The following is a 52655-nucleotide window of genomic DNA, read 5'->3' on the forward strand; positions in this document are numbered from 1 at the left end:
TTCTAGAACAGTGGACAGCGTCTTCTCAGGATCCTCGGATTCGGGGCAGTATAACTAGGGGGTACAGGATAGATCTCTTGGGTCCTGTTCCACATCATTTCTTTGTAACCCCGTTAGCTCCAGTCCAACAAAGAAGGCAGGCAATACAGAATTGGGTCGCCTCACTTCTTTCAGCAGGAGTTATTTGCAGGGTCCCAGTAATCCAGAAGGGGAAAAGTTTTTATTCAAACCCTTTTTCTTGTCAGGAGGCCGGACGGTTCCTTTCGACCCATCTTAAATCTAAAGAACTTAAAAGTGGGTAAATTTCGGATGGAGTCTCTGAGGTCAGTAATAAACGGATTGAAAAGGAATCAGTTTATGGCCTCCATAGACATAAAGGATGCATACCTCCACGTTCCTGTCTGGAACGGTCATCCGTCTCTCCTGAGATTCAGGGTGGGGTCCTCTCACTATCAATTTCGGGCTCTTCCCTTCGGCCTCTACTCTGCTCCAGGGTTTATTTCTCAAGAATTATGTAGGTAATGGCAGCTTGTCTTCACTCGGGGGGAGTTCAGGTCGTGCCTTACTTAGACGATCTTCTCATAAGATCCACCTCAGAGATTTGCTTACAACAGCACATGTCCTCCGCCATAGCTTTCCTCGAGAGGCATGGGTGGTTAATGGACTCAGAGAAATCCCAGGTGATTCCGCGCCAACGCAGGATCTTTCTGGGACTCGTGATGGACACCAAACAAAAGAAAGTGTTTCTGCCAGAAGAGAAGATCAGGTCGGTTCAGAGGATAACATCTCAGGTCTTGTCCTCTCCCAGTCCTTCAATACACTTGTGCATGCGTCTCCAAGGGTAGATGGTGGCCTCCTTCGAAACGGTCCCTTTTGGTCGTGCTTATTCCCAGTGCTTCAGTGGGACCTCTTGACAAAGAAGTCGGGATCCCACCTACATTTGGATCGCCAGAACATTTCTCTGTCTCCGGGTGCGAGAAATTCGCTTCAGTGGTGGCTGATTCCGGATCACGTCGGTGGGCAGGTCTTTTGCTCCATGGTTATGGATCATAGTCGCCACAGACGCCAGCCTGAAAGGTTGGGGGGGGGGGCTGTATCCCTTCATCTCCGGCTCCAAGGTCTTTGGTCAGTCCAGGAGTTCCCTCTATCCATCAACACATTAGTTTAAGGCAATCATTTTGCCTTTTCGGGGGACATGAACCTTTCTTCAGGGTCATCTACTCAGAGTTCAGTCCAACAATGCCACGGCTGTGGCATATGTCAACAGACAAGGAGGAACGAGAAGCGTAGCGGCAATGCGGGTATCGGCTCAGATATTCGCTTGGGGCGGAACAATATGTTCCAGCAATCTCGGCTGTGTTCATTCCAGAAATAAACTGGGAGGCCGATTATTTCAGTCGCAATGCAATGAGGCCAGGGAAAGTGGTCCCTCCATCCGGAACCTGTTCAGAGGTGGGGTCTACCGAATAAAGATCTTAAGACCTCCAGACACAACAAAAAGGTTCCCAGGTTTGGCGCAGGGGCAAGGAACCCTTGGCAGTAGCAGCAGACGTAATGACCATGTCGGGGGACTTCAGGTTGAGATATCTGTTCCCTCCAATTCCCATGATTCCACGAGTACTCAGACGAGTGGGCAGGGCATTCTATAGGTAATTCTGATAGCACCTGCATGGCCGTGGTGAGTGTAGTGCGCGGACATTATCTCTGGCGGTAGGGCGAAAGCATCGTTTCCCATCGTGAGACGATCTTCTCCTTCAAGGTCTTTTTCGTCACCAGGATTTACCTCAGCTGAATTAACAGCATGGCTGTTGAAGCCAGGCTCTGGAGGGCTAAGGGTTTCTCCCCCAGTGTAGTGACCCTCTGCTACGAACTCGTAAGCCTGTTTCGACTCGCATCTATCACCGCATTTGGCGAGCCTATCAGATGGAGTGAAAATAGGTCTTGTCATACGTCCTCTTTTTGTCTTTTCCGACTTCTGGCCTTTCTTCAGGATGATCTTGAGGCAGGTCTCTGCTTAGGTTCCACCTGAAGTTAGCGAATATGCCAGACATCAGGACGTTTCCTCAGGGGCTCTTACATATCCAGCCTCCTCACTCTCCTCCTACAGCACTTTGAGATCTTAACCTGGTGCTTGATATGCTTACAGGGTCTTCTTTTGAACCCTTACTTTCGGCATGTTAGGTCTCTGACCTGGCAGGTGGTGTTTCTCTTAGCTTTTGCATCCGCTCATAGAGTTTCAGAGTTGGGGGCTCTGTCCTGTCAACAACCATAATTGGTGTTCCAAGAGGACAGAGTGGTATTGAGAACTCTCCCTTCTTTTGTTCCGAAGGGTGTTCAGTCTTTCATTTGAACCAGGAAATTGTGGTTCCGGTCTTTCAGACAGATTCTCAGTCTGATCAAGTGTATAGGGAGGAATTAAATGTTTTGTTAGGGCTCTCCGCATTTATGTTAAGACAGCTTTCCAAAATTTGGAGTACTGTTTTTATGTTTGTCCTTAATGATTCTCATAAGAGGCTGGCCAGTCTCTAAGCAGTGTGAGATGGATTAGGGTAACAATTACACAGGCTATATCAGGATTAACCGCCCTGTGCTAGAGAGACTTACGGCCCATTCCATCCGATCGGTGGGGGGCGTCCTGGGCAGCGAGAAATGGGGCTTCTGCGGACTAACTGTGCAGAACAGCCACCTGGTCTTCTGTCCATACTTTTACAAATTCTATCAGTTTAAAGTGTTTGCATCTTTGGATGCAAATTTCGCCCGTACTGCCCTACGGGCTGGGCTTTCAGAGCGGTCCCACCCTTAGGGGGCTGTTTTAGAACGTCCCCATGGTAAGCAGTGTCCCCCAGACTGGATGAAATAGAAAAGAGGATTTTTGTACTTACGTTAAATCCGTTTCTCTGATTGCGTCTGGGGGACACTGCGATCCCTCCCTTCTGCTTTTCTTCTGTGTGCTCTTGGTTGATTGACCTTTTCTCCTTGGGGCTTTTTAATTAACTGACAGGAAGAGGCAAGGGGATTGTAGAGGGGAGGGGTCTGTCAGCAGTGCTAAAGTTAGCTAGCTAGGTGCCAACTCCCGTGCTCCACTCCACAACCCATGGTAAGCAGTGTCCCCCAGACGGAGAGAAACGGATTTAACGTAAGTACAAAAATCCTCTTTTTTTCATATTGCGCTTGGCAATTGACCTATTGACATTAGGGACTTTGTGGTTACTGAAATTTACACAGAAACCTTTCTTAAGCTATATTCACATTCAAAAGACCATTGTCCGCAACAGATACTAGAAGATGGACTACAGATTAGTGGAGAAATGCGTCACTTTATTAATATTGTGATGAAAGGAGCTGAATTAGATTGTGCCTACTAGATGCAGTAACAGAACGAGAGACCACAATTATTATTTGGATTCTATGTTTATATTCCGACTTCTTCATAAAGTCCTGAGTGAGGTAAGATCACTGCTGTGAACAAGAAATATTTATTTGGGAAGACAGACTCGTTATGCAGGTCTAGCGGGTGGTGTCATATACCGTCGGCAGAGCTCCATGAGTCGGATGTTCTATGTAAGATCTACACCTCCTGATTGATGTATGGAGTGTAACATATGACTGGTCGTGTTAGTTAACATTATTATGATCCACACAAGACTGGGACATTGCTATATGGATTATATCTAACAATCGTATTTTGGAAAGTGGAATGGTCCCTTGATTTTTATATAAACAACAATCCATAATCACGGTAAAATACTGCTTTTTGGAGAACACAATTTATATATTTTTCCCTATATTTGCACTATAGGAGACTTATATACAAGATATTTATTAGTTTAATAGGTCCAGATTTTAGTTTTTTGAGTTGTTTTATACATTTTTATTTATCATGTGATATTGACTTTTAATTTACTGTGTTTTTGTTATTAAAATAAATTTTAATATACAGTCAAGTCCATAAATATTGGGACATCGACACACGTCTCATATTTTGGGCTCTATACACCACCACAATGGATTTGAAATGAAACAAACAAGATGTGCTTTAACTGCAGACTTTCAGATTTAATTTGAGGGAATTTACATCCAAATCAGGTGACCAGTGTAGGAATTACAATGGTTTCTATATGTGCCTCCCACTTTTTAAGGGACCAAAAGTAATGGGACAAACTAAACAATCCTACATCAAACTTTCACTTTTTAATACTTTGTTGCAAATCCTTTGCAGTCAATTACAGCCTGAAGTCTGAAACGCGTAGACATCACCAGACGCTGGGTTTCATCCCTGGTGATGCTCTGCCAGGCCTCTACTGCAAATGTCTTCAGTTCCTGCTTGCTCTTGGGGCATTTTCCCTTCAGTTTTGTCTTCATCAAGTGAAATGCATGCTCAATCGGATTCAGGTCAGGTGATTGAATTGGCCATTGCATAACATTCCACTTGTTAGCGTTAAAAAACTCTTTGGTTGCTTTTGCAGTATGCTTCGGGTCATTGTCCATCTGCACTGTGAAGCTCCATCCAATGAGTTCTGAGGCATTTGACTGAATATGCGCAAATAATATTGACCGAAACACTTCAGAATTCATCCTGCTGCTTTTGTCAGCAGTCACATCATCAATAAATACAAGGCAACCAGTTCCATTGGCAGCCATACATGCCCACGCCATGACACTACCACCACCATGCTTCACTGATGAGGTGGTATGTTTTGGATCATGAGCAGTTCCTTTCCTTCTCCATACTCTTCTCTTCCCATCACTCTGGTACAAGTTGATCTTTGTCTCATCTGTCCATAGGATGTTGTTCCAGAACTATAATGGCTTTTTTTAGATGTTGTTTGCCAAACTCTAATCTGGTCTTCTCGTTTTTGTGGCTCACAATGGTTTACATCTTGTGAACCCTCTATATGCTTGTGAAGTCTTCTCTTGATTGTTGACTTTGACACATATACACCTACCTCCTGGAGAGTGTTCTTGATTTGGCCAACTGTTGTGAAGGGGTTTTTCTTCACCAGGGAAAAAATTATTCTGTCATCCACCACAGTTGTTTTCCATGGTCTTCCGGGTCTTTTGGTGTTGCTGAGCTCTCCGGTGCGTTCTTTCTTTTTTAAGAATGTTCCAAACAGTTTATTTGGCCACACCTATTGTTTTTGCTATCTCTCTGATGGGTTTGTTTTGATTTTTCAGCCTAATGATGGCTTGCTTCACTGATAATGACAGATCTTTGTTGCTGTCGACTCTCAAAATGAGATCCAGATTCCAAATGCAAATGTCACACCTAGAATCAACTCCAGACCTTTTACCTGCTTAATTGATGATGAAATAATGAGGGAATAGCCCACACATGTCCATGAAATAGATTTTGAGTCAATGTCCCATTACTTTGGGTCCCTTAAAAAGTGGGAGGCACATATAGAAACCGTTGTAATTTCTACACTGGTCACCTGATTTGGATATAAATTCCCTCAAATTAAAGCTGAAAGTCTGCAGTTAAAGCACATCTTGTTTTTTTAATTTCAAATCCATTGTGGTAGTGTATAGGGCCCAAAATATGAGAATTGTGTTGATGTCCCAATATTTATGGACTTGACTGTATATCTATAACTACGGTGATAAATTTCTTGTCTTAGATAGGATCAGGTTTGTGCTTCTATGTTATCTCTGTTTTTTGTTCTTTTAATTAAAGTTGATACACAAACAACTTTTCCATAGAAGCAGCATCCTTGATCTTTTTCTAAGGGTTTTAACGGCATTATTAATGGTTTTTGCCAACATAGCAGCAGCTATTTATATAGCGCCACTGATTCCGCAACGTTATACAGAGAACACACTCAAATCAGTTCCTGCCCCATTGGAGCTTATAGTCTAAATTCACTAACACACACTCACACACAGAGACAGACAGAGATAGAGAGACTAGGGTCAATTTGATAGCAGCCAATTAACCTACTATTATGTTTTTGAAGTGTGGGAGGAAACCCACACAAACGCGGGAAGAAAATACATACTCCACACAGCTAAGGCCATGGTTGGGAATTTAACTCATGACCCCAGTGCTGTGAGGCAGAAGTGCTAACCACTAAGTCACCGTACTGCCCCTGATTTTTAAGGTCAACGCTTCGTCCTTACACCCAACATTGGGCGTAAAAGGTTTTGAGACTTTTAACTTTGCACTCAATACACTGCTTGATACTTCATCGTCATTTATTTATATAGCGCCAGCATATTCAATAGCGCTTTACAATTGGTAACAAAACACAGTAATAAAACAATACTGGGTCTTACAGATCGAGAGGTAAGAGGGCCCTGCTTGCAAAGCTTAGAATCTATTGGATAACAGAAGTTTGATACTTGAGGTTACGTGCTAAATATTGTATATTGGTCCAGCCAGATTGCAAAGGTAAAATCAGATCAGAATTTAGTTGTTTTTTTTTTTTTTTTTTAGCAGAATAGGTGTAATCACTGCATGCTTGAATAAGGATAGAAACATACCAGTAGAGAGAGATTTTAGTTATGGTTGGGATGAGCACAGGAGACAGATTTACTTTTTTCTAAAGGTATAGGATCAGGTGGACAGGTAGTAGAGGTATGGAGATAAGAAGAGCAGATAATTAATCTTCATTTGTGGGCTCAGATGAAGAGAGGGTGCCGGGAAGAAGTTGAGGTGCTTGTTTGTCGAGGAAGCAGATTCCATTATAAGTCTGATCTTATCAATCTTGTCCTTAAAGTTGGAAGCAAGATCTTGCGCACTGATTGTAGTCGGAGGGTTTGGGGTGGGATGGTTGAGAAGAGATTTAATTGTGTAAAAAGGCGTATGAGATTACAAGCCTGAGCAGAGATGAGAGATTGGAAGAATGTTTAGCTGTGGCCAGAGCATTTTTCTAGGAGTGGTAGATAGAGATAGCAGTATATGCGAGCAAATCATTAGAGGTACAAGATCTACGCCAAAGATGTTCTGCTTTGTGAATAAGTTTCTCAAGATGTGTTACTTTAGTGTGCCACGACTAACATCAAAGTCAACACAGAGTATGTAGAGTAGCTTAAGACACTTTATCAAGGGCAGTTGCTAGGGTTTGGTGAAAATGTGGTATTGCCATATCAGGAGAGGCGAATGAAAACATTGGAGCGAGAAAGTGGTGGAGAGAGGTGGAAAGGCTCCTTGTTGCCACATGCGGCCCATTGTAGATTTATGAAGTTGAAAAATGCAGTGGATAGTGAGCCACCTCTCAGCAAAGGATTTCAGTTTCTTCTCCTCCCTCTATTCACAATATACAAGGCTTAACTATTTCCTTCTCTGGCATTGTCTTCTCCACAGGTTTTAACTTACCCAAATAACTTGAGAACAAAAAGTAGATTGTAAGGTTTAGCTCTTGACTTATGTCCATGCATGGTAAAGGCTGAAGACAATGAGTCATCCTCGGTAAGGCGCTTGAGAATGGAAGTAGCAGAGACCAGCAGGGTGACAGACAGCCTCTTCCCCATTAACATCTTCACCCTTAATACCGCTTGTTCATTCCTCAGTTCTGTTATACGGTTCTGATTGTAATGAAAACAAAATGAGTGAAGAACATTACCATTACCCTTTAAAAAATAAACAAGTGGAGCTGTGTTTTCGAAAACACAAGCACATAAAAATTGGTGGGGGGGCGATGAAGGATTTTAAAATAAGTTGTGAGTTTGCTTTTTTCATACCATATATATTAGCCTGGCGAGGGGACACTATGAGCGTATTTTAGGATGGACTGAACCCTTAATCGGGCCCTGGTTGGCACATAGTGTCTGGTAGCGTCTTAAAATAACATGGATCAGTTCACCCTTCCCTCTTTCTAATCTCCCCTCTCATGGGCTGAGTCCATGGTCCAACTGTCGCCCTCACAATTAACAAGTCTGTTGTAAAGTAAGAATGGTTACACATCATCATCATCATCGTTTATTTGTAAGGCAACACAGTCAATATACAAATTACACAAATACAAATTAAACATAATAACAAATCATACACAATTATAAGTAGCAAATATATACGTACAAATTCAAAAATAAGTACAAAGTAAATATAAAACCATAAAAAAACGTTTTTTAACATAAATAATGATGTAAAAAATTATTTATATTTTAGATCATTAAGACTATAATAATAGTTGTAGTAATGTTCCTTTTTTTACAATGAAAATATTTAATTTAAATAAAATGTAAACAAAAATGAAAAGCAATAACTGTACTAATACACTTATATAAATCTTTGCAGCTCCCACTGACATCCTAGCCTAGGTCATGATGATATACTAATAAATTCCCAACAAGAACAAATAAACCACAGCTGATAACGAGAAAGATCTGTTATGCTACTGACAATACTTATCACTGGTGAAAGATTAATTACATCGTTTTAAAGTGGAAACTATTAAATTATATGAATACCGATGTTTGCCAGGGTCAAAGATGGCTGCGGGGTGACATCTCCTTGACAGCGCTCTTTTCTTCTCTCCAGTCTAGCTATAACCTTGGCCGCGCCTCCTTTATTCCAACCAATAACACGCGGGGGCAGGTCAGCACGCTGCCGCTGATTGGTCCCCGGTGGAAGGTGCTACGCGTTGCTCAGTCTAGAGGTGACTTGCTGGAGCGCCAGCTGTCAGTGTGATCTTGCGGACATGGCCTTCTGTATCCCGCGGCCCGGGGCTCCCCTGTCCCGCACTGTAAGTATCCCCCAGCACATGCCTTATAGGAGCGTACCCCACGGCCTGTGACCAGCTGCTGGCAGCCAGGAGCGCACATCCAGAGAGCTGGCAGCAGGCAGACATGCGTTGGTGTCCTTGGGAGGGTCTACTGGCAGTGGGCACTGGTGGAGAGGGCAAGTCTGAGCTGGCACCCAGGGGCAACCGTGTAAAATGTCTATTGTCACTTGTATCACTAAGACCTGTAACATTAACCCGGTACCATACAGTGAAGCTGCAGCATGCATTGTATGCTTGTACTGCCCATACTGATTGTTATTGTGATAGCTTCTGTATCAAGTGTTTCTCACAGTCGCACCTCTTAGATTGTGAATCCATCTTTATTTTCTGTTTCGTTTCATTGTATCATTGGGGCAGCACGGTGGCTTAGTGGTTAGCACTTCTGCCTCACAGCCCTGGGGTCATGAGTTCAGTTCCCGACCATGGCCTTATCTGTGTGGAGTTTCTATGTTCTCCCCGTGTTTGCGTGGGTTTCCTCCGGAGGGCTCCGGTTTCCTCCCACACTCCAAAAACATACTAGTAGGTTAATTGGCTGCTATCAAAATTGACCCTAGTCTCTCTCGATCTCTCTTTCTCTCTCTCTCTCTCTCTCTCAAATTTAGACTGTAAGCTCCGATGGGGCAGGGATTGATGTGAATGAGATTTCTGTACAGCGCCGCGGAATCAGTGGTGCTATATAAATAAATGGTTATGATGATTGTATCATAATTTGAGTTATGTCAGAGGATAACACTTTGATTATTGTAATAATAATAATTGCCATCTTTGGGCCTGATTCATTAAGTAAGGCAAAAAAATGTTTTCTCACGGAGAAAACCATGTTACAATGTCAGGGGTGCACATAAGTTAAATACTGTCTGTTTTTTTTCATGTAACACACAAATACTTGATAGCTTATTTGTACACTGAAATTTAAACTTGCCCTACCCCAACTATAAATCTGCCATCCCATTTTAAATTTACCTTCCCCTTTAATGCAACATGGTTTTGCCAAGGTGAAAAGTTACTCCTTTTTTTTTCATTTACTTTCTTTAATGAATCGGGCCTTAAATCTAACTCATACTGGTTTTCCAGGGGTAAGGTCCATTGATAGACAGGATTTAGAAGTATTTTCATTTGTTGTCTTTACAATACAGAAGTCCTTGACTGATGGTATTCATTGTTATGTCATAATGCTCCTCAACTAACTTGAGTATGTGTTTTCAGATGGTGCATATTAGTCATTCAAAGTTAATGACATTTTACAAATCACAGTAGTGTCTGAAATGTGCTCGGTGCCCTAGAGCTATGCTGTTTAGTGGTCATTCATGTCACTGACAAGGTTATATCAGCTGGGTAATAGTAATTTTATTCTTCTAAAGAGTCTAAAATCTAGACATTGCATTTCTTAGAACTAGCGCCATATTCTGTGAAGACTTGTATAGTCCAAGTACATTTTGCCAGGTAAACCATTAAATAATAATGTGTTTGAAATCCACATTGGGCATTGCTGTGTAATTGTAGAATGTATCTTTACCGATTGTAGTGCAGCAATGTCCCATCTTATTTGATGTCTATTTAACGTTGGTGCTCAGTGGGCAGCAGTAAGTTTAATTTTGCAGCGATACAAAATGTACCGCTGCTTGAATTTACCATGCCAGGGCTCATTGGCAAGATGGCGTTCGGTTTTTCATGCTAGCTTTTCACTGCTTGTTAGATTTGGATCACATTGCAATCTCCATAGAACTCTATGTGGACTGCAGGGACCAGCGTTGGAGAGGTTAAGGCAGGTGAGAAGTCTTAGGTACAGTTGTATCTATGGACCCTGTAGCAGCCATAAGGTTCTCTATGGGTATTGTTAATCGCGTGAACTGATGATGTGTTGCACTATATGTAATCACCCATACTTGTGCTTTTTACAGATTCATAGATACTTAATTTCTGGAATGCAGGGGGACTAAGGAACATATAGAAATAATATGCCTGTGTCAGACACAATGAAAAAGTGACATGAATTTGAAATGGAGGGTTTGATCACTTTAATAGAAAGGAGGAGCTGGTATCTGTAGCTGCAGAAGACTGCATATCGTTACAAAGATCACTTAATATAAATGTGGTACAAAGTGTCAGCACCAGATATAAACACATTGTGGCAGTCTATTTTTGATTTATGCTAAGGGGGGAATTCAATCCCCCCCGCATTCCTGCGACGTTAAAACTATTACCATTATTACGGTAGTTTTAACCCGGTTTTGAGCTGCCAGCAAAAAGCCAGCGTTGAAACTACCGTAATAACGGTAATAAAGCGCATTATTACCGTAATACCGGTAATAATGCACAGGCCGCGTTACTTTCACTCGTAACGCCAATTCAATTCCCCCCTAAGAGTCTTACCTTTATATTGTCTATTAGCAAAGCAAGTTTTGAATCATTTTTTTTTGGGTGGGGGGGTTTTCCCCATAAATTAGTATGTTGATATGTCTGTACAATACCTTATCTACTAGACTTTTTCAATGTCATTGACCAAAAAACATACTTGGATTTTTGGCTGATCCATAAATTGTCCAGTATTTCTAATTATTCACACAAATGATTTGTTCGTCACCAGAACAATTTCCTAATCGCTCTTAAAACTCTATGAGACCTAAACTCATGTATTAACATCTTGTTTGTTCTGATCATTACACTGGCTTGATGTATAATTCCATGCACACATAGCTCATATCCTATGCCCAATAATAACCGTAATCTATGAACGGACCTTTTTGCTAAATGTGTTTCTCTCACAATTGTACTTGCCTGCATGTGCTCCTGTATTTCTCAGACTAACCCCTAATGTACAGTCATGGCCAAAAGTTTTGAGAAGTATTGGTTTTCACAAAGTTTGCTGCTTCAGTGTTTTTAGATCTTTTTGCCAGATGCTGCTATGGTATACTGAAGTAAAATTACAAGCATTTCATAAGTGTCAAAGGCTTTTATTGACAATTACATTAAGTTTATGCAAAGAGTCAATATTTGCAGTGTTGACCCTTCTTTTTGAAGACCTCTGCAATTCGCTCTGGCATGCTGTCAATCAATGCTTGGAGTTTGTCAAAATTTGTGGATTTTTGTTTGTCCACCCGCCTTTTGAGGATTGACCACAAGTTCTCAATGGGATTAAGGTCTGGGGAGTTTCCTGGCCATGGACCCAAAATTTTGATGTTTTGATCCTCGAGCCACTTGGTTATCACTTTTGCCTTATGGCAAGGTGCTCCATCATGCTGGAAAAGGCATTGTTCATCACCAAACTGTTCTTAGATGGTTGGTAGAAGTTGCTCTTGGAGGATGTTTTGGTACCATTCTTTATTCATGGCTGTGTTCTTAGGCAAAATTGTGAGTGAGCCCACTCCCTTGGCTGAGAAGCAACAACACACATGAATGGTCTCAGGATGCTTTACTGTTGGCATGACACAGGACTGATGGCAGCGCTCACCTTTCCTTCTCCGGAGAAGCGTTTTTCCAGATGCCCCAAACAATTTGAAAGGAGATTCATCAGAGAATATGGCTTTACCCCAGTCCTCAGCAGTCCAATCACTGTACCTTTTGCAGAATATCAGTCTGTCCCTGATGTTGTTCCTGGAGAGAAGTGGCTTCTTTACTGGGACATTTTGTCTGGATATTTTCTTTAATACAATGGTGCAAATAGCAAAGCTGATCAGACATTTGCTTCCATCTGTTTTATTTGCAGTAGGCTAACTGAACCTTTTATTTGGTTGGTTGCTGTGGCTCTCTGCTTGTTGCATAGCTCTCTGCATTGCTGTGTTACTGCCAAATTTGTGGTTATAGACACATGGAGCTGTGCTATGCTCGCCAAGTTCTCTGCTCCTGGAACAATGCCATGTTTCACTGCTGGTTTGTGCCCATTTGTTTTATCAGTATTCAATCTTTATATTGAGCAATCATTGCTTGTTGTAACAGTCAAATACAATGGTTGGTGCCAAAGATTTTTAACTGTGCAGAAGTAACTGCAATACATCTCTACTACAAATTGCATAATGACAATATAGTCTAGGCAAACACACAGAGCTGTTTATTTTATGGCCTCAGAGTTTGAACAGCATGTTGTTTTAATGTTATTGACTATTCATGACGACTGTGATTTGTTCAAAATTTAGCATTTCAATGCTGTATGCGATCTTTCAAACTTAAAAATTACTTGTTTTATTGTAGAGGATGTTGGTTAATGCAACAGGCGAGCTGACATACAGTTGTGGCCGTAAATATTGGCACCCTTACAGTTTTTTCTAATTATTTTTTTTCCAGAAAATTGTTGAAATGAAACAATATTTTATTTTGGTATCCGCATATGTATTTCTTTATTTTGCAGTGGAATAAAACACAGAAAGCCAAAAAAACGTACTAAGTCATGGCTTATTCCACACACAGATCCTTAAATTGGCCAGGCAAAATTAGTGTCACCGATTTAGAATTAGTTGCAAATAATTGGATTAACTTGTTTAACATTGGTCACTGCAGTCCTCATAGAGGGAGAAAAGAAGGGGAGAAGAGGGAGAGACAGAAAAAATAACATTTCAATGCAATGCAGAAACTTGGGGGGAGATAATCAGGCCCCCTGGGCAATTTCTTCAGGGCGGAGTAATCTGGGGTTAAAGGGGTTGCCGGGGCAGGAGAACCAACCAGGATAAATGATGGAAATGCAAGAACAGTACAATCATCCATCTCTGTAAATTATACTTCATGGGTAAGGCAACTACATGAGAAGATGGGATGTAAAGGTATGTAGAAATTGGGGACTTTTTTAACTGATATTTGGTTATCTAAATTCATAACTAACCTAAAACAAATTAACCTATCAACTAAAACTGAAGTTTGTGTCACAATTGGTTACTAGATTCAACATATTATAGAACAGAAGGGAGGTCATCTCCAGACCAGGACCATAGATGAATATTAATATGGGTCAAGAAACATGAGCTATATGAACTAAACAAAGACCTACGTTTCCAGCTATCTAGTAACATAGTTGATGAGGTTGAAAAAAAAAAAAGACACCAGTCCATCAAGTTCAACCTATTTTGGATCTACTGCGATCCTGGACTTCTATTTGAAATTGATCCAGAGTAAGCAACCGCCAATCTGTTTCAATTGTGAAAATCTCCCCAGACCCAATATTGCAGTCCTATTTTTACCCTATATCCACTACTATCCTTCATTTTAATTAGCGGTCGTTTCTCTGGATACACTTTTCCGCTAAAAATTTGTCTAACCCTTTCTTAAACATATCTATTGAATCTGCCATCACAACCTTCCCTGGCAATGAATTCCATATCTTGACTGCCCTTACTGTAAAGAACCCCTTCCTTTGCTGGTTGTGAAATTTCCTCTCCTCTAACCTTAGGGGGTGACCGCGTGTTCTGTGTGTAGTCCTTGGGGTAAAAAGTTCCCATGAAAGTTCTCTGTATTGACCCTTAATGTATTTGTACATAGTAATCATATCTCCCCTTAGACGCCTCTTTTCTAAAGTAATCATGCCTAAACTGGCTAACCTGTCCTCATAATTTAATGACTCCATACCCTTTATCAATTTTGTCGCCCTTCTCTGAACCCTTTCTAATTCCAGAACTGTACTGTATATTCAAGATGAGGTCTTGCCAACGATTTATACAGTGTTTGTCCTTGCAGCTGCTGCTTGACATTGAGCACTATTGCTAAGTCTACTGTCTACAAGCACTCCCAGATCCTTTTCCATTATAAATTCTCCTAAATTAATACCATTTAATTTATAGATTGCGTTCTTGTTTTTGATCCCTAAATGCATAACCTTACATTTATCTATAGTAAAATCTGAGATGGTACTTCAGGATCTAATAATGAAATTTAGGAATATTAGATTGAGTCCTGTAACTCAAGTCACACTTTGTTTATCAAAGTGATGAATGAGATCTTCTTCTATTACTTGAGACTTTGCGCCAGCCCTCTCCACTCACTGAAGGGAGTGAAGATAGAAGTGACGCGAGATTGTGCCAATCCGGAACAAGGATTTTAGGAAGGTTGAGACCTTCACAAAATGATTTGATTTCAGAGTGATTGTGAAGAGTAAAGACTTTACCTTCTTGGTTCACTTGGATGCTGAAAGGGAACCCCCAACAAAATTTTATAGAGCGTTTCTTAAGTTCATCAGTGAGGGGTTTCAACATCCGCCTTTGTTGAAGGGTGGACTAGGAGAGGTCCTGGAATATCTGGATCTCATGATCATTAAATACTAGACGAGAAAGGCCTCAAACTTTTCTGAGTATAAGTTCTTTTACTGTGTAGTAGTGAAGTCTACAGATAATATCACAAGGCTTGTCAGAATGTCTAGTTCTTGGGCGAAGGGCTCTATGGTCTCTATCGAATAGAATTTGGTCACTAGAGTCTGCCTCCAGTAATTCGTTGAAAATCTTAGTGAGAGAGTCTATAATTGCCTGGGGGGAACGTCTTCTGGTACTCCTGATTTTAAGATTGTTTCTTCAACCTCTATTGTCGAGATCATCCAATATCTTGCGGAACTCAGCAGAATCTTTTGCTTGCTGCGTGGAAAATTCTTGAAGTTTATCGATACGAGAGTCGGTTGCTTCCTTGTATTCTTCCAATGATAGCACCTATCAGAGATCTGAGTGAGATCAGATTGAAATGAAGCAATCTGTGACAGAAGGGTCTCCTGGGTTTTAGCTTCAAATGCCTGGATGTCTGATTTTGGTGGGTAGAGTTTTTAAGTGGGGTAGAATTTCACCCAGATCACATCTATCCTGTATGTTTGACTCAGGCCTAGAGGACGTATTCTGAGCTGACCCAGACATATTTCACTAACTTAGTAGAGATGGGTCTGGAGAGGATGAGAGAAAAGCTTTACTGGAAAAGAGCTGATGGAAAGCAACTTGTGTCATCGGTTCTTTTGCTTTCTTTTAGACTTTCTTTGAAGGAGCTTTCTTGCCTTTCCCCATTTAATACCACGTGTAGTCATAGAATCTTTAATTCTATGTAGGAGTTGCCTTACAAGATAAAACCTGGTCATGAGGCACCCCGGAACCCATTCCCCAGGGGGGTGGGGGGGTGTTCGTCGGCCATATTTATGAAGGTAAACCAGACGTAATTGCGGAATAATTAAGATGATTCATCAGTCCGCTAGAAAAATGAATGGTATTAATAAAAATGTAGGACTTTTTTTTTCAGTGTGTTGGCTTTGATATAGAAGTATATTGATGGAGGTTGTAGTATGAGAAACTTCCACTAGCAGAACTCTGATTCTACAAAGTTATATGCAGACAGGATTATAAGGTTAATAACCCCTATAAAGATCTGAAGATATTTTTAATTGAAGTGAATTTAGTAAAGTACTTTGGTTTCTTGTACCAACAATGCTCTTGTTCTGTTGAAGTGAAAATATAGATAGTTCAAAATGTCTCTCAATGCTCTTGCTAGAGATATAGAAACTGCTGCTGCAGATGTTGGCAGAGTACAGCTAGACAGTGGTCTTAATAACTCAAGAAGGTGCTATCAAGATCAGTTTGAAGTCTAGCAGACTATGAGGTGGTGAAACGCCAGGATATTGGATATATATTATATTGGTGCGAGTCTCTCCGCTTAGTTGGAGAACACAGTGTTGGTCAGGAGGGAGGTCTCCCACAACCGGAGCACTCGCCATCCACGATCACAGTGCACTGCACTGCAACGAGTATCGGCCTCTCCCAGCGTCTCCACAGGGACAGGTCCCTCCTCCAGACACCTCTGGACCTCACTCCTTGATCAGCTCCAGTCTAGGGTAAATGGCAGCATGCAGACATCTCCAGACCCCACCAAGGGGAGGCAGCAGCTCAACAAAAACCCGTCAGGTTTGGGAGGTGTCAGGGCTGATAAGTTTGAAGAACCTCCGGGGACTGGGGATAGGTACCCAGTATCTAAGATGGCGAGCCCGTCGCAGTACTTCTTGGCGGGAATGCTGGTGGTCAGAGTGCCGGGGTGTGACAGCTCCCATTCAGTACTTTAGAGACAGGATACACATGGAGCTTGAGCCAAACACGTCTGCCTGACATTGCGGCCAAACCACACCCCTTTTTTTTTTTTTTTTAAATGTCCTTCTCATGCAGCATTGGAAAATCATTTATCGTGTGTGTGTAGTTTTTTGTTTGTATACTTGCTATTTAGCAAGGATTGTGTCGGTCCTTGGCCGCCCCATGCTTTTCTCTGGAGGGAGTTACGGCCAGAGTTAACCCTTTTTATAGGTGGGGAGAAGCCCCATCTTCAATAACGCTTTTCTCCTTTTGATAAATAGGCCCATTAGTGATGTTATCAAATGTGATGCCTTTTTCTTTGTATTTAAAATTAGTTTTAGAGTAGCAGTACACATACGTATAAAACAAAATTCGTCTGAAATTTATTTTTTATTTTTAACTATTCAAATCACATAGACAAATGGGTGATTATCACACCTAGTAACTAAACAACGACCTTGTGTGTTCTGTTTGTCGCCCAATAAATTTACATGTTGCTTCCAGAATTGAGTACTTATCATAGAACTATTCCCCATTTACTTCATACCACCATACTGTCTGCTTCTCTTAGTTGTATTTTATGTATAAGTGAATTCACTACAATTATGTTCTTCTTTTTCTAGGCATTGCAATATGCGTGCCGTTACGCATCATCACAGCGCACTGTTAATGTAAGTATTTAGTTTCATGTGTTTGTCCGTCAGTGTTTGGGTGTAACCTGACTGGGTTCCAGTAGCCTGAAAAATATTGTACATTTTATATGTAAAATTATATTTTGTTTGAAATACATTACCCGGTGGTCCCTCTTTTTGTATGTGAATAGACCAAGTATAAGTAGTCGCATTCACAATAAACCATAAATTATTGTCCTCCTTCCTTCTGACTTCTTGGAAAGTCAAAATTTCAATATAATTGTCTACAATTTTGAGAGTAATATCAAGAAAATCAGTGGTTGAGGTATTAGAATGTCCTACAAATGTAAGATTATGGGAATTTCTATTTAAATGAGTAATGAAATCAGAAACAACTGATTAATCCCCCTTCCATACAAAAAAGTGGTCATCTATGTATCTCCTGTAAAGGACCAGGTTTTCCGCAAGCAGTAATTAACACTTTATATATTTGGTTTATGCAATTGTGTTTCTTTTATTATGTTTTTAAATCTAAATTTATTTTTATATATCAATTTTTAAGAATAAATAATTTATGGTTTATTGTGAATGGGAACGCGACTATACTTATTACTAGCGCAGTTACTATATACTTTATCCTTTTTGTCTATGTATTGGGATATTACCACTATCCTATGTGACAGCTGCTTTCAGTTGGTATCTTTCATTAACCTGTTAAGCGCCTATAGGGGTATCGCCTATGGTGTATGTGTGCGCCTGGTCTGTAATTACGCTAGATTGTGAGACGTAGACACTTTTAGTCACTATTACGTTTGTGTATAGTCCATGTGCATTAGTGGATTTACTTAAGTTTGTGACACAAATATTTCTCCACAACAGAATACCAGGACTTGACTACAAACTTCTGTAAACATTATTTCATGTAAGCAGTCATGGCAGAAATACAAGTCGCATTATAGCTGAAGGCATGAATGTTATTTTGCTCTATCTATATGGCATGCGGTCGACAGCTAGACATTCAATTGGTCGATCTTTAGATAGTTGACGACATTTCAGATGTCAACAGTATTATAGGTTTAGGGATATTATTGTCGACCTAGTAATACTGTCTACGTTTGCACCGTTGACCTAGTAATACTGTCTACGTTTGCACCGTTGACCTAGTAATACTGTCTACGTTTGCACCGTCGACCTAGTATTACTGTCTACGTTTGCACCGTCGACCTAGTAATACTGTCTGCGTTTGCACCGTCGACCTAGTAATACTGTCTGCGTTTGCACCGTCGACCTAGTAATACTGTCTGCGTTTGCACCGTCGACCTAGTAATACTGTCTGCGTTTGCACCGTCGACCTAGTAATACTGTCTGCGTTTGCACCGTCGACCTAGTAATACTGTCTGCGTTTGCACCGTCGACCTAGTAATACTGTCTGCGTTTGCACCGTCGACCTAGTAATACTGTCTGCGTTTGCACCGTCGACCTAGTAATACTGTCTGCGTTTGCACCGTCGACCTACTTTCCAACCCTGTCTGTATTACGGTGTCAACCATATAAATGTTGCTCGTTTAACTGTCGAACATATGTATGGCACCCTTTTAAAATAATTGTATATATTTTAAAGCGGAGATATCTAAGCTGTGTACATGCTGGGAATTGTAGTTCTACAACACCTGGAGGGCTACAGGTTATCTAAGTGTACTTTATGTAGTGACTATTGTTTTCATCTGGCTTATTGACCTGCCAGGGAACACTGGGAACTGCAGTTCAGTAACTGCAGCGTAGGAGGCACGGTTAATAGATCTTATTTTGCTGCTTATCTTTAGTTTTTATATTAATGGTTTTGTTACTTGTTGTCCTGCCAGGAGGTGGTCATTGCAAGCGCAGTAAGGACGCCAATAGGATCGTTCCAGGGGACCCTGTCATCTTTACCTGCCACTAAACTTGGCTCCATCGCCATTAAAGCTGCCGTTGAACAAGCAGGTACGTAAGTGATTTCCTAGTGATGGATTCAGCATCACTTGACGTGTGTCAGAGGATTGGAGTCTACATACAGTGCTTATAAAAGTATTGATGTCCTTTGGTGTTTTCTTACATTATGGAATCAGAATAAATTTCAGGAATTCTTACTGATCAAAAAAAATACTCCATAATGTAAAATAAAAAGACAACTATAGATTTCTGTTTTTATATCTAATTAATTGCAAATAAAACAAAGATACTAATTGATTCACTGTGCACCTATATAAGCTCTGGAGCTCCTTCCAAAGTTACCTAATTACTTGATGAATTAAAGTATTTCAAAATAAATACACCTGTCTGTGAGTAGTCTCACACTTGGGGCTAGATTTACTAAGCTGCGGGTTTGAAAAAGTGGGGATGTTGCCTATAGCAACCAATCAGATTCTAGCTTTCATTTATTTAGTACATTCTACAAAATGACAGCTAGAATCTGATTGGTTGCTATAGGCAACATCCCCACTTTTTCAAACCCGCAGCTTAGTAAATCTAGCCCTTGGTGTATTTTTAAAGAGCTTCATCGTGAAGATCAGTGAAAATTCAGGGCAAAGCCAAGAAAAGATTATTTAAAAGTATCAATCAGAGAAAGGATATAAGAAGATACCAAGGGCTCTTAATATCCATGGAGCACTGTAAAGTCCATTGTAGAGAATATTGCACAACTGTGAATTTGTTTAGAAAAGTAGGTCATCCAAAATTCAGCATTTGTATGAGGACACTTGTTAGAGAGGCTACCAACATTCTTATGACAACTCTGATAGAGTTGTAGTCTTCTATGGTAGAGATATGGGGTGGAGGGGGGCTGCCTATGGCACAAAATAGCCCAGACACACAATACTACACTTCACACGAGGTGGCAAAAGAAAGCAGTTGTTGAAGAAATATTATTAATTCTCACTTAGAGTTTTCCAACATGTGGGAGGAAGATTATCTGGTTTGAGGAGACCAAGACTGAACTTTTTAACCTCAATGTTTAAGCGCTATATTTGGCTCAAGCTCAACACCGCACATGTTCCCAACAACATTATTCCTACCCGAAACATGATAGAAGGAGTATAATGCTATGGGGATGCCTCTCTGCTTCACGGTCTTGAAAATGTATTAAAATAAAGGTCGAGATATAGACCAATCTTGGTGGAAAACCTGCTGCAGTCAAGAGACCTAAGACTTGAGAGATTTATATTCCAGTAGGACTGTTACCCAATCATACAACATAGGTTGGCTTAAATACAATAAAATCAATGTCCTTGAGTGACCCAGTCAAAGCCCAGACCTTGATCCCAATTGACAATCTGTGGAATGATTTGAAAGTTGCTGTTCACCAACCGTCCTCATTCAGCCTTTTGCAACATATTGCAAAACGAATGTGCACCAAATTGCAGTGTCCGAATCGGCAAAGCTGACCTAAATTAGCACAAATACAGTCATGGCCAAAAGTTTTGAGAATGACACAAATATTATTTTTCACAAAGTCTACTGCCTCAGTTTTTATGATGGCAATTTGCATATACTCCAGAATGTCATGAAGAGTGATCAGATGAATTGCATTCATTTCAAAGTCCCTCTTTGCCATGACAATGAACTTTATCCCAAAACAACATTTCCACTGCATTTCAGCCCTGCCACAAAAGTACCAGCTGACATCTGGTCAGTGATTCTCTCGGTAACACAGGTTAGTGTTGACGAGGACAAGGCTGGAGATCACTCTGTCATGCTGATTGAGTTAGAATAACAGACTGGAAGCTTTAAAAGGAGGGTGGTGCTTGAAATCATTGTTCTTCCTCTGTTAACCATGGTTACCTGCAAGGAAGCATGTGCATTCATCATTGCTTTGCGCAAAAATGGCTTCACAGGCAAGGATATTGCTGCTAGTAAGATTGCACCTAAATCAACCATTTATCGGATCCTCAAGAATTTCAAGGAGAGAGGTTCAATAGTTGTGAAGAAGGCTTCAGGGCGCCCAAGAACGTCCAGCAAGCGCCAAGACTGTCTCCTAAAGTTGATTCAGCTGTGGGATCAGGGCACCACCAGTGCAGAGTTTGCTCAAGAATGGCAGCAGGCAGGTGTGAGTGCATCTGCATGCACAGTGAGGCAAAGACTTCTGGAGGATGGCCTGGTGTCAAGAAGGCCAGCAAAGAAGCCAGCACTTCTCTCCAGGAAAAACATCAGGGACAGACTAATAATCTGCAAAAGGTACAGGGATTGGACTGCCGATGACTGGGGTAAAGTCATTTTCTCTGATGAATCCCCTTTCAGATTGTTTGGGACATCTTGAAAAATGCTTGCCTGGAGAAAGAAAGGTGAGCGCTGCCATCAGTCCTGTGTCATGCCAACAGTAAAGCATCCTGAGACCATTCATGTGTGTGGTTGCTTCTCAGCCAAGGGAGTGGGCTCACTAACAATATTGCCTAAGAACACAGCCATGAATAATGAATGGTTCCAAAACATCCTCCAAGAGCAACTTCTCCCAACCATTCAAGAACAGTTTGGTGACGAACAATGCCTTTTCCAGCATGATGGAGCTCCTTGTCATAAGGCAAAAGTGATAACCAAGTGGCTCGGGGATAAAAGCATTTTTTGTTAAAATTTTGGGTAAATGGCCAGGAAACTCCCCAGACCTTAATCCCATTTAGAACTTGTAGTCAATCCTCAAGAGGCGGGTGGACATACAAAAATCCACAAATTCTGACAAACTCCAAGCATTGATTAGGCAAGAATGGGCGTCCACTAGTCAGTATGTGGCCCAGAAGTTGATTGACAGCATGCCAGGGCGAAATGCAGAGGTCTTCAAAAAGAAGGGTCAACACTGCAAATATTGACTCTGCATAAACTTAATGTAATTGTCAATAAAATCCTTTGACGCTTATGAAATGCTTGTAATCTTACTTCAGTATACCATAGCAACATCTCACAACAAGATCTGAAAACAGTAAAGCGGCAAACTTTGTGAAAACCAATACTTGTGTCATTCTCAAAACTTATAGCCATGTCTGTAGTCTCACAGATACAATTGCAACTTAAAATTTCTACCAAGCATGAAAACAACTGGGGAGGGATTTTAGACGTTTGTTTTTTTTATTTGCTTTTTTACATTTCGCATCATTTTGTGTAGATCAATGGTAAGGATTTCTGCATGTGATAAAATGTGAGTGAATAGTTGTTATGGCCACTGTAGATGCCTTCTTCTGTCTTATCCAGGTATTCCAGCAGAGGCAGTGAATGAGGTCTATATGGGCAATGTCCTGCAAGCTGGGCAGGGACAAGCGCCCACGCGGCAGGCCACACTTGGCGCAGGTACATTTTCTCTGTTTGCTAACAGTCAACACTTGGAGTGTTAGTACAAACATAGATTAATTACTGTGTCTTGTTTCCTTGGCTGACTTCAGGCCTACAGATCTCTACTCCTACCACCACCATCAACAAAGTGTGTGCCTCGGGAATGAAGTCCGTCATGCTGGCAGCACAGAGCCTGATGTGCGGGCACCAGGTGAGGTCAGGCTATGTGAGGGCACTGCCAGGTGTTATCTTTGTCATAAGAGCTCAGTATGTCGTCTTGATGATTTCTTAAGCCTTCAGGGAAAACGTACCCTTCATCCAGCCTCCAACTTGCTTTTATTCTCCTGCTATGCTTGTACCGGTGCAAGTATGATTTCACATCCACATTTCTTACTGTTCCACCAAGGACCTGTATGTGGTAGCAGATAAGCAGTGAAGATGGCACTGGACTTCCCAACATGTGATAATCATGTATATGGCCCATAGGCCATAGCTGGAAAGCCTGTGTTGTCTGAACCAGTTTGGTTTGCTCTTTTACCACCTTATCATATGTAGCTCTTCTATAGCAATAAGGCTGGTGCTGGAGAAGGCAATATAAGATACTATGGGGAGAGTGGGACAGCACATGGACAACCCTTAGGAACCAGTCATAGATCCCATAATTGTACTTATCTGTAATTGTATAGTCACTTTGTCTTTCCAGACAAGTGCTCTGTCCTTAGTCACAGTTTATTGGTCTCCAGTCACCCACTTAATGACCTCTATGTATAGCCTGTTTCTTGATGATTTTCTTTATTCTCCTTTAATCAGCAAGTAATGGTGGCCGGTGGGATGGAGAGTATGTCCAACGTTCCTTATTGCATGAGTAGAGGAGGTACACCATACGGAGGAGTCAAGCTGGAAGATTTAATTGTTAAAGATGGACTGACTGATGTCTACAACAAGTTCCACATGGTATGTTATACTATTGTGCAGGCCCTATACGTGTGTGTGTGTGTATGTATGTATGTATGTGTATCTGTGTATAAATGTGTGTGCGTCTACATGGAATATTTTAATCCTCTGTCAAAATTGCTACAAACTTAATTAGTTTGTTTTAAATTGAAATGTAATTACACTGTATTTCACTGGAAAATATTTTTTTAAGTGTGTGAGTGGATGATTGTACAGTATATGCATTAAGTTTTTTGCTTGGGTCTTTTAAATTTATTTTAGAAGAACCGTTTCAGCTATAATAACTGATTTTATATATAAAATATATCTGTATACAATGTTCTATGTGTTTTATGTGCCTGCAGGGAAATTGTGCAGAAAACACTGCTAAGAAGCTCAGCATCGGGCGGGAGGAACAGGATAATTATGCCATCAGTTCTTACACCAGAAGTAAAGCCGCCTGGGACTCTGGCTTATTAGCACATGAGATCACACCTGTCACTATTTCACAAAAAGGTACAATATTATCAAATGCTTTATCTGTTCCAGATCCTATGTCAAATATAGATTTGAAATAAATTAAAAATGGCAGATTGGGAACTTGTGTACATAGTGTTCTGGATCTGCATTTTCTCCCACCCAGGTTAAATGCACACTGAGCTATATCTCCTTCCTGTGTGAGCCAGCACATTGGTTACACAGTATTACTAACTACCTGCAGGATAGTAGTGATGACTAAAGCCACTGATGGGTTGTATCGGTGAGACTAAGAACACCACAGATTCATTGCAGCCATTGGCCACACTGAAATATCAGACAGTTTGCCTAGTATTGCAGCGTTTGTCCTCAAAATGAACGCAATGCACAATTAGTGATCTTATGTTAATCAATAGATCACAATCGGTCATGTCTGTAAATGCAATGACTGCTATTGACCTGTCCGCCTTCCAAACGCGCCAAAAGTCCCCATTGTTATCTGGGAGTGATCCGTCCACCCCACCTAGCAACAAACAGGCCAACATGTGACCAAATTGGACGGTGATGCAGTCACTCAGATTTTGCTTGGCCACCTTCACAACTTGTGTGCAGACAATTTAATTTCCTTCATTAAATCGAGGTTACATTTCATAGCATAAAAACCACACACACTATCATCATCATCACCATGTATGTATATAGCGCCACTGATTCCGCTATGAAATAAGACTTCCAATATCTGTTCTGCTGTCATATTCTGGAATTTTCATCTGAATTCACAAAATTCCCAAACACTTAATAAATATCATCTGATGTTAATAAGGAACAAGTCTTCTGGGTGTACGGTGAGAAGTAATCTCCTTCAGTGACCTGAATGTTCTGTCTCACAGGGAAACCCGATGTTGTTGTACAGGAAGATGAAGAGTACAAGCGAGTAGATTTCAGCAAGTTTCCAAAACTCAAGACTGTCTTCCAAAAGGATAATGGTGAGGATGGTGGTAGAATTACTTTGAAGCAAATCAGTGCTCTATAGGAGGGAAATATTGATATGAACGTCATAACACAGCAGAGTAGTATAATGAGAATTGAAGCAGACTCTCTAGATCGCTTGATGCAATAGATCCACCATACCCTTAAACATGGTTTCCCCAAAGTGTTGGAGGGTAGCAGCAGATGGGGCTCTTTGTTATTACTGTTAGCTCTGTCCAGTGATTAAGGGTCTGTGGAAAGAAGGGATTGGATTGAATGGGAAAGTTATAACACAAGGGTTGGTGGTCCTCAACTGCTTCTGAGACCCAATACACCCATACAGACAATTCTTTATCCCTTGTTGAACGCAGCTAAAAGCCCCCTTCTATTGCAGATTTGGTTTTAAGACAAAGACACAAACTATACTTTTTTCACACTTTGGAACTACAAGCATTCAGGGACCAGCTAGAGAACCGTTGGTTGCTGAGGTCTGACCTAGATTGGGGACCATGATATTTCGATGACTTTTCTATGGATGGTTTTGATGCATTTCTTTTGACCTTGTTTCTAGGGACGGTAACCGCAGCCAATGCTAGCACGCTGAATGACGGGGCGGCAGCTTTGGTCCTAACAACGTTGGAAGCAGCAGAAAAGCTGAAAGTCAAACCTCTGGCACGAATCCTAGGTATTCTTGATTTATTTACTTTTATTGAAAGTAACATTTACCATGTAAATCTACAAATTGGGATGGAAAAAAATATTATTTGGATGGAATATTAAATGAAATGAGCTGTACTGAGGAAGAAATATTGGTGCTTGAGTACAAGGAACACGTATGAATACACACATCCCATTATTATTATTATTATTATTATTATTATTATTATTATTATTATCATTTATTTATATAGCGCCACTAATTCCGCAGCGCTGTACAGAGAACTCACTCACATCAGTCTCTGCCCCATTGGAGCTTACAGTCTAAATTCCCTAACGCACACACACAAGCAGACAGGCTATGGTCAATTTGTTAGCAGCCAATTAACCTACCAGTATGTTTTTGGAGTGTGGGGGAAAACCGGAGCACCCGGAGGAAACCCACGCAAACACGGGAAGAACATACAAACTCCACACAGATAAGGCCATGGTCGGGAATTGAACTCATGACCCCAGTGCTGTAAGGCAGAAGTGCTAACCACTTAGCCACCGTGCTGCCCTTGTGAAATACAGTATTTCATAAAAAGACCTAGGTAATATGGTATAGTTTAGTTTCTTGAGCAGTGAGGGTCTCTTTAAATCATTTGCATTTTTTATCTATTTTGTTTCTTAAACAGCATTTGCTGACTCTGCAGTGGATCCTATTGACTTCCCTATCGCACCTGCATATGCAATTCCCAAGGTAGGAAATGTTATTTCTAGACCATTGGAGACTATAAATATATGTACTTAGTTGGCTCATGGTATGTAAAGCTGTCATTCCCAAGAATAACTGAGCACTTTTTAGCTTTTATGATAAAAATTATGTAATAAATTCTAAAATGTAACATTTCTTCTTGACCATTTAGAACTCCCGGAGTCTATATTATTCTCGCTTTCTTGTATGGTCTGTTTTCAGATTCTGAGTGCCGCAGGTCTAAAGAAAGAAGACATTTCCATGTGGGAGATCAATGAAGCGTTCAGTGTTGTCGTATTGGCCAATATAAAAATGTTAGACATTGACCCTGCAAAGGTCAATATTAATGGAGGAGCTGTGTCTCTGGGACACCCCATTGGGTGAGTGAAGTAAACCACACGTAGAAATATAGATTGTTTCTTTGTATCTAGTTCAAATTTGAATATATTTTTCTAACACCAATGTAAGGAAAATAATAGTCAAATTGAGGATGTATGCAGACAACTGGCAGGCAGAGGGGTAGAATATTTATGTATAGACATAACCCCATAACCACTAACTTTGTTCCTCTGTCACAATGCGCTCTGAAAAATTGTTCTTCTCCTGATCATGTGATCTCGCAAAATTTAAAAAGGAACGAATCTTGAAATTTGTTAAGACAGAATAAAGCATCTTGCTTACATGGGGTGAAGTCAATGGACCGTTGCAGCTCTGCTCTATTTTTCTAGAGACTGGGATGTTCCAGACTGTCGGCAGTATTGTTAATGCCCTACCCAGTAAACTTCAATTTTTACATGAATGGGAAGTTGACAAATGGCAGGGCAAGTGGTTATAGCATAGAGCTGAGCAGATCTGGACTATTTGAGAAATGTTGTACCCCAGCTATGTAAAACTCTGTATATTTAAATGTTAAAGTTTTGGGTTATCCTATAAATAAGTGCTTGTATTGAAGCCAGCGGTCTTTAGAAAGGTTCGGTCACAATTTTCCAGAGTGTGTTTAGTGCGACAGAACAAACGTTGTCGCGTTGGCAGTCACAGGTGTTTAAGAATAACCTGACTTTGTGTGATGAGTTAGAGGAAGAGCCAGGGAATAGGGGGCGTGGCTATAAGAATCCAACATTACCAGCTGTCAGATCTCTGCATTCCATTGACAGGTGATAGTAATCTTAGTCTCACATCCAATCAAATTTCATTTGATTAATTTTTACAAAAATGTAATTATAAAATTATGACTTAGAGGTTACTTATCAACTCTTGTGAGAGATATAGGGTATCGAGAAGGCAATTGCTCTCCATCTTGCATCTCCTGCGTTAAGTTGTAGGTTTATGATCCACACGTGGCTCTCTAGCATATTGGAATCTCATGCTGCCACTTTATGATCTAGAAGGTCGTGCACTTCTTATATTTCACCACTTCGCACTATATAGTGCTTGCAACTGATCATACTATTTGTTTCCTCTCCAGAATGTCAGGAGCCAGAATTGTTGGCCACATGGCTCACGCCTTGAAGAAAGGACAGTTCGGCATTGCTGCTATCTGCAATGGTGGAGGAGGATCCTCAGCAATCTTGATAGAGAAGTTATAGAATCACAAACCAAACCTGCAGGCACGACATGGGTGCAGCCTACCTCCATGCACTTTATAATCCGTATGGTTTGGTATCTGTTACATCGGTCTAAAACAGACTGGGCAGAGTGTGGCTCTCCAGTTGCTGTGGAACTACAAGACCCAGCACAGCAGGCGAGCTGGGACTTTTAGTTCCACGACAGCTGGTGAGCCACAGGTGTGTCTGGTATGTGCAAACAACAAAATCTGCTTCAGCAAACTAGCATGAATGTAAGAAGAATATTTTGGTGCTTTAGCTGACTTGGTTGTCTAGAACCTTGGATCTCTAGAACCGCTCCTGAGAAGCTCAGGACTGGTTGTAGAGGTTTAAAGATCCACCGGCTATTGCTCCATCTCTGTATCCATGAAATTGTATGTTCATTCCATCTCTGCACAGAGGCAAGTGTAGGTCTCCACCAGTTTTTTCCTATGCTGTAGGCTGAGGACATAGCTGAAGATTTTCTAGTTTGCAGAACGAAAAGTGACAACACAAGTAAAAAAATATGAATCAAAACTCTTTGCTGATGCACCTGTATCTTACATTACTGCAAAGAAAACATCTTTTTATATCATCTAAAGTAGATGCCAAGGAGATTACTCTTATACGCTATAATCCATTTTTATACAGCAGTCTGTACAATGACAATATGATCCTTTATTTAATAAAATCAAAGTTAAACATGGATTGGTTTTTGTTTTCTTTCTTTTGTCCACAAGTGTATGCAACACAAGATGGTCCAAATATGCTGAATAAGTCTGATTAGAGTAAACTAGCCACTAGTATGTGACTTTGTATCACTGGTATTAGTGGTGCTATATTAATAACTGGTGATGATGGTAAGAGTGGATGCTGCTATTAATAACTTAGAATGGGAAACTCTGATACATTGACAGAAGGAGGATCCGTTATTTGATTTCAGCTTCTCGTCAAACATTGTAGGACTCGTACACAGTTGTACGTTTAGCATGAGCTGCATTCAATGCTTGGTTCATTGAACCCTGTAAAGCAGATCTAGCCAACCTGTGGCTGTCCAGATGTTCTGAAACTACAAGCCCCAGCATGCTTTGTATGTAGATAACCAGGGTATGCTGGGACTTGTAGTTTCACCACACCTGGAGAGGTACAGGCTGGCCAGGCGTGCTGTAAAGGAAGTGGTGACAGTTCTGGGATTCAGAATGCGTGCTGAAAGGACATATATGTAGGATGTCCTATTGTCTTCTGTGTGTGTTCTGTGCAGCATTCACTTGGAACACTTGTGTGGATCTGTGCTTTCTTTATAGGGTTCAATGAACTCTATCTGCAATGCTGATTAAATGTACCACAGGCCAAAACACTTGTGTTTATGAGATGTTGCAAGGTAACCTATATTTATTACTTTCACTTGACTGCTAAAAGCAAATCTCTGGTTGGTGGGTTGGATAACGGCATATTTGTTCTAGGTGCACCATAGTATTTATAGGACTGTACAGCGAAATATGTAAAAGACAGAGATAAATCTTGACATGGTGACAAATTAACTACTACATAAAATAAAAATATCACTTTATGGTTCTTAACTGGAGGTAAAAGTGGACATATTTTAATATAATATTGAATTGTGCATTTAAAATGATTATATAATATGTATAGCATTCTTAGAAAAGTAAAAGTAATGCTATAGACCTGCACAAGATAGCAAAGGGCTACAAAATAATATCCAAGTGCTTGGATAGTCCAGTGAGCACTGTTGTATCAGTTGTAAGGACATGGAAGCTGAATCCTAAAACCCAGTCACTGCCTAGACCAGGCCGTCCTTCAAATCTCATTGTCAGAGCAAGGATACTTGTAAGGGAAGCCACCGAGAGGACAGCTATAAGTTTGATGGGGCTTCAGAGTTAAGAGGCTGAGAGTGGAGTGAGGGTGCACCAGTCAGCCATATCAAGAGCTCTGCATTCAACTGGCCTGTATGGGAGGGAGGCTAGAAAGAAGCCATTACTGAAGAGAAACCACATCAAAGCATGTCAGGAGTTTGCCAGACAATAACACACTGATGCAGCCAAATGGACCCAATTCAAAGCTCTATTTGTGGCGCAAACCTAACACTGCCCATTCCTCAGCAAACACCATCCCAACAGTGAAGTATGGGGATGGCTGCATCCTGTACGGATGGATGGTCCCAATTGTAAAGACTCTGCTCCCACTATCGGCTACAGGATATTTTTTAGGTTGAACCCACTCTGGAATACCCACCCTCGCACAAGAGTTTCCTCTAGCCTTCAAAGGTGCCCTGATAAATCATCTCTTCAGGCAACATTATCAAGTTTCCAAATTACCCTCCTAACCTCCCTACTCTGCCTGATTAGACTCTGAAGTTTGAACATGATCAAACCGGTACATTTTATAATTTAACATTTTTTTATGACCTTTGCACTCAATCTCCAATGTTTAAAACTTGAGTTAACAGCTAAGAAGGACTAAAATTCAAATCTTGGTAGTTGAACCAGAAATAAATTTTCAACCAAAAGGTCAATCAAATTTCAAATTGGCTCGAATAGTTCAATCATTTAGTTCAGGGTTTCCCAAACCCCGTCCTCAGGGCCCCCTAACACTGCATGTTTTCCATATCTCCTTGCTGGAGCACAGGTGTATTCTTTACTGACTGACGCGTTATAACAGATCCACAGGTGGTATAATAATTTCACTTGTCACCTGGAAAACCTCCACTGTTAGGGGTCCCTGAGGGCTGGATGTAGGAAACACTGAACTAGAGTATCTGGATATCCCACATGAAGAATGACTATTCAGATCTCCATACTATAATCTCTCCGAACAGGCTACACCAGTGTTGGCTAACCTGTGACACTCCAGGTGTTGTGAAACTACAAGTCCCAGCATATCCTTCCAGCAATAAGCTGCTATATATGGGCGAAGCATGCTGGGTCTTGTAGTTTCACAACACCTGGAGTGTCACAGGTTAGCCAACACTGGGCTACACCAAGGTCTACTGTCCCTGTAGTCCAGACCTATCTAGAATTACATTTACAAGGTTGACTGAGAACCCTGCCCATTAATAAAGCTCCCTGGCATAGGTGGGTTCACTAACATTGGTGGACATTGATATTAAGAGGATCCTTATCAGGAATCTCAGCCATGTTCCGCCCACACATGTTGGAATATCTGACCAACAGCCCAATATCATCTGCAATATCACAATGTATGTGGGCGTCTTAAAAATAACTTTCCATTGAATATGTAGTTAATTAAAAGTGGCACAATTAACAATGTTTTACATCTAACACCCTTTTGTGAAAATGTCCCTAAGCCGATTGATTGATCTATCACATAAAATAGCTTTGCTGGCGCTATATAAATAATTTTAAAGCCTGTACATTGCTTTTCATCGTTGATGTGCCCTTATACCCTCTATCTAACTTGAATAAATAAACAGTGTCCCTATAGACTTCTATGGGGTCGGTAACTGAATCTATTCATAAAACAGTGTAAAGGAAATCCCAGGATGGCGTTACTTACCTTTTCCGATGGACAGTGGTCCTGCTGGAGAGGATCCTCTTTGCAGACTTCATGCTCCTCCCCTTCATAAGTCAGAGTCTGATTTACTGCGCATGAGCGACAAAACATCGGCGCATGTGCAGGAAGTCACCTCTGTCTCTTCAATGGAACCAGCCCTTTTGTTGCAGAGGGGAATTTTCGCCAAGGATCGCCCAGCAGGTAAGTGTTCTTCAATAGCAGCAATACAGATACTTACATACCGCTGCCCACTGTCCACCAATGATGAATAGACCCCATTGTTTTGTGGGGAAGACAGGTAGGAGATCTCCTAGGTTTCCCCCCTGAAGGGTGAGCACGCATTCAGTGTAAATCTAATCCAAAACCGAACTCGGTGACAGCAAATGAATACACAGTTACCTCATCCTCATGGGTTTTATGGGTGGCAGGTTGCCGTCCTATTGCACCCTGGGAACATTTCCCCTTTCTAAATTAGACTATTAGAGGAAACATTTGCCCATTAATTTACAGTTTATACTTTAGACAAATTACGCATTTTGCCATCCTTATATTTGACTTGAGTATAACTTTATTAAAAAAATAATGATAAAAAATAAGAACACTACTGAATTACAATGATCAGAATTTTCTGTATAGATTAGAGATTGTACAGGACATGAGTTTTGTCTGTCGGTGGAGCAGAGGTGCTTCCTTGGCCTTCTTCATTGTTTCTTTTTTCCTCTTCAGAAGTTGCAGGTCCAACTTCTAGAGTGACATCCAGTGACTCCTCTGCTTTATATCCTAGTCCTTCTAATAGGTAACCTGCTGCTTCCAGGTTATTATCTCTTGCAAGGAGGCATCTCGAAGGATTGCATTTGCTTTGCCTAGACTGGATTGCATTGTGATAGCTGCTGTATCTAAGAGCAATTATTCTTGTGCTGTGTTGTATCACACCTATGGCCTCATCAGTAATAGGAACAGCTTCTTCCTGTATGTGGTCATTTACATCTAATGCTTGACGAGATTGTTTCTGCTGCTTTCCTGATTTCTTCAGAGCTCTGGGGGCAAAAAACATATTTCAGAGGGTCTTCCATGATTTTTAGCATTAGCTAAAAGCTAATGATTATCTATGACCGTTAAGAATGGTAAATAAGCACATAGGTACCTGTAGCCACTTAGCTATACGAGCTGCACTCATTCCATATCTCACTCCACCCATGAACACTTAATTCCACATATTTAGCTGGTAACATCACTCAATTATAATAGAACTATTCCATTTTGTCAATAGTCCTTTTAATTATATCCCTAACTCTTCTTATTTTTATAGTGCCAACATATTCTGCAGTGCTGTACAATAAGAGAACTTTATTCAGACACATTGCTCCCCGCCTTAGTGGAGTATACAATCTTACATCCCTATCATTGACACACAAACACTCACGTAACTAATTAACCTACCAGTATGTCTTTGAACTATGGGAGAAAACTGGATCATCCAGAGGAAACCCATACAGACATGGGGAGCACACTACACACCACCCTGGTTGGTGATTAGCAATACTAACCACTTTGCCATTTATTTTGGTGTGAGGTATGGGGCACCTACAATACTTTTAATTCCACTCATGAACACTTCATTTTCTATACTTCTCAGTATAAGTTCCTTGTGAACCTTGTTTTGTATGAGCTTTAAACATTCTAAGGGGAACAATCTGTAATATTTATTTCCTCTACCCCCGACTATAGATTGCTGGGGTATCACTATCACTCCCATTATGTATCCCTATATTTTGACATTTCTAGGCACCGCTGCTTAGAAAAGACAGATTAATTAGATAGATTTATCTGAATGGACTTTCAGTGCTGCAGTTTTATTATAATAATGCTCCATTTCACTGACCATTTTTAGATACTTTTTCTAATAAAGATAATATTAATAATCATCTACAGGTATGAACTCAAAATGATCCTCAAGTGAGGCGTATAATTCTCTTGTAGACCATAAATCTGTACTCGCTCATCCTGCTTCTCATTCCAATGTACCCCATTGGTTTTCAGGATCAAGTTAAAGTACAATAATTGACGCTGGTACAGCCAATCTACCATGCTACTCTCCATGGGGGCAAGTGTGTCCTCCTTACTGCCTAGCAGCTGTAGAACACTAGAATACAGATAGTTGTCATGTCACTGCTAAGCTCATAATACTCTTATCAGGCAAAGTCTCCACTGAACACTGAGGACTATTGAAGGGGAATAATAAAATAATGACATTGTTATGAACAATTACATTTCCTTTAAATATGTTAATATAGATAAAATCAAATGCAATCAATAGGTACATGTCAGACCAAATCTCACATTCATTGGCTTATCAGGCATCTCCACCTTAGTACTGTAGTAAAGAAGGAAGAGAAGTATTAGAACACGAGGACATGCACTGAGACTGGAGGGAAGTAGGTTCAGAGGAAATCTGAGCAGAAATGACTTCACAGAAAGGTTAAACAGTCTCCCAACAGAGGTGGTCGAGGGAGTAGAGCAATTTAAACATGCTTGGGATAGACATAAGGATATTTTTACAAAGAATAAAATATCTATTACAGTTTGAGGTTACTATAGGTTAAAAAATGGACAGACTAGATGGGCAAAGTGGTTCTTATCTGCCGTCATATTCTATGTTTCTAATTAAATTGAGGAGAGATGCTTTTGGCAGCCTGAAAATTATGTATTATCGAGTAAACTAATACAGTATTTGTATAAGAGTTACTATATAGAATGGAAGTTGCCACAATGGTCCTTATTTTGTACGGTCTTGTAACATTTGTCTTCTCATGGCTTGTTCAAGTATGTAAATAATATCAGTACACTCACATAGGCAAGTTATTTTTAGTAACATGTTATTTATATATTTTTTATTTATTTATATCCTTTTAGGAGACAGCACATACCCTTTCCACCCATCGCTAATCACACCTATATTACACCCAGACGCAGGGCAAGAATTTGCATAATGCCGCACATACCTCTACCAGCTCGGTCAATGAACAGCCTTTCAAGCTTATGATAACTTCATTACATTTCTTTAACTTGTCTGGTGGGGCCCTTATGTATGCGTCTGTCACACATTGCACCAGCTAACCTGCATTTTGGTCACTGTTCTTACCTGTTTCCTTTAGTTCTCACTCCCTGCATTCACTGGCTGGTCTGAACTGAGCATGCGCACACCTGGTCTTTTCAAACTTCTTGCATTCTCTTGATTGACTAATTGCCTATCAGCTCTGTCTATTTAAAGCACCTGCTTCTCTACTAAGTTGCCAGATCTTCAGGTCTCCTTACCTGTTAGTACCCTGTACTCTCTGGCTCCTGTCTGCACATTTGTATCCTGTGTTATCTGTTCCACGATCAAGACCTGTGGAATTAATGCAAGAACCTTGTACCTCATTATCGGCCCCGTTCTCAAGCTATTCGGTTTCCAGGGATCTCAGTGCAACAGTTCTCTGCAGTTCACCACCTCTCAGTTGTTATCCTCTGTTACCTGTTCCACAATCAAGACTTGCGGTATTGTTGCAGGAACCTCATGTCTCATAATCAGTCCTGTTCACTGCCGTTCACCTGAACCTCTGCACTTATCTTCCAGCAGGCCTGCTCCACTCCACGGTTCCATCTCACTCTGCTCTAATCCCCCTTAGAGGACCGAGACCTGCAACTAGAGAGCAGCTAAGTCCATATTCCCTTACTGGGATCCCTGGTGAATACCTCTCTACCGTTAGACTCTGCACTTCTGGGGATAAGTCTATCTAGAGCGGGGCTTTGTGGCCTATTCCAAACTCAGGCTCCATGACAGCATCGGATGTTCTGTGTGACATTATTGCACTGTGTGCCATATTTCATAACATTGCTATTCGGAGTGAGGTGCCTTTATAGGGGAGGTCGAGGTTGCTGATCAGTAGACAGACTACGAAGCCCAGGAATCAACCGAATCCCAGAAATATGTGTCCTTCAGGGATAGTGTGCTCCAAGAAACCCTCACTTGGAAGTGCCATTCACAAATACATGTGTGTCTGAAATTATAACACCTCTTGGAACCTAAAATTTGTCTTCATAAAGAATATAAGTCTTTATTGAAGCCAAAATAGATCTGGAGGAGTCTTTGGCACAATGATGGATATATGTTGCATTCAAATGTGGCTGCGATGTGGCTATAACATATTATGTTAACAAGATGCAATGCTTCATGCTTTGTAATTACATTGAACCATGCAGCATAACCATGCAGCTTTGTTCTGACCGCCAATTCATTATGCTCCTATCAGGACACACTTTCCCCTATAAAAGGAACACTCTATTGGTATTGGTTCACTCCAGCTCCTGCACTTCTGTGATTGTCCTGTCTCCCAGTATTTGCTGACTTCTGGCTTGCTCCTTGGCTTATTCTCCTACACAGCCCATTTGGTTTGACCTTCTTCTTGTTCCTGACGCTCCTTCTGATTATCCCTTTGTACTGCGCTCCTGTTTGGCTTTGACCCGGATCGTTCGACCATTCCTGTTCAACATCCCACTGCGTTGGTGACTAACTTGGAGAAACGCGACCTGCACATCCCTTGCAGCGAAGTCCATACTGCATTGCGGGGTTCCCTGGCGAAGACCGTTACACTCCGCTCCCCCCTATTTTTGTAAATGAAACATTTTTATTTAAGTATTTCAAACAATATAATTTAAAACTTAACTTAGCACATACAAGGTGGGTCAAAGTCTGCAGCCAATGATCTCACAGCATATCTAGACTTTGCCCATCGAGACCAAAGATTATAGTACTCAGGCATAGTGTTTCTGGCTTAGTAGGTAAACCATTCATGACCCATAGTCTCACTTATCAAAACCACCCAGACAGCAAAATTGGGTCCAACACTGTACATCCACTTTCGGGCTATAATGACTTTAGTCAATGTAAGGAGATCAATGACATATCTAATTAGTTGTGTAAAAACCAGACAGTGGCTCCTACCATGTTACCACTTTGACAGATGCCTTTTTTTATCTAACGATGCGCTCCAGTGTTAGAACCTATGATTATTTTGTTTTAGTTTTTTATGTAGTACTAATTGAATAGTTTCCAAGTTACTCTAAATCTGTGAGAAGATTTTAGATCTCATCCCGCAATCATATTAGCTCCTATAATTATCCTTCCATGAATTGAAAATAGTTAATGAGTTTCCAACTTTTACAATAAGTTGATTCACTAGGGAACTAGAGATAAAATTTCCAGCAGCTCCAGAATCTATAAGTGCTTGAGAGACAAAGGATTTGGTAGCAAAGGAATTGGTGACATCAAAAGCACAAACTTTCACATTCGTAGAACATGGAGAGGACTCCAGGGACCCTAACCTTACCTCTCCAGAACTGGTTAGGGCCTGGCATTTCCCGACTTCCTAGGACATGAGTTCAGCATGTGCGTAGAGTCAGCGCAATAGATACAGAGTCTATTTTTCACTCTTCGTTCTCTCTCCTCTGATGTTAGTTTAGAGCGATCTACCTCCATAGGTTCTACTGGAGGTGGAGAGTGACGAACTTGGGATACTGAGCGAAGAGGCGCTTTGCAGGAAGTTACTCTCTCGGAATCTCTCTCACGAAACCTCATGTCTACACGATGGCAAAGGGAAATCAAATCATCCAAGGAGGAGGGTAATTCTTGTGAGGTCAGTGCGTCTTTAATCTTATCGGAAAGCCCCTGCCAGAAGGCGGCGATCAGTGCCTCAGTGTTCCACTAAAGTTCAGAGGCAAGTATCCGAAATTGAATGACATACTGAGCTACAGTCCGAGATCCTTGGCGTAGTCGGAGGATACTGGAAGCTGCAGAGATAACACGACCAGGTTCGTCAAAAATACTTCGAAACGTAGAAATAAACATGGCACTATCTTGCAATAAAGGGTAATTTCTTTCCCACAGAGGGGAGGCCCATGCGAGAGCCTGTCCGGAAAACAAAGAGATGAGGTAGGCCACTTTGGAACGATGAGTAGAAAAGTTATGAGGTTGAAGTTCAAAATGAACGGAGCATTGATTAAGAAAGCCCCTACAGGTTTTGGGATCTCCATCATATTTAGAAGGAGTAGGCAGGTGTAGCGTGGAAGCGATGTACACCTGGGATGGCACTGGGGAAGAAGATGGAGGTACTGGAGGATCAACAGTAGCTGCTACATTTTGCACAGGGGTTCCTTGGGAGGCTAAAGCCTGACAATATTGCAACAACTGTTGTTGGCGAACATCTTGTTGTTCGATTCGGGTGACCAGATACTGCAGCATCTCTTTAGCTGTTGATTCCGATCCTGGGTCTGTCATGGCCTGATCTTACTGTCACGGGCACTAGGAGTCTTGCCCAGGAATTCACCAGATAACTGGGCTTACCAGAGCGGTGAAGTTAACACAATGGTCCTCTGGTAGCAGGGTGACTAGCGGAACATATATCACAGCAGATGGAGAGAGGATGCCAATAGAGAATAGGAAAGTCAGTGACTTGCAGCTATCTTGGTCAATGAGTCAGCGAGTAGCTGCTGTTGTAGAAAGGCAGATTTGAACACGGAGATCAGGATGGACGTGAGCAGATGCAGGAAGGTAGCAGGGAAGTCAGTGGTCTGCGTACAGCAAGTTGTACCACTGCTTATGGTGAGAAGACTTGTCCAGGTGCAGGTAGGTAGCGGGGAAGTCAGTGGTCTGCGTACAGCAAGTTGTACCACTGCTTATGGTGAGAAGACTTGTCCAGGTGCAGGTAGGTAGCGGGGAAGTCAGTGGTCTGCGTACAGCAAGTTGTACCATTGCTTATGGTGAGAATGTGTACAGGTGCCGATGAGTGGAGGCATACAAAGGGTAATCGGATGAAGACACTGAGAGCACAGAGGAACTTGATCCCAACAGATATGCAGTGTATCCAGCAAAGTCTATAACAGTATGTGTGGCGCTGCTGGGTAGAGACTTGCTCAGCACAGATATGCAGCGTAACAATAACAGTCTATAGCGGGTATGGATACCGCTGCCGAGAGGAGAAGCTAGTCCTAGCGGATATGCATAGTAAACGTGGAAATTAGATTAAAAGCAAAGGTTACAAGAGTTCTTGGGTGCTGGGCATGCGCAGTCCATCAGGATGGCGGACGGCCGCGGTTCAGGACAGTTGCCGGCAGGAAGGCTAGGGAGCCACGCACCAGCGTAGAGGCACTCACGGTCCGGTGAGTGACAGGATTAAGTGTATGTATTGCAGTATTAGGAGCCTTTTTGTGTCCTCTTCTTCGTTTTTACAGATAGAGCCTTGAACCGCAGCAGGGCTCACAAAACATTGCTGCCACCCTGTGGTTTTATGAAGGAAGTGCACTTTTTGAATATGTGGGACTATTTACACAGTGCCACTGTTTGATTTTGTGTTTTGGATAAGTGTATATATGTTTAAATATAGATTTTAAATTGCAATTGGTTGATAAGTTTGCAGCTTTCAAAATAAGTTTTAATTAAAAAAAAAAAGAAAAGATGTGGGACTTGGGTACTTGTGTAAAAATGGAGGAAGAAAAATATATGTAATTGAGGCCACCTAAGGGTAATTGTAACTGGATGTTCAAATCACTTGTTACTCACTTCATACATGATTTCGGTTGTGTCAAGTTTCTGCCACATTGTGTTAAACGGTGCTAAGCATTATATCAATGATGAAAACACCGACATCAGTATCCCCATCATGATGAGCTTGAAGCTGTAATTCCAGACACATCACTTATAGCGACAGCTTCAAAAAAAAGACGTCAGACAATTACGAGGCATAAAGATTACGGCAGGCTTCAATGACGTCACTTTCAAGGGCCACAATGTGTTCGGTGCTGTTAAGGTGGTAATTTAAGGAGGCGGCGCCTGTACAATGTAGTAGACTTTCTAAACAACATTGTCCCGCCGGCGCCTCCTTAAATTAACACCTTAACACCACCATCGAAATTACAGAGTATACGACAATCTCTACTCAGTGACTGCATAAAGATATAATAGTATTAACAGCAAACCATTTTATTCATCAGGAGCCAGACTACAAATAATAATGTTAATGGCTGTAACTGTCCATATAAAGCAAACATAAAGTTGCTGTAAAAAAATAAATATTTTGATGATCCCCAAGGTCTGTTATGACCTATTGGGCACACTGTAGAAAAAAAACCTGAGAAGAGTAAAACATTAAGGTAATTGTCAATGATATGGCACCACTTGAAACATGGATTCCTCACATCTTGAGTGCAGGCGCCCCTTGAAACAAAGGATAAGCTTCTCCCCTGCAGCTCTCTGGTATTTCCACTGCCTCCCCTTCTCTGTCCTCCTCCTTCATCTGCGTGATGCCCACCTTGGACACAGTGACTTAAAAAGTGGGCAGTTTGAGGCTGGCCTCTTGTGGGGGAAAGCAGGGAGACTGAGGATGGATTCGGTCAGCAGCCCCAGCTCCCCTCTCACACTCAAACCATGCGCAGTCTCCTGGTAATGAGAGGTTGTCGAAGTCCATTTTTCATGGGGATTAGATATAACTCACAAGTACCAAAAATAGAATGCCCCTATAATTTATCCTAAACTAGAGAAAATTACACATTAGATTTAAAAATAAATGAAAGTATAGGGGAACACATTTGAGGTCATATCTGTATGAGTGCACAAAATGCTTAAAAAAAATCATGAGTACAATCATGGTACCAAGAGAGTTTTGTTTTCTTCTAATTAAAATTTTCTAACACTAAAACAATAAAAGACTCTGCCGGCATGCTGGTCTTGCAGCTGTTTCTCTACGCAGCATCCACACAGCGCTGGGTCAGCACACCCTGGTCCCCATTGGTGCCGCTTTAATGTGAAGCAGGGTGGATGTATTTGAGAGGAACGCGGTGAGATGTGGCCCATGTCACATGTCCTCTGCATGTGCTCCCCATGGCTGTGAAACATAACTTACTATAGATTACGACATCATGTTATTAGATAGGAGAAATGCACTGAATATAAGGGATGGGGATTTTTATTTTCTATCATAGCATTAGGTTATACAGAACCATAGATAACCATCCTCCCAAACACTGCAGTTCAAATTGGAAAGTTTGATAACTTTGACAACATTTTTGCAGCAAAGAGACCAAAGTGCCAGCTGTCGCTCAGCGACTACATTGTAGGCACCTTTCCCTGACCTTGGCAACCTGTGACCTTCCAGATGTTGTAGTATTAGCTGCTAGGGCTTGCTGGAAATTGGAGTTAATCAAAAGCTGGACCCCACCCAGGCTGCCCAAGTCTATTCTGTTTAGGATTATTTCCAAATGCAATACTTTCCTGCCATTTTACAGTCAGTGTGACTCTGTGTTGCAATTTGACACAAACATAAAGTAAAGTTGTAATCCACTCTGTGGAGTGTCCTCCCTCACACAACAAGACTTTCCTCTAGCCTCCAAACCTTCAAGTGTTCAATGACAACTCACCTCTTCAGGCAATCTTATCACATTCCTGACCCATCCTCTTACCCTCCCTAGGGTATTCTACCCGATTAATACCACTCTAATCTATTCTGCCCAATTTATTTATAACATGGCCACACCCCTCTTATACCCAGGGTTCATTCCTTCCCATTTCATTAAATACTTGTGGAAAAGTGTAATGCATTATAGTTTCTTTTCTTCTTTTTTATATTGAGCTTTCTCCCTACCCAATTCAACTTGTCAGGTAATTCCTTAAGTGTTTAATGAAGTTGCTATTGATGGAGGAGTACCTGCCATAAACGTTGCATGCAGGTAAGGCTCAACCCCCCTATAAAGCATAGCAAAATCATATTGTAATTCAGATTGAACTCATGTCTATATTTAGAGTAGGACTGGCCATAAGGCAGGCTCAGACTGGCTCCCTGGGGTGCCCGGTAAATCCCCACTGAGTGAGGGCGTTACTGCCCACCCAGTCAATGTACAAGTATAAAATAAAATGAAAAAGAGATTATGTTATCTGGCCACTGTTACATCCGTAAATAATGTTTAAAATAAATGTTGTCCGCTGTGATCGCTTTGGTTCCAAAGCACATAGGACAGGCCTGGCCAACCTGTGGCTCTCCAGGTGTGTGAAACTATAAGTCCAAGCATGCCCTGTCAGCTGTAGTCTGGCTTTCTCCTGGCAATGCATGCTGGGGCTTGTAGTTTCAGAACACCTGGAGAGCCACAGGTTAACCAGGCCTGACATAGGATTCATTCGCAAAATATAATAAGACAAAATTTGGTAAGCATAAGCATGCGCCTGCCAGCACTGACACAAGCTACTATGAGAACGCTCTCGGGTCCAAAACACAGAACTCAACATACACTGTACAGTTGTAAAAGTAGTTACATCACAGAGATAAACAGTTATAGTTGTAAGGCATAGTAGAAATACGTATCTCTGAGGATACCACAAGTTACTGTGGAGAAACGCGTCAGCTATGTTTGGATAATTTGGAGGTACAAGCGCTCTTGTGCTCAGTCTTTTTTTCGTGGAATAACAGAGATAAGTTTTGATACAGATATTTAAACTTGATTGTTGTGCCCTACTAAGGATCAACCACTTATGCTATGGATATCTGACTGAGGCTTTCATCATATACCTTTTATTACCTCCTACAGCCACACCACCCTGAACAAGCCCTATCTCGTCTGATCTTGGAAACAAAGCAGGGCTGGGCCTGGTTAGTACTTGGATGGGAGACCACCTGGTAATACCAGATGCTGTAGACAGAGGAAAGAATATAGCTAACTGCAGTCTCTCTTGGAGGTGAGCTCAGAGGATACGTCACCCACAGAGCTGGGTAATAAGACGGCTGTCTTAGTGAGTATAATCCTAAATAGGAGACAATCTGTGGACTGCTAATTACTGATGGTCAGCTCACGCATACAACTGTAGGAGGGACTTATAGTTCCACAATTATTGGAAGCTATCATTTTGTCCAGGAGTTATAAATTGTTATACGGCACAGATTAAGAGTTAATATCTATTGGACTGCTGGTAAAGTTAAAGAAACCTCTTTACTATCTACTGTTTACCGCGGTAATAGACTATTTTATCTCATGTGCACCATCGAGTCTTACAATCAGAGACTGTTATATTTAATACCTGTTTTTTTTCTCTTTTGTGTATTTGAGCTCTGAATTTTATCACTGCTTGTTCCTCCATTATCCTATAAGTTATCCATAATTTGATTTATGGTTATATATAATTGTTTTTTAATAAAACGTTTTAATAGAATATTGTGTTGGTGGTATATAATTGTCGAGGAGAATATATATTTTTTGCGCTTCTATTCTCTAGTTTATTTATTTTCCAATAAGATTGATTACACAACAATCTCTATAAGAAGTTGCATAAGTTCTTCTCCCTGTTAAATATAATGGTGGCCACAAATTTTACATATTTTATATGATTTATGATACTATTATGAGATTTAATTTTTGGTTGATTTAACTCAGCGTCCAGGGATATCCTCCTTTGTGTGGATATAGTATTGTAATAAGCATTGCAAGCAACATGTTAAAGATGAAATACTATAATATCAGCATGAGCTGCATATTTAAAGTTTTGGTGCAGTGATGGGTTCAGAATTAGACCTAGTTCAGCACAAGATATCACCCATGGCGCTGTTTCGAGAAAGCATGCAAGGAAATTGTAATTCTGTGTTTATCACACCACAAAAGAGAATTTATCCAAAATCAGATATAGTTCACCGTGGTAAAGAAACAGTAAATCATCAAATCTTATAATATTCAGCCAGAAAATGATGGAAAGCAGTTTCCAAAAATGTTAATGTTTTTTTCTACTATAGACTTTATTTGTAGATTATCCTTTAGTTGTCAACATTAGAATAATATTTCAAAGGACACTTTACCGCTGAGCAGGTGCACACCATAAGAGGTGCAGTCTGGACAAATATTGGTATTACATACTCTATCAGGACATGTTCACTTATAATGCTTGAAATGTCATCATTTGTATATCCAAAATCATCTACTATCTCCATGATAGCAGACATGTATTTGGCCAAATTTGGTCCCTCTTCATAGACTGTAGGTCTCAGGCCTCCTCCTCTAACTCTTAATCCACGTACCTGGCCCATGTACGATAGAGAGATCTACCCTCTATAAACCCTGTCACCGACTTGTCAATATCTCTTTCTAGAATACCTAACTTTGATAGGCACCGTCTTTCTATCTATAATATAGGACAATAAGGAGACTGTACATCTACTATTAGGGCTTTCTGCCCTTAATAACTGTAGGGCTTTTACTCCCCTGACTGGGGTCTGTCAATGTCACCCTGCCACGCTCCCCCTACTTTACTGCCCTTGAATGGCTCTTTCTGCTGGGCACTGTCCCCTTACAGGGGTCCTGTATTTATTTGTGGCTTGCGGCACCTGTCGTGCCCCCCCTCCCTCATTTGCCGGGGACCCGGGACCACTTCCTCCCTCCCGGATCCCGGCTGAAAAATGATTCCACGAATGGCGGGAAGCCAGAGCCTTTTTAGCTCCCACCTGACCAGTCCGTCTCCCGGCGCGCTGCGTCATTGGCCACGCCCCCAACAAATGATGCGGCACTGGCGGCACCAGTGGCGGAGCCTAACAGCTGGCGCTAGTACAACACTACATGGAGTGAGAGAGACAGCACATACTATAGGGACTGAGAGACAGCACATACTATAGGGACTGAGAGACAGCACATACTATAGAGAGCAAGGAAGACAGTACACACCATAAGGACTGAGAGACAGCACATACTATAGAGAGCAAGGAAGACAGTACACACTATAGGGACTGAGAGACAGCACATACTATAGAGAGCAAGGAAGACAGTACACACCATAGGGAGTGAGAGACAGCACATACTATAGAGAGCAAGGAAGACAGTACACACCATAGGGACTGAGAGACAGCACATACTATAGAGAGCAAGGAAGACAGTACACACTATAGGGACTGAGAGAGACAGCACATACTATAGAGAGTAAGGAAGACAGTACACACTATAGGGAGTGAGAGCACATTCTATAGAGAGCAAGGAAGACAGTACACACTATAGGGAGTGAGAGACAGCACATTCTATAGAGAGCATGGAAGACAGTACACACTAGAGGGAGTGAGAGACAGCACATACTATAGAGAGCAAGGAAGGAAGTACACACTATAGGGAGTGACAGACATAGCATTACACAACAGGGCAAATAAGAATACATACTATATGGAGTGAAAAGGACAACACACTACAGGGAGGAATCATCAGCACATACTACAGGGAACAAAGACAAACAAACAACAGGGTTATCTTAAAAATACAGGGAAGGAGAGAGACAACACTCACTGCAGGGAACTGGAGAAACAACACACGAGTAGGAGTAAGAGACAGCACATAAGGCAGGAAGCTAAAGAGACAATACATCTTAGGGAGCTAGAGACATCATTCAAACTAAGGAGAAGACAACTCTAACAGTAATAAGTGAGAACCAGCATACATACATTGTTTCTGGAGACACTGCTCCAGAAGAAGCCTTTTCTGGACTGTCTCTCAGCTGATTGATCATCCTCTTAGTGCACAAGGTGATCTTATTCTTCACCTGTAAGTCCTGCAGAATATTTGGATATTTCCCGGTCCAGTATTTGTCACTGCCTGTTGCATCTTACAAGGTGTTGGGTTAATATTAGGTAAATGCTGTGAATCTCTCATGTAGACATCATCACGCACATGTGACAATTTGCAATACTTGTCGGTGTAGTTCTTTGAATGACAATCTCCACTCTGCAATCTGGGTAATATTATTGGATTGCAGACAATCTGTGGCAGAGACAGGGGCTTCCTTTGTTTTTCAGGGTACAGTATGGCCTGTAATAAGCAATGCAATCAACCTGTCAAAAGTGAGATACTGTAATATCAATGTGAGCTGCATATTTAAAGCATACTTGCCAACTCTCCCGTAATGTCCGGGACACTCCCGGATTACGGGTAGGTCTCCCTGACTCCAGGGAGAGTATGGCAGACTACCGCATCTGCCCACTTCCTAGTGAGGTGGGCAAAATTACATCCAAAATGCGATCCTCAGGGAATCGCGGCATTTGGCCCCGCCCCCGCTGTAATGGAAAAGTAAATCAGCAAATGTTATAAAGTTGGGTCACAATATTGATGGAAACAGTTTCATAAAATGTTAATATTTTTCTGCCGTAGACTTAGAAAATGATTTAAAAGGAGACTTTACTGCTGAGCAGGTGCACACATAAGAGGTGCAGCCTAAACAGATATTGGTATTACATACTCTATCATGTCATGATCACTAAGCATGCCTTTAATTTCATCATTTGTATTTTCAGTTCTTATGAAATTACTTAATTTAAAATTAACTTTAAATTAGAGATGGGCGGGTCCGGTTCCCCGAGAACCGAACTCACCTGAACTTTGGGTATCCGAGTACCGAGCTGAGTAGCTCGGTACTCTCCCGGCCGCTCCGAATCCAAATCGAGGCCGAACGTCATTGTGACGTCGTCGGGGCTCGGTTCTCGCGATACTTCAAGATTATAAATACACTCCTCCACACCAATCCATCGCCATTTGACAGAGGGAGAGAGCAGGGTGTAGTCACAGGCTGATTAGAGCAGGGACAGAGAATCCAATATTCTTATTCCAATTGCTGTAACAAAAATCGCTAGAGAAGAGAGGAGGATAAAGGTTTATTTTTTTTTTTTTAATATTTGGCACTCCCCAGTGCTTTTGGGGTGTCCCCCCTAATTGTGCATAAATATTTCTGGCTGTCAAAATTACTATCTGTCAGCAGTATCTACCAACTAATTTTTAGCACTCTCCAGTGCTTTTGGGGTGTCCCCCCTAATTGTGCATACATATTTCTGGCTGTCAAAAGTCATATTTGTCATCAGTATCTTACCAAATCATTTTTACCACTACAAGAGCTTTGCGCTCAGAATGGATTCAAAGCAGTCTACATATGATCAGAATGAGCAACCAGGTTCTGTCACCAGTCCTGATGTTAGTGTTCCCAGTACGTCATCTGGGCAAGGCGATGTCAAGCTATAGAGTGTTTCGAAATCAGTCCAAAAAACAAAAACAAAATTTTTTTTACTGTGTTGAAGCGAAAAAGAAGTGTTACTGAGCAAAAGTTAAGTGCCGATAAAAAAAAAATTGCCAACATGCCATTCTACACACGCAGTGACAAATAAAGAATGAGGCCTTCACCTTTGGCTATTAGTGGCAGATCCCAAAAAGTTACGGAGCCTACAATTGGTGCACAACTACTGTTACGCGTCAAAGCCGAGCTGCAAGATAACAGTAAGGCATTAGAGGATAATGTTTGCTCTGATTCACAAATTACAACAATCCCTGTGGAGAGTCCATCCAACAGTGGGATGTCTAATCGTGAGCATTCTGCTGATGTGTGCCTTAATAGCCGGAGTGTAGCCGGTGATACCCAAATTGAGGATGCCACTTTGGAATTAGAAGAGGATGAGGGGGAGATTTGTGTAGGCGACGAGGGCGCTAATGAGGATGTTGATGAGGATGAGGTTGTTTGTGTAAGTCCTGCACCAGTGGCAGCAGTTCTGGCACGTGACAAGAAAAAGGCCATTGTCATGCCTGGGCATAAAACAAAAGAATCCACTTCTTATGTATGGAATTATTTCTACCCAAATCCAGACAACAATTGTATAGCCATTTGTAGTGTATGTCAAGCCACAGTCAGTCGAGGGAGGGACCTTAACCATCTTGGAAACTCGTCTATGTTACGCCATTTAACGAGAGTTCATGGCAAAGTGTTGGGAAAAGCTGAAAGTTCTTCCCAAAAAAATACAAGCACTCCATCATCAGCTAAGACCCTCCGCTCACCGACATCCCGACGGCTACAAAATACACCCACCACACCATCCTCATCAATATCCTCAGTAGCGCTCGGAGTTAGCCCGGCATCCCACCTAAGGCTGGATGACTCCTGCACTATTATTGATTCCACTGAAGAAAGCGTTAGTCCCACTGCTGCTGCTGTTGCTGCTGCTGGGGGTGAATCGTCATCTCAGAGGCAGGTCAAGAAAATGAGCAGTCCTACATTTCAGGAATTAACTGTGAAACAATCATTTGCGAGGGGAAGCAAATATGACAGCAGTCACCCAGTCGCCAAGCGAATCACAGACGCCATGGCTGCAAAGTTAGTGTTAGATCTGCGTCCAATCTCCACAATAAACGCAGCAGGTTTTTCACAGTTAATTGAGGTTTTGTGTCCGCCTTACAGAATTCCATCGCGACACCATTTCTCCAGTAAAGCAATTCCACAACTATACCAAAAAGTGTGTAAAAATGTAGAGATTGCGCTGAAAAATGCCATTCTGCCCACTGTCCACTTAACCACAGATATGTGGACAAGTGGAAGTGGCCAAACCAAAGACTATATGACTGTGACAGCCCACTGGGTTGGTCATTCACCTTCACCAGCAGGAACAGCAGCAGCATGTACACCACTACGTAACATTTGTCACAGGCAGGCCATTCTTTGTATCACCGGTTTCACTAACAGGCATACAGCTGACAATTTGTTACGCAAACTGAGAGATGTGATTGATGCATGGCTTATACCACTTGGACTCTCCCCAGGGTATGTCATTTCTGATAACGCCAACAATATAGTGCGAGCATTACAGCTGGGTGATTTCCAACACATTCCCTGTTTTGCTCACACCATCAACTTGGTGGTGCAGAGCTTCCTACGAAATAACCGTGAGGTGCAGGAGATGCTTTTGGTGGCCCGTAAGATTTCAGGCCATTTCAGGCATTCAGCCACAGTATGTAGGAGATTACAGCAGCTCCAAGAGCAGTTTAACTTGCCCTGCCACCAACTTAAGCAAGAGGTGGTAACTAGGTGGAATTCCACCCTGTACATGCTTCAGCCATCCAAGCATATTGCACAAGCCATGACATTGGGAAAGGAGGGGGGATGTATTTCACTCTTGCACAGTGGGGAATTCTTTCAGTGCTGTGCAAGGTGCTGAAACCATTTGAAGTTTTGACGTGTGAAGGGAGTGCAGACTCTGCTAGTTTGAGCCAAGTCATTCCTTTAATTAGACTATTGGAAAAGCAGCTTGAGAAAATAAAGGAGGAGCTGAAAGCAAGCAATTCAGCAAAGTATGTTGGCCTTGTCGATCAAGTACTTAATTCGCTTCACAATGATCCTCGAGTTATTAAGATCTTGAACTCGGATCAGTACGTTTTGGCCATTGTGCTTGATCCAAGGTTTAAAACCTACATTGAGTCTTTACTTGTAAATGAGCGAGATGTGAACTTTTGCAAGGAGCTGTTGCTTAGCAAGTTGGCCGCTGAACTGGGCCTCGGCTTGACGACGTGTCCTCCTTCACTCTCTCAAGCTGCTGCTGCTCGTAAAAAATTAAATTTCCCAAAAAGAAGCAGGGTAGACGCAGGCGGCAGACCAGAACAATTTAACATCTGGGCTGGTTTGAAGGATTTTTTAAAAAAATGTGTCACTTTGCCCATAACTCCATCCAATACGAGTATAAACATGCAAAGGACGGTGGAGGATTACTTTCAAGAGGTAGTTGATATGGAAATCTCAGACAGTCCCTTTCCTTTCTGGGAAGAAAAGCAGGCCATTTGGAAACCCATGTACAAACTTGCTTTGCAATACTTAAGCTGCCCACCCTCCAGTGTGTACTCTGAACGAGTGTTCAGCACAGCAGGGAACTTAGTGATCGCCGTAGAAGGTAACTTCCCAAAAATGTGGAGAAAATGATGTTTATAAAAATGAACTACATCTTTCACGAGGAAGGCCTTCACCATCCAAGACATCCAAGCATTGACTGTTCTCTATTGGCGGATTCAAGCGGCGATGAATTGATAGTCTGTGATGATGACGTACACACTGATGAGGGTGAGGATGAAGCTGAAGATGATGACGATAACATCTTTTTATAACTTTCTATGTAAGTGTAGGGTGCAATCTACCCCCAAAGAGGAAAGGGACTTGTGGCATTTCCATATCATGTACCGTCTTGAAAGGCTGCTGTTTGGGCAATTTCTCCTTAAGGGTAGGGTGTCATACACAGACTGACCCCAAACTGGCTTTGTTCATTTCTCTTAATATTGTACAGTCTATAACGGCTGAATTTTTTTGTATTTTCGACAAGTGGAGGGGGGCCTAGAGAGACAGAAACCAAACTGGCTTTGTCCATTAAATTAATATTGTACAGTTTATAACGGCTGAATTTTTTTGTATTTTCGACAAGTGGAGGGGGACAGAAAGCAAGCTGCCTTTTTCCATTTCTTTACATATTTAACTATAAGTGTAGGGTGTAATATACATCCAAAGGCGATGGCTGCATTGCCAATATGCATAGATGGAGAGGAAGACAATCTGTTTTGTGTGTAGAATAAATGAAGGCCTACCTACCAGGAATTAAACAGTTTTTTGGATGATTTATTATCTCTACAATTAGATTACTTAACTATGAAACAGTTGGAGCACTAAATTGGGTTATTTTAGGCCCAAAAACATTGATTTTTCAACAAAATAGCAAAATAAAACCAAACAAAACCAAAACCAAAACACACAATGGGGGTTTTGCAAAACCAAAACCAAAATACGATGGCAATCCAGATCCAAAACCGAATCCAAAACCAAAACACGGGGGTCAGTGACCATCTCTACTTTAAATTAACTTATCATTAATTTCACACCCACGATCACTAAGTCATACCCATAAGCCTTTCATCTAACACTGCTGTGAGTGAAACCTTTTAATCATTAATGAAAATACCATCCATTGTCCCAGTGCCCATTGTGCCAGACTTACCGCTGTCTGCGGATCCCTCAATATTCTCCTCTGCGAAAGATAGCTCCGCTAACATGGTCTTTGTATCCAGGTCTGCACCAGTGATTAAGGGGGCAAGAAAGAAGAGGGTGATAAGTACAGGGTGGGAAGAGGTAGGGGGTAATGTTTAGCATGTGCGGGAAATAGAAAGGATCTTACCTATGTAACACCCCCTGTGGTGTCGTTGTTCACACCTCCCAGTGACTGAGCGTGTGGCCTGGTACTAGGACCCAGAGGAGACACACTGGGAATGTTGCTTAGCAACAGCAGACTGGTATGAGCTGAGGGGATCTGTATCAGGCAGAGGGAGAGCCAGGGCCCCAGGACAGGGGGAGGAGATCCTGGGATCCCCCTTGTAATCTGGGGAGCTGGTCCATCACCTGCTGCCACTAGGGGCCATAGTACAACACCACAGACATAATACTGGTCATATGGGGCAGATTGCAGGGATAATTTACCTCAGAAAGTGACAGGATGATAGAAAGGAGCAGTTTACAGGGTGTGTCTGTCAGCATCCAACTGAGAGATAATACCCCCTAGGGGAGGGGAGAGATATTACCCCTGCAGAGGAGGGTAGAGAGATATTACCCCCCAGAGGGGGGAGAGAGATATTACCCCCCAGCAGAGGGGAGGGAGATATTACCCCCCAGAGGAGGGGAGAGAGATTTTAACCCCCCCCCCCCAGAGGAAGGAGAGAAATATTACCCCCCCAGCGGAGGGGAGAGAGATATTACCCCCCCAGAGGAGGGGAGAAAGATATTACCCCCCCAGCGGAGGGGAGAGAGATATTACCCCCCCAGAGGAGGGGAGAAAGATATTACCCCCCCAGAGGAGGGGAGAAAGATATTACCCCCACAGAGGAGGGGAGAGAGATATTACCCCCCCAGAGGAAGGAGAGAAATATTACCCCCCCAGCGGAGGGGAGAGAGATATTACCCCCCCAGAGGAGGGGAGAAAGATATTACCCCCCCAGCGGAGGGGAGAGAGATATTACCCCCCCAGAGGAGGGGAGAAAGATATTACCCCCCCAGAGGAGGGGAGAAAGATATTACCCCCACAGAGGAGGGGAGAGAGATATTACCCCCCCAGAGGAAGGAGAGAAATATTACCCCCCCAGCGGAGGGGAGAGAGATATTACCCCCCCAGAGGAGGGGAGAAAGATATTACCCCCCCAGCGGAGGGGAGAGAGATATTACCCCCCCAGAGGAGGGGAGAAAGATATTACCCCCCCAGAGGAGGGGAGAAAGATATTACCCCCACAGAGGAGGGGAGAGAGATATTACCCCCCCAGAGGAGGGGAGAGAGATATTACCTCACAGAGGAGGGGAGAGATATATTACCCCCCCAGAGGAGGGGAGAGAGATATTACCTCACAGAGGAGGGGAGAGAGATATTACCCCCCCCCCCCCCAGAGGAGGGGAGAGAGATATTACCCCCCCCAGAGGAAGGAGAGAAATATTACCCCCCCAGAGGAGGGAGAGAGATATTACCCCCCAGCGGAGGGGAGAGAGATATTACCTCACAGAGGAGGGGAGAGAGATATTACCTCACAGAGGAGGGGAGAGAGATATTACCCCCCCCCCCAGAGGAGGGGAGAGAGATATTACCCCCCCCCCCCCCAGAGGAAGGAGAGAAATATTACCCCCCCAGCGGAGGGGAGAGAGATATTACCCCCCCAGAGGAGGGGAGAGAGATATTACCCCCCAGCAGAGGGGAGGGAGATATTACCCCCCAGAGGAGGGGAGAGAGATTTTAACCCCCCCCTCCCAGAGGAAGGAGAGAAATATTACCCCCCCAGCGGAGGGGAGAGAGATATTACCCCCCCAGAGGAGGGGAGAAAGATATTACCCCCCCAGAGGAGGGGAGAAAGATATTACCCCCACAGAGGAGGGGAGAGAGATATTACCTCACAGAGGAGGGGAGAGATATATTACCCCCCCAGAGGAGGGGAGAGAGATATTACCCCCCAGAGGGGGGAGAGAGATATTACCCCCCAGCAGAGGGGAGGGAGATATTACCCCCCAGAGGAGGGGAGAGAGATTTTAACCCCCCCCCCCAGAGGAAGGAGAGAAATATTACCCCCCCAGCGGAGGGGAGAGAGATATTACCCCCCCCCAGAGGAGGGGAGAAAGATATTACCCCCCCAGCGGAGGGGAGAGAGATATTACCCCCCCAGAGGAGGGGAGAAAGATATTACCCCCCCAGAGGAGGGGAGAAAGATATTACCCCCACAGAGGAGGGGAGAGAGATATTACCTCACAGAGGAGGGGA

General features: G+C 42.0%; 1 protein-coding gene, 1 long non-coding RNA gene and 1 pseudogene across 2 annotated transcripts; 2 read left to right on the top strand and 1 right to left on the bottom strand.

Annotated features, from left to right (window-relative positions):
- The first annotated feature begins 8576 nt into the window (after nucleotides 1-8576).
- On the top strand, nucleotides 8577-28717 carry ACAT1 (acetyl-CoA acetyltransferase 1). The gene is made up of 12 exons (XM_075198837.1): nucleotides 8577-8684; nucleotides 17356-17403; nucleotides 19227-19344; nucleotides 22579-22674; nucleotides 22767-22867; nucleotides 23467-23610; nucleotides 23955-24105; nucleotides 24957-25052; nucleotides 25607-25720; nucleotides 26370-26434; nucleotides 26651-26808; nucleotides 27894-28717. The coding sequence occupies exons 1-12, from the start codon at nucleotides 8640-8642 to the stop codon at nucleotides 28012-28014; spliced, it is 1257 nt and encodes a 418-aa protein (XP_075054938.1). The 5' UTR covers nucleotides 8577-8639; the 3' UTR covers nucleotides 28015-28717.
- A 3380-nt stretch (nucleotides 28718-32097) lies between these two features.
- LOC142140081 (uncharacterized) lies at nucleotides 32098-50675 on the bottom strand. The gene is made up of 3 exons (XR_012688287.1): nucleotides 50544-50675; nucleotides 50367-50438; nucleotides 32098-32579 (listed from the first exon to the last, which is right to left on the bottom strand). It is a non-coding gene; the product is annotated as an uncharacterized LOC142140081 (long non-coding RNA).
- LOC142141697 (5S ribosomal RNA) lies at nucleotides 42146-42264 on the top strand (annotated as a pseudogene).
- Nucleotides 50676-52655: the final 1980 nt, after the last annotated feature.

Source organism: Mixophyes fleayi, chromosome 2, assembly GCF_038048845.1.
Source record: "Mixophyes fleayi isolate aMixFle1 chromosome 2, aMixFle1.hap1, whole genome shotgun sequence".
NCBI classification, from domain to species: domain Eukaryota; kingdom Metazoa; phylum Chordata; class Amphibia; order Anura; family Limnodynastidae; genus Mixophyes; species Mixophyes fleayi.

Coding starts and splice junctions, on each gene's coding strand:
- ACAT1 (XM_075198837.1), top strand. CDS start 8,640: ATGGCCTTCTGTATCCCGCGGCCCGGGGCTCCCCTGTCCCGCACT. Junction 22,675..22,766: donor GCAGGCCACACTTGGCGCAG/GTACATTTTCTC, acceptor GGCTGACTTCAG/GCCTACAGATCTCTACTCCT. Junction 23,611..23,954: donor TCTACAACAAGTTCCACATG/GTATGTTATACT, acceptor ATGTGCCTGCAG/GGAAATTGTGCAGAAAACAC.